We start from the raw sequence: 63,740 nt of genomic DNA, 5'->3' as shown, positions 1-63,740 counted from the left end.
TCATCTCCCCAGGTACTTAAAAAAAAATTAATTTACGTGCTGCACTCTCAGGTGTGTATACATCTTCATACGTGTGTGGTCCAAAAGTGTGCATGAGTGTGAAAGCCAGAGAAAAATATCAGATTTTATTCTTAAGAATGCCATATGCCTACTTTGAGACAGGGCCTCTCACTAGTCTGGAGCTCACCAACTAGGCTAGAACATTTGCCCGTGAACCGCAGGACCCTTCTGCCTCTGCTTTCCCATCTCTGAGGTAATAGGCACATGCCACTATCACTGGCATTTTATGTGGGCACTGGGGATAGAACTCAGGTCCCCGTTTTTCAAGGTAAGCATTTTACCAACTGAGCCATCTCCCCAGCCACACAAGTATTTATAATACCTAAGTTTTGTCCATATTAATAGCTCTCAAGCTATAGTCCTCCCACAGGAGTATAATCTGGACCTTTGTTATAAATACAAATCCTCAGACCCTTTCCCAGACTAAGTCGGAGACTGGGAATGGAGCCCCAAATTCTATATCTTAATAACACCTCCTAGTGATTCTGAAATTTTGAGAACCACTAATCTAAATGAATAGAGGTTTGAATCCAGTCCTCCCCCTCCACACACATGCACACACACACACCCACAGTACCCCCGCTGCTTACCTGAGCATTATCAAACGTCTTGGGGGTCCTCACCAGCAGGTAGCGACAGGTCTTGCACCCAGGATCTCCCTTCATGTGGACTGTGTCCTCTTCCCTGGGACATTCCAAGTCCTTGTCTACAGCAGCTGGGTCCGACTCCACGACCTCATTCTCAAAGGCATCCCAACAGCCAGAAGACTCGGGTTCCTCTCCCTCTGTGCGCATCACTTGGGTCAACTGTCCCTGTTCTCCTGCACCGTCTACAACCTGCCCCAGGTCTGGCTGTCTTTTTGGACTGTCCAGATGGGGGTCGTTGCTCTCTAGGAAGGAGAGATAACCTGCCATCACATTAGGTGCTCCCTTCTTTCAAAACCATGGACAGCTCCGACCTTACCCACTCAAGCCTTCCTGGGGATGCCATCTGGAGCCAGACACGACAGCGTTAGGCAAAAAAAAAAAATGTCTTGTGCCAGGCTCCCACACGGATGAGAACCTGACCTCAGGCAGACACCACCAGAGTGTATGGGGGAAGGGAGGTAGCACATGTGGCAAGCCCGGAACAGGCCTTCCATCTTAATGTGCAGTGTTTTTTTGTTTGTTTGTTTTGTTTTTCCTTTTGAAGGAGCTCTGACTGAAAATTCAGAACACAACTCAGAGTTCCAGGAGAAATCTAACTGGAAATGGGGTAGGTCACATGGAAAGGACACATTGTGGCCCTGGCCCAGAGAGCAGGAGAAAGGTGAATAAGAAGGGAAGGTGAAGAGAGGGTGGGGAACTTACCCAGATGAAAAGCAGAAACTGTCCCCAACAGAAGAGACAGGAGCAGGAGACGTTTCATAGCTATTCAGTTCTACCGTAGGAGACAACTCCACCTTCCTCCGTGGGTCTGCCCTTGTGTATCTAGCACAGCTCCTGGAATGCAATGACATATTTAACTACTTGAGTAAAGGGCAGGCAGGAGAGCTTCCTGCCTCTCCAATGGTCAGACCTTGAGCTGGAAAGCCTGACACAGGTGTGGGGGAAGGACAACTCTGCTACTAAAGACCTCCTCATCTGAGATCTTGCCCTCAGGACATACTCTACACACAGTGAAGACCCGCAGGCACAGGTCAGCCTCGGGTCAGAGCTCTTTTCACTCATGCTGGGGTAGGAGAAGATGGAGGGAAATGACCATCATGCTCCAAAGGACAGGCCTCCCAAGTGTCTGTCTCCTAGAGTGCCGCTTCCTCCCAAGCCCAGAAGCCAGGGCAGCACTTACCTCTTGCAAGACGGAAGCTCCCACTGTAGTGGCTGCTGCCTCTGAGAGCGGCCCTTATACTGGATTTTTGGGGAAGTGGGGAGAAGCCAGAGTGATTTCCCCAGGATACAGTTGGGGTAGTGGAACTGATAAAAATTATGCTCAGTTGTCTCACTCCAGACCCTGCTCTCTGCTGGGGACACAGGGCCCTGCCCCCTCCATCCTGCTGTCTTAAATGAAGCTTGTGCATGCTGGCTTGAGAGGCTTATGCAACATCATGGCTGAAGTCCAGGAGTAATTGTTGTTGGTGATGCTCAGCCTGAATGGAACTCCTAACCCAGAGGCAGCCTCCAGTGCCCATTATTCCAGGGTGACGTGAAGATCCCAGGGATCTGGGAGACCATGAAGGGAAGCAGAGGGAGAGAAGGGGAGCCTCAGCACCCCTAAACATTTATCTTTATTACATGCTTCATACAAAATTCACCTCTGATCCCCACTAGGACTGTGTGAACATCCTAATTCACACATGGGAACAATGAGATTTCCACAAGGAAAATGACTTCCCAAGTTCATGAGGGTAGGCAGGGAGCCCAAGTCTTTAGAGCTCCAAAGCTGACTCCCCCCCCCCTCCCTTCTCCCCTCCCATCTCCTCTGTCTTCCTCGTCTTTCATATGTGTGTTATTTCTTCTGTGCTGTGGCTCAATACAAAGTTTTATCAACCATTGCACTATTAATATTTAAGACAAAATACTAGTTGTGATGGCTGTCCTACGTATTATGGAAAGTTTAGTGGCACCACAAATCTCTACTCTCTTGATGTCAGTTGAGCCCCCAGCATGTTAGGACCATCACAAACATCTCCACACATGTCCTCTGGAGCATTTGGTGATCACTAATCCAGAATACAACATCTTACCCAACCTCAAGACACATCTGCAGGGCTGGCAAAGAAGCAGCAACTGGAGTGAAAAGGCTTGAACAGAATCTACTAGTAAGTTTATCTGCCTACCCCACCCTTGCCTCCTGCCTCCCATCAGCCCTCTGCCACCACCAGGGCTGGGACTAAGATCAAGTAATGAGGTCCTCGCCTCAGAGGCTATATTTAAAGTGACACTAAAAGCAATTAAATTTTCAACATAAATATGTAATGCAATCTTTTAAAAATCAAAATGAATGCCAACTGTCCATGATGAACAAAACGTCAAAGGTTTGAACAGCCAGGATGCAGCTCAATTCACTGCTGCTGTCCAAAGAGAAGCCAGCAAGTGCAGAGCCTTGACTGTGCCAGACCACTCTCCTAAGAGCTCACGGGCTTTGGGGAGTGAGAGGGACACACATAAGTACACACATAAGTAAACTTTCCCCAAATTTTAGCCCAACCATCCAAGGCAGCAAAGACTGGTAGCATGGTAAGCAAGCTAGTATGGATCCCTTCCCCTCGTCTGCTCAACTAAGGGAACTACAAATGGAGAAATAACTGAGAAGCCACATCTGGGCCTAACTGCAGAGCAATGGCCTTGGTTGTTATCTCCCTTAACCACCCAGCTGCTTATCTGCCCAATTGTGGGAGGGTTGGTCAACTGTAAGACACAAAAACTTGACCGTTGGGTTTTAAGATCGAGATCTCTCCAGTGAAGAAGTGGAGAATAGACATCCTTCCTTATTATTTTCCTCATCCTGGGACCCAGGCCAGGGTGGACATTTTACCAGAGAGTTGGGATGCACACCAAGGTTGGTGACTCACACGAGCCAGCACCACCACAATCACCACATGTCTGGTTTCGTTTTACAGATAAGGAAATTGATCTCCAGGTGGCTTTTTGGTTAGTTTCTGCACATGTATTTATGTGTCTGTGGTGTGTGTATGTGCATGTTTGTATTCAATTTGGTGCAAGTGTGTGCACAGATACACATAAACATGTATACACATGCACCTAGAGGCCAGAAGTCAACATTGGGAGTCTTCATCTACTGCTGTCCACCTTATTTTGAGACAGGGTCTCTCACTGACCCCGAAGCTCACCAGTTCAGCTAGGCTCATCCTGGGGATGCATCATCTCCACTTTCATACTGCTGGGGCTCCAGGCATACATCACCATGCCCTGCATTTTTGCATGGTTGCTGGGGATCCTAACTCAGGTCCTCATGCTTTTGTGACAAACACTTTACCCTTTGAGCTATTTCCCCAGCAACATCTCCCACTATTTAAGCTAGTTTTCCAAATCATTCAGCAAGTCAAAGACAAACCTAAACCCAGGTGTTCTGGCTCTTTTTCTACCCTGTAGCTGACTTCTTCTCTTGGACAACGCTCCTCTCACAGTCCATTTCCTCACATTGATCTTATTTCCTCACACACAAACCCTGATAAAAGGCATTCTGATAACTTCTATGACATTATCAATGATCACAATGATGTCTGCCTGATTTAAAGCCAGAAATAATTTCTTTATTTATATTTGCAAGCAGACAGAGATAGAATGGGTGTGATAGGGCCTCTAGCCACTGCAAAGGAACTTCAGATGCGCACATCACTCTGTGCATCTACCTTTACATGTGAACTGGGGAATCAAATTCAGGTCATTAGGCTTTGCAAGAAAGCACCTCAACCACTGAGACATTTCTCCAGCCCAGAAGTCATGTTTTGAAGGGTCACCCCAGACCAGATGCTAGGCTTCATTAAGGCCTTTATAACCATGACTTCCATATATAATCCTTACAAAGCATCCTACACATTGGATTTTGCCACCTCTACTCCACATATTTGTGACCAAAGCACAGAAAGGCTAAGTGACTTACTCAAGTTCTCACAGCTAGTAAGAAGTAGTACACAGGGCTCTAGCCTGTCTGGCGCCTGATACATTCAAATGTGTCACCCTCAGTTAAATGAGCCAGTGGTGTTGTTTCTAAGTCTCTGGCTCCCTGTTGGCTTTTATGCTCATATGGGTTTTAAACTCTGCCTGTCATCTCAGTCCATCCCAAAAGATGGGTCTCACCGCAATGAGGAGGCAAGTGTATGTGTATAATGAAATCACAAGGTGCAGAGTCAGCACTCTGTGTCTTATAAACCAAGGACAATGTCAGGACCTTCCTCTAAAGAGAGCAGGTGGAGTAAAGTTCCAGTGCAGTACCTGGCCTGTGGCACTGGGGTGGTCCTCTGAGTCATCTTGTGAGGCGAGGCTCTCCAGCAGTGGCCCCTGCCACTGAATAAGCACTGAGTGTGACGGGTTGGACTCCTACTCTGCCTTTGCACAGGATTGCAACTCCAGGTATTCCAGGTGTGGCCATACTTTCATGGAGCTCACTTAGTACCTTGCCAGACAGGAGGAATGCACACACAAACCCACCTCTTGGGATGTCAGACCAGTCTCCTTATTTTGTAAAATTTACTTTTAAAAACCTTTGTATGGGGGCTGGAGAAATGGCTTAGCAGTTAAGGTATCTACCTGCAAAGCCTAAGGACTTTGGCTCAATTCCCCATGACCCATATAAGCCAGATGCACAAGGGGACACATGAGTCTGGAGTTCATTTGCAGTGGCTAGAGGACCTGGTGTGCCCATTCTCTTGTTCTATCTGCCTCTTTCTCTCTCTCTCTCTCTCTCTGTCTAATAAATAAATAAAAATATTTTAAAAAACCTTTATATGGACAATAACATCCATTCTTTCAAATGTACTTGAAAGTGAACCGTGTGGGCAAACTACAATGGCTACACCTGTGCACCCACACCCAGAGCGATATACAGAACACAGCCAGCCATGCTGGAGCCTCCTCCTTGACATTATCCCCCAAAGAGGCCTCCATAGACTGAGCATCTCCACCCCACCCTACTGAGGAATTTCTAAGGAACAAGATGAAATCCACTTAATAATACAGAACCTAGAATGAGATGTTTGTTTCACTCATTTATTTATGGAGTTTCTTATTCATTTATTTATTGCATTCTGGGATTGAACCCTGATAACCATCTACTCTACCACTGAATTATATCCTCATTCTCTACTGGTCTTTATTATTAATATTTGAATAAGGAAATGTGATGCTGTCCCATATCAGAAAAGAAAGCCCATGAGAGACAGGGGCAGCAATTGTGTCTGAGCTACATCCTTATAGTACACACCTCAGAGCTGAGCCCATAGTGTTTCAGAAGGGCGTCATCTATAAAATCAACAAACTGACATAGAGCAAAGGTTCTGTCTCTGCCACTACTGAGTAACCTTGAACAAATAGCTTCCCCTCTCTGAGCCACTCAAAAGTTTTTACAGATCTTGTTTTGTCTCTCTAGGAACCTGGCCCCCATAGGAAGTTCCCTACATGTGAGGAGTCCTAGAGGAAAAGGGCTCAGAGCATGGACCCCTTGCCTCCTGTTTTACTCCCTGCTGGAGAAAGTGCATGTGGTCTCTTTCTACCTCACCCCTGCTGGGGCTTCCTCACCCATATCTGGGTTGAGTCTTAAGGCCCAAGATGAGCCCAGAAGAGAGGGAGAGAGCCATGGAAGTACAATGAGTAAAGGGAGAATCCTAGTGTCAGAGACATCCAGAAGCTCAGCCTTGGGCAAGTCTTTTATCAGGAGATGACCTTTCTGAGCATCATTCTAAAAGGTAGGAATGATAATAATTGTTCACAATAGGGCAGCCTACACAAGGTGCTAACACAACAAGACTACTTTGTGGGTACTTAATGAGAGATAACAACTAGTGCATGTCACTGTGCTTATATGCAAATATGTTCTTGACTGACAAAAAAAAAATTGTATTCTGGAGCCCAGGCCTTATTTAGAGTGTGACATAGCAAATGGTCTTATATTGGGTTTTTATAAAGGCAAAGCCTGTCTGAGACAGGATGTGAGTGCAGATTCTTTTTTTAAAAAATGTGTTTTTATTTATTTGAAAGAGCAAGAGAGGTAGAGAGAGACTTAATGGGTGCACCAGGGCCTCTAGCCACTGCTGATGAACTCTAGATGTATGTGCCACCTTGTGTATCCAGCTTTATATGGGTACTGGGGAATCAAACCTGGGTCCTTTGGCTCTGCCAGCAAGTGCATTAACTATTAAGCTATCTCTCCAGTCCAGTGAGCACAAATTCCATAGTTAATTGAGGAAGTGCAGAGACACTAATAAGGGAGCAGAAAATTCATTTGGGGAGCAACAAGCAGTCCATATAGTAGACCAGCCACCTAAATGTACCTCTGAGAAGCAGTGCCTGGCACATGCTAAGGGCTGTTCCACTTGATTAACAAAAGATAGGTCCTTACACACCTACTCTTGAAAGTTTGGGGTTGCTTACAGGGCATGTTAATTTCCTCATACTTCAAGTACAGTTCTGGGGGAGTGAATGGCATGAAGATGTCAGTATAGGTCACTGAGGGTCTGCTCAAAATCTTAAAAGGTCTGGCAGCTGTGGGTAGGGGCTGGCATCACCTGTTACAGAGGTGCCCAGCAATTGGATCTTTTATGGGTGTTTTGGAGCCACTTGAGACCATTTCTTTGTCACCAAAAGACTCTACAAAACTTTTTGCACCCTCCACCCTTTTTTTTTTCAAGGTAGGGTCTCACTCTAACCCAGGCTGACCTGGAATTTACTATGTAGTCTCAGGCTGGCTTCAAACTCATGGTGATCCTCTTACTTCTGCCTCCCAAGTGCTGAGACTAAAAGTGTGCATCATCATGCCTGGTGTTTTTTGTTTGGTTTGGTTTGGTTGGGAGAAAGTCCAAAGTTACTTTTTTTTTTTTCAAGGTAGGATCTTGCTGTAGTCCAGGCTGACCTGGAATTCACTATGTAGTCTCAGGCTGACCTCGAACTCATGGAGGTCCTCCTACCTCTGCCTCCCAAGTGCTGGGATTAAAGGCGTGTGCCACCACACCTGATGCACCCTTTATTCTTGAAGAATGGTAGCTTGTGACTCCGTGTATGAAAGGTATGGAATGGGGAAAGATGATAAAGTAGAAAGGTCAACGTGAGAATAAGCATATGGGTCAACAATCACAGCAGAAATCTGTCTCAGTAAAGCAAATTTTATTTCAAGGAGGCGGATGAGGCTGTTGGCAGGAAAGAAGAGGCAGCTGCCCAAGAGAGGGAATTTGAACTCTTGGCTGGGACCAGCTCAGTAGGAACAGATGAAAGGGAGTCTCCGGGTACATTTAGATTTTCTCCACTGGGCTCCTGTGGAGGCAGAATAAGAAGAATCATCAGCCCGTTGCCCACTCTCACAAAGCCTGCAGGCAGGTTTCTGTACCTCTAATAGCTCCACACCTCACCAAGGAGACCTCTCCCTGGGTAACCAGGCTCTGTGCCTATCCCTCCTCCTTGGACCTCCCAGGCCTTCCTTTCATTCAACCCAGCCCACCTCACCTCGGGTACACATGGACACACATCGGCCACCACAGGCCTGGGGCTGGCCAGCAGCCCAGTATGCAAAATTCCAAGAGCTTCCATCAACCCAGTGAAAGCGTGCACAGTGACCCTAGGAAAGGTAGGAAGGAAAAAAAGCACTGGTATAGGTAGGAGGAGGGCACTGTGGAAGGTAGGAGGAGGAGGAGGGCACTGGGGAAGGTAGGAGGAGGAGGAGGGCACTGTGGAAGGTAGGGGGAGGAGGAGGGCACTGGGGAAGGTAGGGGGAGGAGGGCACAGGGGAATGTAGGAGAAGGAGGAAGGCACTGGGAGAGGTAGGAGGAGTAGAAGGGGACAGAGGAAGTTAGGAGGACACTGAGGTGGCAAAAGATGCAGAGGTGGCACTGTCTGTGCCAGCTCCTCCTGCTGTCCACCATTAGTCCTCGGCCACAGGACCATGAGAGGCACTGTCCTGACCACCACTACCACATTCTGTGCATCCCGGTAACACAATCATCCTTATGCCACTAGAGGTGAGAAAACAGGCCACCCAACTTGCCCAGGTCATGGGGATAGACAGGCTATGAAGAATTTGGATCCAGGCCTGATTATAAATTCTTAGCAGTACCTCAGTGCCTTGCCTGGCTGGATTTCTACTCCCAACTCTTTAGGCGCTGGTAGAGGAAAAGCACGGCAACAAGGTGGGCATGGGCTGGGATCTGGAGGAGCTTCCCATCTACAGCTGGCGCCCACTTACCACGCCCACGATCTTGCCTCCAATCCAGACTTGACCCTGGTTAAGTGCCCTGATGGAACACTGGATTTGGAAGTTAAATTTGAAGCTGTGGATGGAAACCAGATTGCCCCGGTAGCATCGCTGGCAAACAGACTGTAAGACAGGACAAGAGAGGAAGGAGGGGTCACTGCCTCCCTTCTGCAGGGAATCACATGGCCATAGTCTTGGACCTCTGTGTCCCCAAAACTCATGCTCCCCCTTCCTTCCTCCATTCTTCCCTATCTCCCTCCATTCCTCACTAGCCGAACCATTCTAAGACTAGGGATCAGAGCGCAATATATTCCAATGTCCCTCCCCCTCACCCAGCACCTCTAGAACCTTCCCTCTGTGATACCTTCCAGAGCCCACAAAAGGGCAAAGCATCAAGAGACACAACACCTGCCTGACCACCCTGGCGCCGCAGTCCCAGTCATAGGCCACTCACCTGAGCTTGGTTAAAATTCCGGGCCTTCCTCACCACGAGGTAGCGGCAGGTCTTGCAGCCAGGGCTGCCCTCCAGCTTCACTGTGTCCTCTTCCTTGGGACACTGAAGGTCTCTGTCCAGCACATCCAGGGCTGAGTCTGATTCAACAGCCTCTTTGTCCTCAGGAGTACCCTCACCTCCAGAGCCCCCCTCTTCCTCTTCCTCTGGCAGCGTCAGCTCCACGGGAGACTCTTTGACTTCCTGTCTGAATATCTCCCCTTCCTGAGGCAAGGTCTCATCACACTTGAAGCTCTCAAAGTTGGAGGTTTCAGATCCTTTCAGAGAGAAAGACCAAGTGTCTTTTCTGCATATAGTTCCCTGTTCTCCCAGAACCATGGACAGCTCCTGCCTCATCCTGGGCCTCACTGTTCTACCATTCCTAGGCAGAGAGGAACTTGCAACTAAGTCTCCATGAAGAGACACCCCTCCATCCCACTTCCTGCCAACTTCTTCCATGAGGTCTGTGAGGTTAAGATAAAGGGCTTAAAGTCAAGTTTTTGTGGGTTTGGGTCTTGGCTCTAACAGCTACCAGCTTTAACTCCTGGGAAGCTCTGGAAATTGAAAAGGATCAGATATATAAAAAGCTCAGAAGGGCTGGGGAGGTAGCTCAGTTTGTACAGTGTTTGCCTAGTGTGTACAATTCAAGCCCAGCACCTCACAAACTGGACATAGTGGCACATGCCAATAATCTATGCACTCAATAGGTAGAGGCAAGAGTATCAGTTACCCTCACAGCTAAATATTGAGTTCAAGGCCAACATGGGCTACATGAGAACTTGTCTCAAAAACAAGGTAGGCAAAGCTGGGCATAATTCCAGCACTTGGAGGCTAAGGCAGGAGGATTGCCAGGAGTTTGAGGCCAGCCTGGGCTACAGAGTGAGTTCCAGGTTAGCCAGGGCTAGAGTGAGACTCTGCCTCAAAAAAAAAAAAATAAAGAAGGAAGAAAAATAGAAAGAGCTCATAGTCAAAGGAAGCTACTATTATTGTGAATATCATTAGCACTATGTACACAGGACAGAACTGGGAATGTCACAGTAAATCCAATGTCATAACTATAACAGATGTTCTCAGGAGTCATTTCAACCCCTGGCTATGAAGTATCTGCTCCCCTAGGGAGTGAGCAGAGAAGGGAAGGGGAAAGGGGCAGGTGATCCAGGACCCATCTACTGCAGGCAGGACCAGACTGAAGGGAGGCCTAGAAGACTTACTCAGATGATGAGCAGAAACTCCCCCAATGAGAAGAGCCAGAATAGCCAGAGGAAATTTCATCGCAGCTGCCCTGCAATGGAGAACAGACTTTGTCTCTCACACACTGACACACAGACACTACTCTGGAACCTTGGAAGGGAGAAGGAAAAGAAGGCAAGAAGTCAGGATGGTCCAGAAGAGCTAGTGATGAGCCCATCGCCTGCTGCTGCATGGACTGTTTTGTGACTAGAATGAAACAGACCACAAACAGCAGTTCAGGAAGGCTTTCCTACAGGCCCAGAAGGAAAAAGAATATGACATTTATTTACTTGTTTTGAATAAAAGAGGATGAAGAACCAATGATTATTTCCCTTCCCCAGGAACATACAGCACTAAGAAAGTGTGTTCCCTCTTCAAGGCTCAAAAGCCACATATGCCTCTCCTTTCCTTGGCCTCTGCTCCTCCCTCCCCCACACCCCCTACACACACACAGCCGAGGAAAACTTGTAGCTCAGATGCAATATTTAGGGCAGAGGGAAAGTAGTCCTCCTGTCTTACTAGCACCCATGGAATTTGAGAGCCACACACAGCTCTGCCAGGCACCTTCAGAGCCTTCAGCCAAGGCCAGGTGCACCCCAGGAGGCTGGACATGCCCAAGCCAGCTTCACTCAGCAGAGAAAACACTTACCCTTCCAGAAGGTTTCCTGGGTCTTCACAGACTTCCAAAGCTGGCTTCTATGCTTTATCTCTCAAGGCCATTTTATACAGACAATTTGGAGGAAGTCCCTCTGGGGAAAGAGGGCTTGCCTCAACCAGAGGGAAAGGAAGGGCTGATAAGAACCATTTCTTCACTTCACTGAAGAGCCCACTCCATGTCCATGGGCATCGCAGGTACCTGGAGGCCTTTGTGCTTCTGCCCTGAGCTCATAGTTTTTACCCTGTGCCACTCTTATGAATCTCCTTCGGAGAGTCCCTAAAGTTCATGGCTTTCCTACTTTACAGTGGGGGCTATGGATCGCCAAGGACAATTGGGGAACAGATATCTTTATATCTATTAAAGTTAAAAATGCACATTTGATTAGCTTCATCCTCTGTATGCTACCCGCCAATAGGACAGTGACTGAGTCTCATCTGTTCTAGAGAATGTTGTATCGATGTTAAGTGAAGAGCAAGACATAGACGAAAACATTTAGGGGTCTTGTTGCTTTGTTTGTTGTTGGTTGGTTGGTTGGTTGGTTGGTTGGTTGGAGATAAGCTCTTGCCACACAGCCCTAGCTAGCCTGGTACTTACTTTACAGCTCAGGCTAGCCCCAAATGTGTGGCAATCTGTCTCAGCCTCTCAAATACTGGCATTATAGCTACACACTACCACCATACCCAGCAAAAGAGAAACATTAACTATGAGAACAGTTCACCACACCAAAGCTTGCACAGGTCCTTCCTATAAGCCTCCTGGATGGAGCCACGGTTAGAAGGTATGAAGGCACGCACCTGCCGCAGACCTTGGGGGCTTCCAGCGGAGAAGGGAAGGGAGGATGGAGGTGGTTCTTTGCTCCCTTTTTCATTCATTTACATATGTATTTGCATTTGTGTGTGTGTGCACACACGTGCGCACGTGCATGCACACACACACATGCATGCACATGAGCACCATGATCTTTTGTCTCTGTAAAGGAATGTCCATATGGCTTTATGTGGGTGGCTGGGGAATTTTTTTATTTTCATTTTTAAGGTTGCTCAACTTTTATTACCACAATGCAGGGTCTAAATTTCATATTGTTTATTTGAGCGCGCGCGCGTGTGTGTGTGTGTGTGTGTGTGTGTGTGTGTGTGTGTACGCACGCACTCATGCACACACAACAGGACTTCTTGCCACTGCAAACCAATTCCAGATGCAGTCAATGGCTAGGGAATTTCACACCAGCCAGCAGACTTTGTAAGTGAGCACCTTTAACACTAAAGCCATCTCCTCATCTCCTTCCTCCTTTTCATAACTCTGCATTTCTCCAATCATTACGATTAATGTGTGCAAAATCTCTAATTTTGGGAGAGGCTTGTAAGCCTATACAAACTATATGCACCATTGTGGTGAAATTCAATTGGCTGGTAAGTAGGAGTCAGACATCTGCTTGTAAAGTCTTCAGGTGAACGGGGTAGAAAGATGAGTCTAAGAATCACTGTGGTTGGGGTCTCATGTACTGGAAGTATTCATGTACACCTAAACTACTCACCCTCAAAATTAGACCACTTGGCTGGCCAACTTTCATAATAATATTTACTATACGCATTTTAATACTGTTCATCATAAGTATTATCTCATTTGTCCTTTAGTCAAACAATATGTGCTGGGAGATGTCTCAGTGGATTAAGCTGCTTAAGCATGGGGTTGTGATCTCATATCCATAAAGCCTGTGTAAGAATACCAGGGAGGATGGCATGTGTCTGTAATCCCAGTGATGAGAAGGGAGGTGGAGAAGGGGAATCTCTGGGGCTCAGTGTCCAGCCAGCCTAGCAGAAACAGTGACCTTTGGGTTCAGCAAGAGAATCTGTGTCAAAGAGCAAGACAGAAGACAACTGAGGGAGACACCTGATGCCAGCTGCTGCCCTCCACATTCATGAACAAGAGTTCCCATCCACATGCAGACATGCATAGACACATGCACACAACACACGTATACACACATGCATATAGATATGTACACTGAGCTAGCTGCTGCTATCTCCACTTTTCAGATGAGGAAAAAGGGAGGCTCAGTGTGGCTCCTGAGTCAAATCCAGCCCACTGCCCATATGGGATGTGTCCTCTTGGAGCTCCATGGGCTTGTCCCTAGTACAGTTAGTCATTTTTCCCTTTCTTGTGAGATTACCTCTCTCTCCCTCATGATGACAGAGGCTATATCTTTTACTCATCATTATATCTTAGGTACAGTGCCCAGGAGACATGGGAGATTCTCAATAAATAGCTGCTGGATGAGCAGGTGTTTAAGTAGGGTTGGGACTCAAACCCAGTTCTTTTTTTACCTTACCATATGTTATTGTGTGTATTACTTCCCTATTGCTATAATAAAACAAATTTACTCGGTGGATAGAGGCACTTGCTTGCAAAGTCTGCCAGTCCAGGTTCAAGTCCTCAGTACACAAGTTTGTTTGCAATGGCAAAAGGTCCTGGTTTTCTCTCTCCATCTCTATTTCTCTCTCCTCTCTTTCTCTAAAATAAACAATGTCTTTAAAGTATAATGTATTAATTTGAGAAAGACATGGAGAGAGAGAGGGAGAGAATGGGTATGCCAGGGCCTCTTGCCACTGCAAACTCCAGTCGCATGTGACACCTTGTGCAAGTCTGGCAGCCCACCTGCCACTTCATAGCTGTGTGACCCTGTAGCAAGTTCCCCTTTTTATTTTATTTATTTAGGCATGGTTGCACTTTAGCCCAGGCTGACCTGGATCTCACTCTCGCCAGACTGGCCTCAAACTTATGGTGCTCCTCCTACCCAAGTGCTGGGACTAAAGATATGAGCTACCACAGCCCACTAAAGCTGGAGAGAGCAAAGAGGCACCACTGGGGCTCGAACGCAGGATCTCCTGTTTACTACACAGGCACTTTAACCAACTAAGCCATGGTGCCCACTTTGTGCAAAGTTCCTAGTGTCTCTATTCCATCACCATTGCTCAGAATGTGAGGGTGACTGTGGTGGTTCGAATGTATGTCCCCCACCCCACAGACTACTCAGATGCTTTATTAAAGCTTACAGCTTGGACTTCCAGCAGTATCACTGGGGGCGGATCCTGGGGTTCAAAGGTGTGTTTGTAGTCAAATCTTATTTCTAGCCTGAGGGTAGGCAGAGCAGTCTGAGTTCTGCCGAAGTCCCTGCTATTTGCTTCTGGCTGGTACTTACTTGTGGTGCTGGCTGGTGGTGGTTTCTCTCTACGTGGATCTGTGAAACCAAGAAAAGTTCCACCATTATGGAACTTCCATCCTGGATCTGTGAGCTTTGAAATAACTCCCTTCCTCCCCTAAACTGTGCCTGGTTTAAATGTTCATCCCAGCAATGTGGAGCGGACTACAGCAGTGACAACCCCTAACCTCCTGGGCTGTAAGAAGAAACACCTGTTATCATTGCATGTGTGGCAGGCATGCTGGGAGCCTCCCAGCCACCTCCCCCTTCCTGTGTCTCCTGAGCTGTTTCTTCCTGTGCATAACGGTGGGGAGCAGGCATGTCGTTACTGAACACGACAGTGCCAGATTTTTATCCTCCTCTGCAGTGAAGGCACATGACTAACCTCTACCAGAAAGAAGCACATATGCAAGACTGAATATACCAGAACTCAGTGGGGGTCAAGAAGACATCTGTTGGGCTGGAAAGATGGCTTAGCAGTTAAGCGCTTGCCTGTGAAGCCTAAGGCTCAATTCACCAGGACCCACTTTAGCCAGATGCACAAGGGGGTGCACATATCTGGAGTTTGTTTGCAGTGGCTAAAGACCCTGGCACTCCCATTCTCTCTCCTTCTCTCTCTCTCCCCCGCCTTTCTCTCTGTCACTCTCAAATAAATAAATAAAAATAAATAAATACATGTACAGTTGTTCCTTTAAAAGAAAAAAAGAAGGCATCTGTTTAGCAATGTTGATGGTAAGATCAGCATTTTGCGATTCCATGCTCGCCGTGCTAGATATTGGATCCAGGGTCCAAGTCTTGTGGCATTGTAGGTACCAGCCGCAGCGTCTGGATTTCAACAACAGCAGAGGGTGTCCTTAGACCTGTTCTACAGCCTGATTCTTCATGAACTACCCATATCCTTTCACTGAATTTGCTGTTGTGGGGCAGGGAAGTGGCTCAGTGGAAAAGCACTTGCTGCCCAAGCTGGAGTACCTGAGCTCAGGTCCCCAGAACCCACATTTAAAAAGCCAGAAGCTGCAGCAGGCTTCAGGAGTCCCAGCATACCTACCCCAAGACAGAAGCAGAGACAAGAGAATGTCCCAGAACCTTGGGGATCAGAAAGCTTGATTAAGGGGGAAGTGAACAATGAGAATCCCTGCCTCAAATGAGGTAGAAGGGGAGGACCAACACCCAAAAATTGTCTTCTGACCTTCATGTATGTGCCAGGATATGCATGCACACACATGCGTGCATACACACACACACACACACACACACACAGAGCTTTTCTACTCAGATCAGTCTAGGGCAGCTTCTATTACCTGCTGCCTTGAGCCCTGACTGGAACATGGCTGGGATGCAAAACTAACATTCAGTTGTTGCTCAATAAATGAAATCTTTTTGTTGTTGTTGTTCCTGGGGGAGGGTCTCACTCTATCCCAGACTGATCTGGAACTAGTTCTGTAGTCTCAGGCTAGCCTCAAAGTCACAATGATTCTCCTACCTCTGCCTCCAAGTGCTGGGACCAAAGGCACACTGCCACCTCTCGCGAAAGCTTCTCATATTATTCAGCCCTGAAGTGATTGGGGTCTTTAAGGCTGACTCATTTGGTCAAGCACTGGTCATGAGACCAGTGTCTACATCCGGTGTCAGTGGGATAACCTAGACTGACCTGTTTGTACACGGGCCTTACTTGTGCAGGACTTTTAACTGACACATTCTCATCTTACACCACAAGCTACAGGGGCTCAACAGACGGGGATTTTTCAAAAAGGCAAAGAGCTGGAGGGTTTGGGGTCCGGTGTCTTTGAGCAAGGGTGCCTGATGCTCACCATCTCAACTCCAATCTCAGACATACCTCCTTCCCCAACAAGTGGTAGATCAACTGTGCAGAACCCTGAGACTCAGTAGTTCCCGTTTCAGGCCTCAGAGTTACGAGAGAGCCTTGATGTTCCTAATCAGACTCAGTTCCCATCTGGATATCACCACTCCCAGGCCAGACCTGTACACATCACCTTTACATTTAATCTCCTAGGGCTGGAGAGATGGCTTAGCGGTTAAGCGCTTGCCTGTGAAGCCTAAGGACCCCGGTTCGAGGCTCGGTTCCCCAGGTCCCACGTTAGCCAGATGCACAAGGGGGCGCACGCGTCTGGAGTTCGTTTGCAGTGGCTGGAAGCCCTGGCCCGCCCATTCTCTCTCTCTCCCTCTATCTGTCTTTCTCCCTGTGTCTGTCGCTCTCAAATAAGTAAATAAAAAATGAACAAAAAATATTAACAAAACATTTAATCTCCTAACGGCCTTGGAAGCTCATTCCAGCTTCTGGGCTACAGGGAAGTGTGCTGCTGTTTTTGGCACCACCTGTCCAGGAGCAGACCTGGTACTAAGGGTTCTCCCTGCTACAACTCGGGCTGCTACCCAAAGTGTACCACATGCTTGGACCAGGCAGTAAGCAGAGGTCACCTCGGAAACAGCAGTCAACACTAAGTAACTGTGGTCTACATTGATCCTAAGTCTACATCTCAACACATAGTATCTTAAAAGTAGAAAGCTGCAGCTCAGGATAGACTTGCACTGTCCAGCCCTCAGCCCCACCAGCGTGCCTCCCTGTCTCTATAGCACCGTGGATTTGTTACTTGGAAGCTATGACCGATATCACAGGCAGTATATGGTATGATGTTCCTAAGGTGAGGGTCCAAACCACCCAATGAGATTCTTTTATTACTTCTCAATAGTATAAACAATAGCTAACTTTCTTGGGTGATTCCCCTCACCCCCAAGTACCAGGAGTGACCTCACATGATCTTGTGATAGAAGAATCCTAAAATCCTAAAATATTCTTTAAAATTCCCACCATCTCCAATTCCTAGTGTACACACAACTCACATTCTGGGTGATTATTGTAGAGTACTCAAGGGTTCTCCCTTGCCAGATGGGGAACTGAGTCCAATTAAGGACATCTAGGCTCTAAGTTTGAAGCCTGACATGGGACTACCGAAGACCCAGGATTCTGAATGGCTTATCCACCAATTAAGGGGAAAGGAGATAAGTCTGGGGTTAGAGGTGTAGTTCAGTGTAGAACACTGAAGTAGCATGCACAAGGTCCTGGGCTCCATTTCCAGAATGGAGGAAAGAGAAAGGAGGGCTGGAGAGGTGGCTCAGCATTTTAGCTATTTGCCTGCAAAGCCTAATAATCCAGGTTTGATTCCCCAATACCTATGTAAAGCCAGATGAAATTTGTGCTACGTTAAAGTGGTGCATCCATCTGGAGTTCATTTGCAGTAGCTAGAGACCTTGGTGTGTACATTCTCTCTCTCTCTTTCTCTCTGTCTGTCTCTCTTTCTGTATCTCTTTGCTTGCAAATAAATAAATAAATATTTGTTTAAAAAGAAAAGAAAGGAGAAGAGAGGAAGGAGGGAGGAAAGGAAGGAAAGAAAGAAAGAAGTGAGAGTGAGAGCAAGAGTGGGAGGAGAGAAAGAAAGAAAAAGAGGAGAGAGAGGAAAAGAAAAAAAGGACAGGACAAAAGGAGAGAAGAGAATGCAGATATCAGGGTGAGCCTGACCCAACCAAGTAAACCTTTAAAACAGACTGAGCTCTTCCTGAAGTCAAAAACCCCAAGTATGAGGGTTCAATCCAAGACAGTCTCCATCTCTAGCTTTGAGAATGAAGGAGACAGCATGGCAAGGGACCGGGGCAGCCTTGAGGGCCTATGAGAGCCTCCCGCTCCTTCTTGCAGACAGCAGGGGAACAGAGTTCAGACTCCTACAGCCCTAAGAAACAGAACTCTGCCATATGTGCTCAGAGAAGGATTCTGGGGCCTGGATGAGAACACAGTCCAGCAGTGTCTGATTTCAGCACATGAGACCCTGAACAGAAACCCAGCCCTGCCCTGCCCTGCCCTATGAACTAATCAATGAGTGTGGCTCGACACTGCTACTGTGTAGCAATATGGCTTACAGCCTAGATGACACAGCTTCAAGGCCCATCTTCTTGCCAGAAGAGGAAATTTGAAGTTGGTGCAGATGGTGGTGGGAGTGGACCAGAGACATGTCTCAAAATGGACCTGATGATATGTTAACAGAGAACTCAAGCACAGCGTGGAGGGAAAGAGAGCTTCAGTGCAGACCAGAAGTCTGCTCAGTTAAATGCCCCTGCCTCAGAGAACTGATGGACCCCAAGGCTGTTCAACCGCCTGCTGACTGGGCTTGGCCAACATCCCCATGGGGTAGATAAGACATGGTGAAAGGGCCAACATCATCATTGGGTGAGTGGCCCAGGAGATAGGGACCTGGCCGTTGCTCTGAGAAATCAGCCTTGACAACAGCTCCCCTGGCACTTCCTATTTTGGATGCAGCAGCAGGTGAGCCACAAGCTGAGGCTGGAAGGGACCTTAGCAATGATGCAGTCCAGCCTCCAAATCTCCAAAATGGAAGAGTACCCTGGTCTGGACTAAATAATCTGAGTCCCAGTTCAACATCCTTTCTATGTCCTCTCCTTCTCAGCTGCCAAATAACCCAAGCCACCATGCTAAACAACATACAAAGCCCAATGTCCCCATATTTCCCAATCAAGGTCTTGCTGCTCACTAGCAACTAACCCTAGGTCATTGTTGCAGCCTGCAAAGTTGTCCATTAACAAGATGCTGTCTAATTGCCTAGTGAGTGACGGACTCTCCTACTGTCCCAGCTCCATTGTCCAACCTCAAACCTTGGCACCAGCTCCATCTCATCTGCCAGGTCTCAGCCAAGCGCCACCTGCTCAGAGAAACCTTCTCAAAGAACTCTATCTAGAGAGTCCACCCCACCCCCATATCCAGTCATTTCATTCCATGTAATCTTGTCTATTTCTATCAGAACATTGACTAAAATTATGGCCACCTTGCTTACTTATTGGTCACTTAATTGAACTCCCAGCAGAAGATAAATTTCATGACAACAGAGACTTTGTCTGTCATATTCATTACCTACAACTCTGCCCAGATCCTAGAAGTTTTTCAATTATACATTGTACTAATCAATAAATTGATTAGTTGACCTGAACTTAACACTGTGGAGAAAATTCAGCCAAGTTAGATCAAGGTATAAAGCCTAAGTATTTTCTTTATTCTTATTTTTTTGTGCCACGTGTAAGTTTGTGTGCACGTATGCACACACACACACACACGCACTCTTGTGCACACACACCAGGGTCTCTTACCACTGTAAATCATCATCTATCTAGCTTGACATGGGTGACTAGGGAATTGAAGCCAGACTGGCAAGTTTTACAAGCAAGCAGGTGTGTCTTTCACTGCCATCTCCCTGGCTCCCTACAAGCATTTTTAAATGTGTGTGTGCATATGTGTGGGGGGACGGCAGTGAGTGCAGGGAGGCATTTTACTTGTTATAGTTGTGTTACAGCTGATGGGAGGAAAAGGTTCACTTTGGTCTGTAGTCTAGAGGGGGAGCTTCGTGACGGCAGGGAAAGATGGTAGAACAGAGACTGAATGTCACTCCTTACACAGAAGGTGGAGGAAAGCTGCAAGAGAGTGAGCAGAGCTTTGGTAAGGAGGAGCTGGTTATAACATCCTTAAGCTCATCTCCAGAAGCCTCCACCTCCTGACTTGCCACCTGCTGGGAACCAAGCATTGACAGCATGTGAGTTTATGGGGCATATGTGATTCAAACTCCCAGAGAGCCCAAAGGACAACCTTAGCTGCCATCCTCGGGGACATCACCAACACGTTTTGAGACAGAGCCTAGAGCTCACCAGTTGGGCTAAGGCTTACTAGCCTAGGGATACACCTACCTCTGCTTCCCTGGCACTGGGATTGCAAGTATGTATCGTCACACCCAGCACTTAAAAAAATATTTTAAGTTTTCATTTGCAAGGAGAGAGAGACTGGGTACACCAGGGCCTCTGGGCACTGCAAATGGACTCCAGACGCATGTGCTACTTTGTGCATCTGGCTTTATGTGGGTACTGGGGAATCAAACCAGGGTCATTAGGCAAGCAGGCAAGGGTCTTAACCACTGAACCATCTCTCCAGCCCAAGCCCAGCATTTTTACAAGGGTTCTTCAATTGAACTCAGGTCCTGTTGCAAGGCAAATGCTTTACCAGCTGGGCTATCTCTTTAGCCCTTTGAGTCTACAAGTATTTGCTGAGCCTAACCAACCATGGACACAATCCTAGGCCAGACTCCTCACTCTAGGTCATTCATTCATTCATTTATCAACTATCCAGAGGTGATCTCTGCTGTCAGAGAAGTTGGGTGTGGTAAATAAAGTAAGCAGGGCGAACCTATTAGTGAGTAAGGCATTTCAGTGACAGGCACTTAGAAGTATAGAACATACATGTGCTGATGACGCAAATTTCCAGTGCTATCAAAGCCACATAGAAGGCAAGGGTGGCAGAAAGAGCTTACTTGAGGAACTGGTAATTAGCCTGGCCTCAGAAGGACTGACAGAAGTGTAAGACAGGCACAGAAGTGAGAAACCCTTCTAGAGGCCTAATACTACCAGAATTAGAGCCAGGGTGTAGATGGTGTGACATTTTCTGGAAGTTAAAAGAGGTGGTTTCTCTGCTTTGCACCCAAGCTTGGTACCTGAAGCAAGTGGTGCAGGCCTGCCCCTCGTGCCCCTGACTCTCTACATGATAAGGTTTCTGTCTCCTCAATTGCTCCACCCAAGCTCCCCTCCTCCTGTCATGGCCCTGCTGACCACCAGTTGCCAAACCCACTTGACCATCTTCAGTTCCCATCCTATTTGATCTCTGCAGTGTATATCCCAACTGCCTCTTCCTTTTCTTTTTAAAAATATTATTGCTGGGCATGGAGGCACATGCCTTTAATCCCAGCATTCAGGAGGCAGAGGTAGGAGGATCGCTGTGAGTTCGAGGCCACCCTAAGACTACATAGTGAATTCCAGGTCAGCCTGGGCCACAGTGAGACCCTACCTCTAAAAAACAAAACAAAATTATTTATTTATTTATGTGCAAGCAGAGTTAGATGGAGAGGAGACAGAGAGAGAATTGATGGCCTCCAGTCCCTGTAAAAGCACTCCAGATGCATGTGCCACTGTGCATCTGGCTTTACGTGAGTACTGGAGAATCAAATCCGGGTCGTTAGGTTTTGCAAGCAAGTGCCTTAATTGCTGAGCCATCTTGCCAGCCCCTCACTTCCTCTTCCTCAAAAACTGTCATCTGTCATAATCTTTGTAGTCATTTCCTTCCAGTTTCCACTGTAAGCTTCCCTTCTTCTGAGAGGACTCGGTAAGTAGCTCCTGGGTGTCCTCCTTTCCTAATGCCATGCCGTCTATGGGCTATCTCATCTACTGCCATGGCACAGGCTGCCAAATATACAGTGACCCTTCCACATGTTCATCTCCAGGCCCACACCTGCTCCTGAGTTCCCCTCATATAGAGGACCACCCACTGAGCTCTTCCCCCTGGGTTTTAATTGTAGTTCAACACATCTCAGAGTGAAGTACACACACACCACTCACATGCACACCAACATGTCCCTCTTCTATGAAAGTTCTAAAACCCAGAGGTAATCACAATGCTTTTTGATTGCTCATCTTTGCTCTTAAACAGTCTCTTTACATTCTGGCCCTTACTTATGCCAGCCTTCATACATTTTTGATTAGGTATTTCTTTTATTTCCTTTTCTTCTTTTCCTTCTTTCTTTTTTGTTGTGATTTTCAAGGTAGGGTTTCATTCTAGTCCAGGAATTCACTATGTAGTGTCAGAGTGGTCTCGAACTCATGGTGATTCTCCTACCTCTGCCTCCCAAGTGCTGAGATTAAAGGCATGCACCACCACACCAGCCTTAGGTATTTCTTTGTTCTAGGAAGCTGTTCTGTGCATGGTTGGATGTTCCCTGCCCTCTATCCCCCCCCCCACCACCCCCAAAATAAACTGCTACCTGCCTTCTTCCTCCCAGGTTAAGGCTGTCAAAAAATGTCTCCAGATATTGCCACACCTGGGTGCGAGCTACTGCTTTTAAATCTTGCACGCACATGTGGAGAGAGAGGGGAGGGAGAGAGAGCTGCAATCATACCAAACACCCTGCTCCTTCCCTGTATGTCACAATCTCATCATACCTTTGCACCAAAATGCCCTTTTCTGTCTAACCACATTGTTTTCCCTGCTCTTCATCTAAGGCTCATCCAGAAATCTCCTTTCCTATGAAGCTTACTTTGACTCTCCCAGAGGAGAAACCAAGGCTTGTCTCTTCCCCAGCCCCTGTCAAGCCTCCATACAGCTGATTTCCTGCCGTTTGTGTGGCTTTGGTGCCAGCATAGTTCTAGAAACACAATGGGGTCTTCATTCATTCTTGCTGAATGTTACTTTTCTTGTTGATGTGACTGAATACCTGACAAGAAGAAGCTTAAGGAAGTAAGAGCTTATTTGGGGTTATGGTGTGAAGAGTTACAGTCTGTCCTGGCAAATGGTGGCAGGAGTTTGTGAAGCAGCTAGCCACATTACTTCACAGCCAAGAAACAGCGAGATAGCTGAGCATAATGATGCATGCCTTTAACCTCAGCACTCAGGAGGCTGAGGTCTGAGGAACACTGTGAGCTCAAGGCCAGCCTGGGCCACAGAGAAAGTTCCAGGTCATCTTAGCATCCTGCCACACAAAGAAGAAGGAGAAAGAGAAGGAGGAGGAGATAGGAAAAAGGAGGAGAAAGGAGACAACTGCTGAGGTTCAACTTGCTTCCTCCTTTCTATTCAGCCCATGACCCCAGCCATGGGATGCACTGCCCATATTCAGTGTGGGATTTCCTCCTCTGCTAAACTGTGGAAACATCCTCACAGGCATGCACAGAGGAGTGTTCCCATGGTGAATCTCAATCCAGTCAAGTTGACAATGAGGATTAGCCAGCACAGTTAGAAAACGAATGCTGAGAAGCACTTCTTGTTCAAGTTTGACAGATTGAGCTCTAGATGCTCTAGAGACCTCAGGCAAGAATTTTAATGATGGGCTGGAGGGATGGCTCAGTGGTTAAAGGCACTTGCTTGCAAAGTCTGATGGCTTGGGTTCAATTCCCCAGTTCCCATGTAAAGCCAGATGCACAAAGTGACATATGTGTCTAGGGTTTGTTTCCACCCATATTCTCTCTCTCATAATTAAATAAATATTTGAAAAATAATTTTAATGATAACAATGGCTACTGTTTAGGAAGTACTTTCTATGTGCTATTTTACCTTATAGTTTAAGCTTCTAAAAGCTCTAGGGGCAAGTAACATTGTTATCCCTAAATTCCAGCTGAGAAGAAGGCTCGGAACAGTTATTACTTGCAAGTAAGTGCATCCTCCCAAGGTGGTGAACAGCAGTAAGCACTCAGGTCAATTCTCTGACGTGACGGTACTCACAGCAGGCTCATAAGCTTCCGGGGCAGCTGGTACGAGGAACGCCAATGCCATGGTCTTTGGATTCCTAGCTCTGCCCCTGGGCAGAGCCACCTCAGCAGTCTCCTCACCTTCCAGCTATCTTTGGCCTATCTCTGAGTTAAGGATGGCAACCTCCTGGGACTAGGTGAGTGTGACTGAACCTCCATTTCAGGACTACAGAATGTGAATCCGGGAAAGATGAAGTGGTGGTCCTGTTTTCACATGATTTGTGCTGGGATTACAGGTATGCACCACCACGACTGGTCTAAGCAACTTCTACATATATGCCATCACCATGTGAAACAAGTCATGTCACAGTCCCTACTGCCAAGGACCTAAGTCTAAGCACCTGGAATCGCAACTCTGCTTTTGGCTGCAAGCTCAGTGCTCATAGCTATGATTGGAATGTATCTACCTCTGTGAATTCCCTCCTTCTCTCTTTCTCCCTCTGTCTCTCTCTCTCTCTCTCTCTTTTTCTATCTCTGTCTTGAGGATGTAGTAGGCAAAAAAATAAAAATAAAAATAAAGAAAAACATGCAGTAACTCCCTGCAGGAGTTCTCAACCCAAGAGAGGACACATGGTTACAAATGAAACCACAACAGTAACAAGCTCTATGTGGACAGGTACCTGGTGCTAAGAAAACCTGTACCAGGTAACAGGCCAGAAAGGAAAGATGCTCTCAGTGCCAGAGCTGAGGAAAATGGAAAACATAGTTATGGGCTGGGTCCCCATTGTAAGCAAGGGAAATAAAACCATGTCACTTTTAAAACATTGTGCTTGACCAGTAATGATTTTGTACCATTTCATAAGGATTGATAGATACCATTAATTATGGTCCTACTGTGAGCCAAGGCCAAGCATTTTCATGGAAAACTCTGATCCCTCACTACTTTCTGAGTAGGTATAGTACCCTCTAGTTTTAAATAAGGAAACAGACACATGGAAATGCTTCCTCCAAGGACACTTGGCATGAGAACGTGGGAATGAGACCTAGCTTGCTCTCTCTCTCTCTCATCACCCCCTCCTGGGCTCCAGAAGGAATAGACAGCCCTGCCCCTGGTCATTGACATCTCTGAATGCTTGGATTTCCTGCATTGACTGCTGAAGAAGCAAACAGCACACACAAAAAAATGGAATATGAAGATTGATATTTTTCATTGACTTTGGCTTAAGATTTTGTATAATGAGGAAGTCTTTTGTTTTATTTTGCTTTCGAAGTTTTCCCATTGTAGGCAATAAGGAAGAAAACACATACGCGCTCGCGCGCGCGCGCGCACACACACACACACACACACACACACACGTTGCTTTGTTAAGCAGGAACAAGCTTAGGCAAATGCTTGTGGTGTGGCTTTCTTCCCCAAACTAAAGCAGTGGCATTCCAGATGCCACTAAGAGTGAAATGTGGACACACCTTCCTCTGTACTTCCTCCCAGGGCCCCACACATATCACAATGTCTGCAGCCACATTGGCAACATCTGCAGCCAGCCAGGTGGTTTGCACATAACAGATTATGTGCTGCTTTATGTTTGAATTGCTTAATGTTCCTTAACTCACCTCATTCTCACAGCTTCATAACATATTCCTATTGTTACTCCATTCTACATAGGAGAAAATGGAGGGGCCATGCCTTTCAGTCTGAGATCATGTGCAGAAAATAACTGAAAAATGACCTTGAGTTCAACCCAGAGCCCAATCTGTTCTACTTTTTATTTCCCAAGTTTGGGGTGGAGAGATAGCTTTGTGGTTAAGGCGCTTGCCTGTGAAGCCTAAGGACCTAGGTTCAACTCTCCAGATCCCAGGTAAGCCAGACTCACAAAGGTAAAGCAAGCACAAGGTCTCATATGCCCACTAGGTGGCCAGGCATCTGGAGTTTGATTGCAGTGGCTGAGGCCTTGGCATGCCAACCTTTTCTCTCTCTCTAACTCTCAAAAAGAAAAATAGTTAAAGATCCTTATTCCCCAATTTCTTTCCAGTCACTGCAGCAAAATCCAGTGGTTTCATTATCTCTACTATAGCTGGGAAACTGAGGTTTGCTGTGGTCTTCAAGGCTATATGGCTGTTCCGAGCCTAAAACACCCAGGCATTTCTCATGCACATTGAACAGAAGGCAAAATGGGCAGAAGAGGTTAGAAAACAAAAATTTAGAACTTTTTAAGAAGTACTAAGCCATAGTCCTGGTTTACTTGCCACATGTATAAGTCATCTCCATGATGGCCAGTAACACAGGCTGCTGTATGCCAAGGAGTAGTGAGACATGTCCCCTCTGTGAACTCCTTAGTATCCAACACATAACAGGATCCCATGCTTTGAAGGAGTAAAAAATATCCTACACAAAGAATGTTAAATGAAGGACCCACTACTGTACCCCTTAAGCGGCTGACAGGCAAAGGAGGCCCTTAAGGCATAACCATGGAGTCCTTGCTCCAAGCACTGAACCTGGGGAGGGCTGTGGTGGCGTTGGGACATTGGCAGCCAGCACCTTCAGCTGAACAAGTTAGCATCAGATGATAGACCATGATTAATGGTGTATGTCAATCTCTGGATACTTCCAAGACATTTTTGCAAGACATTTTGCAATATCATGTGACATCATACCCTTCATCCTTGAGTTCTGTTATTACTTACACTCTCCTCTGCACAATTAGCCTGCTCTCTGGTTCACTGTGGTCTGGGACTCCTGAACCAGAGCAGAAAGACAGAAGGAGCTAAGAAGAGCACATTCCTAGATAGGGCACAGCCACCCAATGTGGCTGTAAGCAGCTACTTAAAAGCCTATGTTTTGGGAAACTCAGAAGATGACTCAGAGGTTAGCAGCACTTGTCTCATAATCAAGGGACTGAGGCCATTTGAGTTTGATTTCCTAGCATCTACTGAAACAGCTGGGCATGGCCACATAGGCCTCTGACCTCATCCTGTGCAGAACAGAGACCTGAGGCTAACTGGAGTTCACAAACACTACAGCTCTAGTTTTAGAAAAAGACTCTGTGTCAAGAATATATGGATGAAGGGATGGAGGGATGGCTTAGCAGTTCAGGCACTTACCTGCAAAGTCAAAGGACCCAGGTTTGATTATCCAGGACCCACGTAAGTCAGATGCACATGGTGGCACATGCTTCTGGAGTTCATTTGCAGTGGCGGAAGGCCCTGGAGTGCCCATTCTCACTCTCTCTCTGCCTCTTTCTCTCATAAATAAAATAAACAAATAAAAGGTTATTTTTTAAAAAATACATGGATGAAGAGTTGCGCCATAGAGGAGGATGCCTGACAGTCTCCTCTGGCCTCCAGAGACACAAGCATTGGGCACTTGCATCAGTACACACACACACCACATGCAAGTGGGAAAAAAATGGTTTTGGTGACTTGTATTAGCTATTTTTCTTGTTTTCATGACCAAATACATGTCAAAAAGCAGCTTAAGGCATAAAAAGTTTATTTCGAGTCACAGCTTGAGGTGACCATCCATCATATCAGGGCAGGCATGGCAACAGGAGCTGGAAGCAGAACGGGTCCCACTGTACCCGGTCAGGAAGAAGAGATGAGTGTGAATGCTGGCGCTCAGGGCCCGGTCCCATGGGACGGTGCTGCCCGTTAACTTAATGTGGAATCTCCTGCACACACACCCAGGGATTCGTCTGGCAGGTAACTCCAGATCCAATCAAGTTGACAAGAGTAACCATCACAAGCCCCTGACAACATGACACTCAACTATACCGTTCTTAGACCGTAGCCTTCTGCCCCTGATCCCCATAGGCTCATGGCTACCTTGTGATGCAAAATGTATTCACTCCAACTTCAAAAGGAGTCCCTATACTGTTCAAAAGTCCAAAGTCTCTTCCGAGACTCAAAGAATTTGCTTAATTGTGAATCCCTGTGACATCAAAAGCACAAGTTACATATTGCAAACATACAATGGCAGAGTAAAAATTCTCATTCCAAAAGGAAATGAGGGAATGGTAGCAAAAGATTGAAGCAAGGCAAGTCCTAGAACCATCAGAGCAAACACTGAATCCTGCAATTCTATGTCTGGTGCCTGGGGCTGGAGGGAATCAGTTACAGGGCTTGGGTGCCCCCACCCCTCCAGCTCTCTGCCTGCAGCACAGTCAGACCTGGCTTAAGTACAACTTCCATGAAGCATTAATGAGCCTAACTCTCATTTGCTAAACAGGGCTGATCATGGGCACTTCCCTGGGCAAAACAGTTTGAAAGGAGAAGGTCACCCAAGTTCCTGTGTCACACTGCTGACCACGTTTTTACTTGGCAGGTGCTGTCCCCTAGTGGAGACCCAGTGTGGCATTGTGGAGAAGCCAGACATCTGTGGACCCTCTGCTGATGCTGGAAGCTGAGTCCAGGGTCGTACTGTAAGTCTGTTGCTAAGTCAAACCCAAACTTGTGAAAGCCCTGTGTTGCTTGCTTCCTCTTATGAAAAAGCCGTTGGTCCTGCTGGGGGAAGAGGTTGCAGAAGGACGAGCTCTTCATGCAAAAATACAGCGGCTGTGTACATGGGTTGCCTCTTGCTTCCTCTCTTCTTGCTAACACTTAGCCACTTAAGCTGTGCTGGCTTCACCAGACATTGGAGAATCTGGGTTTTTTTTCAGGCAGGAGCAAGACCTGAGGAGCTAAACTACCTGCCACACCTCACCCAAGCCCCAGCTGAAACCACATAGGAACTGGGGGAGGAGCAAGAATGCTGCTTTGCCCAACAATCAGTGCCAGGGTGAAGGAGACAGACACTGAGGACACTCAACACCCACCAAAACAGAGATCCAGAGGCTCCTAAGAGCCCATCACTGAAGTATATTTGAAACATACCCAACATGGCTCAGGGAATTTTGCAGAAGAGGGGGCGGAAAGATTGTTAGAGCCTCAAGTTGGGACATCACGCCTCCCCCAGTCACCAACTGCTGCTCCCACAACACATAACCCACAACCCCATGGGGAAAACCTATGACCCCAATAAGGAGGGCCCCCTTCAGAAAGGGGACAGGAATGAGGGAAAGGATGGTACCAACATGTGATAGATCCATACTAAGTATGTCCATAATTAATAAAAAAAAATAAATATCCCCATAGCCTCATGGATTTGTGATTTAGCCTCATATTTAATCTCCAGCTGGTGAAGCCTCTGGGAGGTGAAGCCTTGCTAGAAAAGGTATATGACTGGGCCTGGGGACTTCAGAGTCCAGCTCCCCTTCCCAGCACTGTCCGGCTCATTCTCTCCTTCCTCCCTGCCGCGGTGGAGCTATCACACCCAGCTGTCTGCTCTTTTTAGGCTTTCTTTGCCGTGGTGGAAGTCCCTCTCAAAATCGTAAGCCAGAAATAAACCTTTTCCTTCCATGAGCTGCTTCTGGTCCAGCGTTTTGTCCTAGAAATGAGAAGGTAACTGTGTGGTAGAAGTTTAACAAAGAAACCAGGCCCAGGTGATACTCTAAAACAGTTTCTGTTGTGCAAGCTTTACCAGGGAGACAGCATGACCCTGAGTCTCCTCCCTATCTCTGCAGCTGCACCCTGCTTGTGTGTTTTCTGGCTAGTGCAGCCATAGACACTAACACCCATGAATGAACAGCTTTCTAGTCTATATTTGTACTTTCTTATCACTGACTATTGCTAAAGGGTTATCTGTTTGTGCTCCAAACTCTTGTAACCTTGGAAACTTGTAACCCACCAGTAGTGTAAAGAATTCAAGGTGGTCGGGCGTAGTGGCGCATGCCTTTAATCCCAGCACTCAGGAGGCAGAGGTAGGAAGATCACCGTGAGTTCGAGGCCACCCTGGGACTACAGAGTGAATTCCAGGTCAGTCTGGGCTACAGTGAGACCCTACCTCGAAAAAAAAAAAGAATTCAAGGTGATGTCAGACTGCCTGCCACAATATCTGTAAAACCTCTTACCTATCAGAGCTCAGGACTGGGGCTTTGGAAGTCATTCCTCTGAGTTCATATCAGCATGAATAACTTTTTTGATTCTCCACTCTGGTGCTATCTCTGTGATTCAGTTTCCCACAACAACTGCAACACCCACCTTCCCAGAAGTCATTGCTGTCAGGATACAAGTGTTCTCTGCATTCCCCCAAGACATCCAGGAATTAAAAAGAAATAAATAGGGGCTAGAGAGATGGCTTAGTGGTTAAGCACTTGCCTGGAAAGCCTAAGGACCCCAGTTCACGGCTCGATTCCCCAGGACCCACGTTAGCCAAATGCACAAGGGAGCGCGTGAGTCTGGAGTTCGTTTGCAGTGCCTGGAGGCCCTGGCGCACCGATTTCTCCCTCTTCCTCTCTCTATCTGCCTGTTTCTTTCTGTGTCTGTTGCTCTCAAATAAATGAAGAGAGAGAGAGAGAGAGAGAGAGAGAGAGAGAGAGGGAAAACATTGCTTTCTTTAAAAAAAAGAAAAGAAAAAGAAAGAAATAGGGCTGGAGGAATGGCTTAGCAGTCAACGCATTTGCCTGTAAAACTAAAGGACAAGGTTCAATTCCCCAGAACCCACGTTAGCCAGATACACAAGGGGTCGCATGCATCTGGTGTTCGTTTGCAGTGGCTGAAGGCCCTGGCATACCCATTCTCTCTCTCTCTCTTTCCCTCCCTCCCTCTCTCTCTCCCTCTTTCTCCAATGAATAAATATTTTTAAAAGAAATAAGTAAAAGTTTTGAGATATAATTCACATGCAAATCTTTGAAGTATAAAATTCAGTGGCTTTCATATACATCAACAAGGAGGGGCCATTGGGGAGGGGGTAGGTCATGGATGAGCCTAATAATGGTACCAAACTGCCTGTATTTGCTGAATAGAAAACTAATTTTAAAAAAATTTTTTAAAAATTCAGTGGCTTTTGGTATATTGCAGTCATTGTCACTTTCAATTAAAAAAATATATCACCCCCAAAATAAACCCATCACCCATTTGCAGTCACTACCCATGTCCTGCTCACCCAACCTAAGCTATTGCTAGTTGCTGCCTCCATGGATTTATCTATTCTGGGCATTCATATGTAAGTATGTATTTCCTTATACTATATGTGCTCTCTTGTAGTTGGTTCTCTCAGCATAACGTTTTCAAATTTCTCAATATTTTGACAAGTTAGTACTTTCTCTCATCTTACCAAGTGATAGCCCATGGGTATATTTTATTTGTCCACTCCCTGTTGATCATTTGAGGTGTAACATGTTATCTGCAATGCTAGTTAGGATCTTCTCAGTCCCTACCATGGGCCAGGCACGTGACCTTATTTCAAATCCTAGCAAAGGCCCAGGAAGTCCAGTCACTCTCCCTTGTCATGATGATAAAGGAACTGAGAAGTATAGGTGTGTGGGCCAATGCGAGGCCACACCCGTAAGTGGCAGAGCTGGGACTCCGTGTGCACACCATCTCACCCAGCCCCTTGCCCCTGGTGCTCTTACCTCCTTCTAATTGGCAAGAACAGGGAAGCATTATTCAGTCCACAAGTCTTAACTTGCAGAGAGGACCAAGATGCTGCCCTACAGTTTGCTGCCCAAGTAAGTAGGCTGATATCAATTGCCAGAACAGCGTGACCAAGAGCTAGAGTACCTGAGATTGCATTTTGAGCAGGACTCTGCAGGTCAGGTGGGTTCCTAAGCCAAGACAGAGTGAACCACCCATACAGGAGAACTGGGTGCATACAAACCTGGACACCAGGAAGTGTGGTCCATGGGATGGATTCTGTCCTCCTAGAGGTGGGAGGTACGAGGTCAGGATCATGCTTTGGAGAGCCTTATATACCAGAGAGTGAGTTTGTCCTGTGGACCTTTGGATATTTCTGAGAACCAAGGTCAAAGCAATGCTTTAGAGCCCTGGTGTCCATCTTCATGACAAGAATTAGCAGTAAGTTAGTCCCCATTTTGTACTTAGGGTTATAGGCCCAAATTACCAATCACTAATTATAAGTCCAGAGAACGGTCAAGAGGCTGAATTCCAAAAAGCCCTGACTCACCAAGGTGTTGGCCGACCAGCCCTTGTGCTTTTGTTGTTTTTTCACCAAAAGCTCCCAAATATTCAAAATAGCCAATCCAGTCCATCCTGACTTGATGCCTAGTCTCCTTCCTCCAGGGTGGACCCGATACACACTCAAAGTAATCGATCCAATCCACTCTGACCTGGTGCATAATCTTCACCCCTGAGGGTATAAGAATCCCTGATCTCAGTCACCAAATGGGTTACTTATTTGGGGCCCCTTCCAGCTTGGGGGTTCTCTGTTCACTTTCTAAGATAAAGTTTTGCTTAACTTGCCCTTCTGCGTTGTCTGTACCTGTCAATTCTTTGTGGGTTGTAAGGCAAAAGACTCAAGAGAGCACTGGCTTGGGGAGCTCTAGTTCTAGTGACTTTGAGTGTCCAGCACTCTTAACACCTAAGCTACACCCAACCAAAGCTGAGAAAGGCTCTGTTGCTCTCGAAACCTGCAACATTAAGACACAGATTCCAAAAATAAAAATTAAAAAGACCTAGATTCTGAAAATCATGAATATTACCTGTTAGCAGCCCAAAGGAAGAAAGAAAAGCTAATCTTCAATCCCCACATCCCCAGCACCCGGAAGTGTCTGATGCACATATGCTCCCTGAATGTTAAATGATTGCACATATGAATGAATGAACGAACTAGTTAATGAGTGCTAGCTGGGTCTCTCCCTCCCTTCCCAGTCTCCACACTGGTCAGGTAGAATCAAGCAACTGATGTGTCCTACCATCTTGCCTGCCTCCCACCTCTCTCTGCCCTCCCCTCCCCTTCTCCTTCTCACCTTTCTCCACACAGATCGTGAGTAAATAAGGAAGCAACTATTCATGTGCTCCCACCACGTGCTAGGTGGCAGTTCACTTTATAGTCCTGCAGTCGCCCTCGGGGATATAAATGATTAACTGCACTTTGCAGGTGAGGAAATTGTGAGTCAGGGGTTACAAGGCTGCTGGGGGCAGAACTGAGACACAATCTTGGACCATCTGATTCCAACTAGTGCTTCGAGCTGGGTGTGGAGCAGGAAGACTGATTGACACTGAACGGTAGGGAAAGGGAGGGACTCAGGAAGCTCACGCCCAGGTCGCAGCAGGATCTACTCTACCCGTGTCCCACCTCAGCCAAGCTAGCATGCGCAACCAGACACCCTCCCCTCTCCCCTGTACCCACTCCCAAGGGCAGCACCACCTCAGGAGCCCACACACGTACACACACACACACACACACACACACACACACCACATACACGCGCACACGCACACACACACGCACGCATGCACGCACGCACGCACTTCAAACCCAGAAGTAGAAACAGTAGTTGCTGTATACAGCCTTATTTTTACACAAAATTACTTCTTAGAATTTATTTATGAAAATGCCAAAAGTAAATAAATATCTTCCTTCCTAAAGAGGAAATGTCCCCAAGAGGGTTCATCAGAAATCCTTCTGGCCAGCTGGTTCTGTGACATTATTCCTAAAGCCTTCCAGGGTGTTAGCTCTAAAACCAACCTTTGACTCCATGCTTGCTCATCTTACACAAGGAAAAAGTGATGCTCGAACCCAAGAGAGGTTCCCCAAGGTCCTCCAAGATCAGTGAGAGAGGAATTAGGACCCAGAGACCTATGAAGGCATGCCCATCCACTTTCGAGGAGAGTTCTCTAACCAAGGATGTTGCCTCTGGGGAAACTGTCTGGGACCTTCTCTAAATGCCAGGTGGGCACCTGGGCCACTTGATCTAGAAATTCACCTGGGGGAAGAGGTTCAAGCACACATATACTTCAGAGCCCAAGCAGGCCTAAGGAGAGGTGATGCGCCTCTCCTCCATGTCACCTCTTGTGGTGGTTTAAATGCAAAAGCGCCCCCCACACACACCATAGGCTCACGTGCTTGAATACTTGATCTCAGCTGATGTAAGGAAGGTGGAGCCCTTCTGGAAGAAGTATGCCACTGAGGACAGGCCTTGCACTGTTACAGCTGGCTCCACACCCTGTTCTCTCTATCTGCGTCGGGACTCTGGTGAGAAGTGACACGGGCTTCCCTATGTGTCATAACATGTCTTCCCCATCACGATGAAACTTACCCTCAAAACCACAAGCTGAATTAAATCCTTTTCCTCCCCTAAACTGCTTCTGGTCAGGTATTTCATCCCCAAAACAAGAAAGTAACTGACACACCCCCCTGCCTGCTGAAGCCCTGTGTACCTCCCGCCCAGCAAGTAAGACTCTCATCTTGCTCATGAAGTCTTGGATAGCAGTTAAGAAAAGAGTAATGGATATTTAATACAAGTAGCCTGGGCAGGCAAAGTCTTGGTGGACACAACGAGCTCACAAGGGTGGACAGTTTAGGAGACGCATCTGCAGGGCTGTAGAGTGAAGGCCGCGGAACTAGCTGCTTGCGGAGGGGCTTGCTTTCTGAGCACGGCACTCACGGTACACCAGGAAGGGATGGACGAACGTCAGGAGGCTGGCCAACAGTAGCCCCACACTCACCTGTGGAGACAAGAGGGAGGGGCTGGTCCAGCAACCCTGAGGAGCACCCAGGGACCAGAATCCTACATGCTACTTTCCTCCCAGACACCGTGGTCACCTGAAGGAAGGACTTTGAGTTATTTTCATTCTGCATTCTACAGGTCTCTCTTGTTTGTCATGGAGAAGACCATGCCTAGCCTCTGAGCTTCAGAATTCTCCCGACTCCACTTGAAACTGCCTTGGTTGTATTGGGATTATACACACATGCACCACTTTGCATCTGGCTTTATTGTGTGCTGCGGATCTGAACTCTGGTCAGCAGGCATGCAGAGCTAGCACCTTTAACCACTGAGCCATCTCCCCAGCCCCTCTTCTCTTCCTTGTTCTTTCTTCCTCCCTTTCCTTCCTTTCTTCTTTCTTTGTATATGTGTGGCTTACATGGGTATATGCATGTTCTTGTGTGTTTTCCTGTGGGTGTGCAGGTACACATGCATATGGAAGTCAGAGGTCAATATCAGGTGTCATCCTCAGTCACTCTCCATCTTATTTATTGGGACAGGATCTCTCACTGAACTGGAGCTAACAATCTGGCTAGTCTAACTAACCAGCTTACCCTGGAGATCTGCCTATCTCAATCTCGCAACTGCCAGGATAAATCTACCACACCCAACACGTGTGTGGGGAGCTGAACTCTGCCTGTCACTTGTGAAGCCACAGCTTTACCAACTGAGCCATCACCTCAGCCTCTCCTTCCTTTTTCTTTCCTTCATTTTTGAGTCAGGGTCTCATGTAACCCATGCTACATTGTCAAGGATGACCCTGAACGTCCTGTCCTCCTGACTCTACCTCCCAAGTGCTGAGATAGCAGGTTGTGGTGGTCTGATTCAGGTGTCCCCCATAAACTTAGGTGTTGTGAATGCTAGCTCCCCAGCTGATGGATATTTGGGAATTAATGCCTCCTGGAGGGAGTGTATTGTTGGGGGTGGGTTTATAGGCTTTATAGCCAGTTTCTCCATGCCAGTGTTTGGCACACCCTCCTGTTGCTGTGGTCCACCTTATGTTGGCCAGGGGGTGATGTCCACCTTCTACTCATGCCATCGTTTTCCCCTGCCATCGTGGAGCTTCCCCTCGAGCGTGTAAGCCAAAATAAACCTCTTTTTCCCAGAAGCTGCTCTTGGTTGGGTGATTTCTACCAGCAATGCGAACTGGACTGCAACAGAGGTGTTTTCCACTGCACACGGTTTATGCCACACTGGGGCTGAACGAGTGGCTTAGTGTGTGCTAGGCGCTCTATCAACTGAGCAACATACCCGGCTCCTCGTATACTCACGGCACCAGGGAGGAGGGAGAGGGCAGGAGATCACTTGGAGACTCCAGGTCACAGGGGAAGCTAGGGAGGCAACTTTCAGGCTACATAGCTGCCTGTTAGGTCAGGTTGCCCAATTTCACAATCAAGGAACTTCCTTCACTTTGAAGTGTAGTGCCTTATTTTTCTCCTCATAACAAATTTAAATCCAGTTTGACATTTCGTTATCTTTTCCAAAAAAAAAGGTATGCAGTGGTCAAAACACTGGATTCCTGACCCTGAGTATATAAGTCATGTAAACTCCTTGAACCTCAGTTTCTCCAAAAGGCAAGAGAGTCCTACCCATCTCCTGGGGCTGGACAGAAATCCTCACTTGGGCCCCCACCCATAGTGAAGTTGTAACTTGTAGGGAAAAGACGCGATTGACCTGCACCCACTAAAGCAGGAAGTATCCTGTTTTCTTAAAATTTTGTGAAGAGTTTTCATTCTGCTCCAGAATTCTACCGTAAATCTCCCAAAATAATCTTCCCCCAAATCTCTCTGGGAAGCTGTGCCACCTAAACCCTACAGCTTTAGAAAACTTCAGATCAAGCCAGACTTCTTCCTTTGACCTGAGTTTAAGAAGCAAAGCCCAGGATGTTCCTGTGTACAGAACTCTTGGGACAACAATCACATCGAGGCCTCCAGAGCCAGGGTGGGGCATGCCCTGCTGGAGCCCTGTGGTGTCCTCCAGCTCTGGTACTGTGTAGGTTGTACCAAGAACAGGACCTCCTCCAGTACTCACATATAGAGGGTCACTCTGGCTGCGTGTGGCGATGGGGAACTGGATCAGAGACACAATGGCCGACAAGGCCATCACCAGCCCAAAGAGCTTTCCAAAGTGTTCAGCAGGAAAGCTAAGGAGAAAGAACAACACAGGCTCCTGTGAGCTCCGCACACCTTCTTTGCAAGCAGGAGCCTGGCCACAATAGAATTTCGTCAGCCATCTGCCCCCAAGCCCCTGTCTAGGCTTACCCCTCACCTACCCAACACAGCCACACAGCCCTTCCCTCCTCCTCTTTGCTCAAACCTTCAAACCACAGGACACAGAAAGGCACTGTGTTGGGCTCTGGGAAAACAGCACGTACCCAGACACAGGCTATGCTTGGAAAAGATGTGTGCACTATCAAAAGACAAAAGAATGCAGCACTAAGATCACAAGGAAGGGAAAACACTTTCCCAGCTCTTCCCTGGAAGAGTTGAAACAGAAGTGGGCAGTGGGAGGGGGGTGACAAATAGGAGCTCAGCAGGTTGGTAGACAGGCAGAAAGGATGCAAAAGTTCTAGTGTTCAAGCACTCCATCAATCCCACTAGCCTCCACTTCCAGGTGTCAGCCCTCCCGGCCTCGTCTTACCATCCCCAGACCCAGTTTCGTCACTCCCAATTTCTTTACCTCCAGCCTGCTTCCCTTTGCCACTTACGCCTGCGTGAGGAAGGCAGCATTGCCCCCATAGAGGAAGGAGCGGCTGAGCACTTGCAGGATAAAGGTGGCATACTGCAGTTGGAGGACAGGGATGGAGGCACACAGAGCAAATCCCAGGCATAGCAGCGATGTCAGGGCCAGTGAGGGCACTGTTGAGCAGAGGGTTGCAGCTGAGGAGGAGGAACCTGGTCCAGAAGGGAAGAGCAGAAGTTGCCTGGAGTCAAGCCCAACAGAGGGCAGGGGAACCAGGGAACATCAGAACTGTCCCACAGAATTGTGCAAGCAGGTCATCCTTCCCTCCCATACACCCTCATGTTGGTCATTCAAATGTGTCCATTCTCCCTGTCCCTGTGCCCCCCCCCCACTCTTACACCTCCACTAGCTCACTCACAGAATACTGCAAGGCCTGAACAGGCTCCACACTCTGCTCTTGCCCCAGCATCCCCAAGATTTTATTTGTTTTGAGTGTGTATATGTGTGTAGTGAGCATGTGTGTGCCATCTGTATGTCAGTGCACATGTGCAGATAGAGGTCAGAGGTTGATGCCAACTGTCTTCCTTGATTGTTCTCCATTCTATTTTCTGAGGACAAGCCTCTTACTTGAACACAGAGCTCACAGATCCAACTGATCCATCTATCCAGCTTGTCCCAGGGATCCACCTCTGACTCCCAAGCTCTGGGATTTCAGGTGGCTGCCATGCCATCCTGGCTTAGGAACTCAGGTCTTTACAGTTCACAGCCAGCATTTGACCCAGTAAGCTGTTTCCCCAGACCTAGAGATTTTTCTTTTATAACATAACTGATAATAGCAAAAGAGTAGTTTAACTAAGCAGCCACCAGCAGGGGAACACAGCATCAAGTCCACCCTAACTGCATTAGGGAGATCTGGGCAGCAATTACAAGTGGTGTGGAAAGTCCCTGCTAGGAAGCAAGTTCAGGATGGAGCTATGCAGAAAGACAGACACGTGGGTGTGTACAATAATCCTCCTTGTATCTAAGACAGAGATGGGACTGGAGAAATTGCCTAGTGGTTAAGGTGCTTGCCTGACCCATGTTTGACTCTCCAGATCCCACATAAGCCAGATGCATAAAGGTGAGGCAAGTGCAAAGTCACACATGCCCACTAGGCAGTGCAAGCATCTAGAGTTCAATTACAGTGGCTGAGGCCCAGCCATGGTGTATCTCTCTCTCTCCCTCTCTCTCTCTCTCTCTCTCTCTCTCTCTCTCTCTCTCTCTGTCAAATAAAAAATAAAAAAGAGACATGTATAAATATATCATATGTAATTGTTGTATTAAAAATATAAGGGTTGCAGAGAGAAGGAAGGAAAGAAAGGGGAGCAAGTGGCAGAGAAGGAAGTAAACTTCTATGTATGTGTCTTGTTTCACTGTTCTTGCATTCAGGAAATATAATTGCTTAACATGTAAATTTTTCCATGTGTATGTGGTGTGTGCATGTACTTATGGGTGATCATAGATATAGGGAGGCATATATGTGTACATGTACAAGTAGAGGCCAAGGTCTACTTCAGGTGTTTTCTATTGCTTTCTGTCTATTTATTGAAATACGGTCTCTCTCTGAACCTGGAGCTCACTGATTCACTAGACAAGCTGGTCAGACAGTCCTGAAGATCCTCCTGTCTCTGCCACCCCAGCACTGGGATTACAGGTACATGCCAGTGCGCGCACATGGCATGAGTGCTGGGGACCCACACTCAGGTCCTTATGCTTCCTCAGCAAGCATTTTACCAAATGATCCATCTCCACAGACCCCTAACACGAATTTGATCATTAAAACTAAATTAAGAAGGAAACAAGCAAAGACATCCCAAAAATTGAGACACAAAATAAAATAAGGCCAATGAACATCACTCTGTCAAGCTGGACTTTTACAATGCAGCAATTCCACTACATCTCTAATAAGATCTACACTGAGGATGAGGAGAGGGGAAGGAAGCCAAGAGCGAGGGAGGGAGGGAGGGAGGTACCAAGGGAGGAAGAGAGGGAGGGAGGGAGGGGAGAGCAACAGCAGCCAGAAATTCTTTTGATAATAATATTAATATTGTTAAAACCAGTGACTAGATTTAAAATGCCATATATATAAATGCATATACATGTGCATATCCATATGTTTATAGTATTGTTAGGAACCAAAATTTTCTGAGGAAGAGACACAATGTACAATCAAATTAGTAGCAGGTATGGAGCTAAATAGAGCATTCTCAAAGGAAGAAATATGAATGGCATATAAGCATCTAAAAAAATGTTCTACGTCACTAGTCATCAGGGAAATGCAGATTAAAACTACATTGAGATTCCATCTCCTGTCAGATTGGCTACCATCATGAAAACAAATGATCATAAATGTTGGTGGGGATGTGGAAAAAGAGGAACCCTTCTGCACTGCTGGTGGGAATGCAATCTGGTCCAGCCATTGTGGAAATCAGTGTGGAGGTTCCTAAAACAGCTAAAGATTGATCTACCATATGACCCAGCTATAGCACTCCTAGGCATATATGCGAAGGACTCATTTCATTTCCTTAGAAGTACGTGCTCAACCACGTTTATTGCTGATCAATTTATAATAGCTGGGAAATGGAACCAGCCTAGATGTCCCTCAACTGATAAGTGGATAATGAAGATGTGGCACATTTATACAATGGAGTTCTACTCAGCGGTAAAGAAAAATGAAGTTATGAAATTTGCAGAAAAATGGATGGACCTGGAAAGGATTATACTAAGTGAGGTAACCCAGGCCCAGAAAGCCAAGCGCCACATGTTCTCCCTCATATGTGGATACTAGCTACAGATGATTGGGCTTCTGTGTGAGAAGGAAAATACTTAGTAGCAGAGGCCAGTAAGTTAAAAAGGAGACATACAGGGAAGAGAAAGGAAGGGAGGAGGGTACTTAATAGGTTGGTATTATATATATGTAAGTACAATGATTGTGATGGGGAGGTAATATGATAAAGAATGGAATTTCAAAGGGGAAAGTACAGGGGGGGGGAGGTATTACCATGGGATATTTTTTATAATTATGGGAAATGTTAATAAAAATTGTGAAAGTAAAAAATATAAAAATAAAAATTGTGAAAAAAATTAGTACCCAGACCTCACTGAGAAGGGTCCCCAGCAGAATGGGGACAGAGATGAGGGAAATGTACCCATACAAAATATGTTGTTAATAATAATAAATAAAAAATAAATAAATTAGCCAGGCATGGTGGCACATGCCTTTAATCCCAGTACTTGGGGGGCAGAGGTAGGAGGATCACCATGAATTTGAGGCCACCCTGAGACTACACAGTGAATTCCAGGTCAGCCTGAGCTAGAGTGAGACCCTACCTTGAAAAACCAAAATAAACAAATAAATGAAAAAGGGTCAGCACTAGCTGCCACTGGAGGCCAACCCCGAGGCCACCAGCCAGTTTCTCAAACAATTAGGCCTGCACCCTAACTGTTGATGTATATGGGATGGATCCTGAACGTCTTAGCATGGTACCCAGACCAGTGTGTGCACTGTTACTTCTCTTCCCTATTCCAGAAAAGTAGGAAGTCTTCAGAACAGAACAGGAAGGAAAAATAAAATCTCAGGGCCAAGATGTTACATCATCAGTGCATTTCATGAAGCAAACAATCAGCAACGCCTGCAGGACGACTGGCCTGACCCGCAGCGTTGCCAATAACCGAGACAGGACGCTCTTTGAATCGGATCCACCTTGGAAAAGTTCCTGGAGGAGTCTGTGTCAATGAGCCCTGAAGAGCGAGCCAGATACCTGGAGAACTATGACACGATTCCAGTTGCTCATGAGACCAGTGCCCATGAAGATCAGACTGAGGCACCAAGTATAGATGAAAACGTAGACCTTCATTTTCTTACATTAGTTCATGTCTATGGGCATCTCTATGAATTAGATGGACAGAAACCATTTCCAATTAACCATGGGAAAACTAGTGATGAAACTTTATTGGAGGATGCCATAGAAATTTGCAAGAACTTTATTAATGTGACCCTGACACATTAAGATTCAATGCACTGCGCTTTCTACAGCATAGCTTGTCAATATTGAAAGACCAAATACTGTATTATTTCAACAAAAGTTAAATTTCTGATGCCATGCACTAACTCAAAATTTTTGATATTTTCATTAACTTGACTGATTAAATTTTATGTGACTTTAAAAAACAAAAAGGAATATTGGGGGCTGGCCCAGCATGTATGAGGCCCTGAGTTTCATCTCCAACACTGAGCACAAGAAGGAAGGGTTGAAACACATTAAATCCACTTTGAGATTTACAAAAAGAAACAAGCAAAGCAACTCCCCCCCACACACACAAAAAAAATCAGAAATAATGTAAGACCAATAACTTTGTATCAAACTGGAGTCTTAAGATACAGTAATTCCACTATCTCCCTCCTGGCATGTAGACGTCAAACTAGTTAAGTAGACAAAAATAAAGTGTTTACCTAAAGAAACAACAATGCAAACCTTCTTTCTAGAGGAAGTACAGCTGCTAAAAGCAGAAGGAAAGACGGGAATAGAAAATTACCCTTTCACAACCCTAATCAAATGATGAGTCTCACACTGATCATCAAAGCTAAAATCATTAGGTTGACAGGTTTATGGGAAACTTGGTAACGGACAGATCAAACTGACAAGGTCTGAAGCAGTTGATCAATCTTAACGTCATAACAGCAGGGAAAACCGATACCAGAAGCCCGCGGCTCGGAGACAACAGAAGGCGACAACGCTACCTCTGAGGTATTCTTGCCCCTGAAACATTAAACCAAGCTTCCCCAAGCTTTGAATCTTGCTGTTTGCAGGAAACACCCAAAGGAACACTTTCAAATGACACAAAGGATGCTAAGTCCAAAATGTGGGGAACTTGGCAGGACAGACATTCTTCAACAAATAAACAAGAGATGGGCACTGTCATGAATTTACAAAGAGGGCTAGGGATGTAGCTCAGTGGTAGAGTACTTGCCTAACATGAATAAGGTCCTGAATTCAATCCCAGTACCATAAGAAAAGAGTATAGGCACGATGTTGCACGCTGTGATCCCAGCACTTGGGACGTAGAGGCAAGAAGATCAGAAGTACAAGGTCATAGCTACATAATGAGCTTGAGGCTAGCCTAGACTACATGAGACCTTATCTGAAAATAAATGAATATGAATGAGTAAGTAAGTAAGCAAGTGAATAACCAAATTAAAAATAGGAGAATATGAAAAGAATATTGAAGCTGGGTATGGTGGCACACACCCTTAGCTCCAGCACTAGGGAGGCAGAGGTAGGCGGATCGCCATGAGTTTGAGGCCACCCAGACAGTAGTGAATTCCAAGTCAGTGGGGACTAGAATGAGATCCTACTTCAAGAAGAAAAAAAAAAAAAAAACATATTGACTGCACCATGTGGTCTTTGTGTGGACAAGCTGAGTAATCCAAATGTGGGATGATGCACTGGAGACAATTAGGGAAATTGTAATGACTGTGTGTTAGACAATATTGAGAAATGACTGGTGTTTCATAGTGATGCTTATGTAAGGGGCTGTATTTGTTAGAGATCCCTTCTGACATACTTGCAGGTGACACTGACTCACTGAGGATGGCTCTGGGACGATTCAGTGGGGAAAGGGCAGAGCCAAGCAAATAGGAAATGTTTCTGATGGCTTTTATCCTTTCCACCCTCAGCCTCTATTGGATAAAATATCTCAGCATGCCTCTGCCCTCCCAATTACACCCAAGAATCCCATCCAAACTCTGGGGCATGGTGAACAGCCTGGACCCTTCACACCTCTCTCTCCAAACTCTTCCTACAACCCCACCGCAAACTCTGTCCTCCGGTCAGCTTGAATCACTTTGGGCACTCCTTGGTGTCCCACCCTCTCCCACCACTGACACTCCACTCGGCTCCTGGTCAGCTTCCCAGGCCCCTCTCCCTCGTCTCCTCCCAGGGCCTTGGCTTAGATGCTAGTTCTCCCAGGGTGCCTTCCCTGACAGCAACTTTGTTCTCACTCAGAGCAGATGGTGTGCCCTTCTTTCAGCCCCATAGCTCTCTGTGTGTTTACAGATGCTCCCTGACTTACAGTGGGGTTATCCCCTGAAAACCCCATCAGAAGTTCAAAATGCCATCAGGTTGAAAATGCACTACTTGTGTGTGTGTGCACATGTATACACCAGCACACAGAGGCCAAAGAATAACTTCAGGTGTCATTCATCAGATGCAAGCCACCTTTTTAAACACAGGGTCTCCCACGAGCCATGAACTTACCAACTAGACTCAAATGGCTGGCCAACCAATCCCAGGGATCCTCCTGTCTCCACCTCCCCAGCCTTGGGATTACAGCCATGCACCTTCATGCCCAGCTTCTTTACATGGGCATTGGAGATGGAACTCAAGTCCTCATGCTTTCAAGGCAAGCACCTTACCAATGGGTTGCCCCCTTACCTGAAAATGCACGTAACACACCTAACCTAGTGAACGTCTCACTCTGCATAACCTAGCCTAAACATGCTCAAAACACATTAGCCAACATAACACAAAGCCTATATATAATAAAATGCTATCTCACATGTGCTATGGAATGCTACACTGGACCTGGGAAAACAGGATGGCTGCATGGGAATGCTTCATCCAATCATAAAGAAACAAACACATCAGTTAGGGACCCTCTGTGAATGGAGTATGATCACTGACTGCCCTTCTCTGCCTTCTTGATTAGGAACAGAAGGAAAAGAAAGAGCTACCATCTCATAGGCTGTGTCTGGTACTATGGCTGGCAGGTAGTGTAGTGGTTGGATGGATGCTTAAGTGAGTGCAGAAGAAAGGTTAACTGTGAAGCCACAATGGGCATCGCTCCTCCTGGCCCCCTAGCCCGTGTCTCACCTGTCTGTTTTGCTTCCTTCTGGTACTTCTGCTTGAGGTGATCCATGAGCATGCCATTCCAGGGGGCACACAACACCCCAAAGAACTGGGTGATGGCAAAGGCATTGGTGTAGGGGCTGACTGCAGAGAACAGAGAGGGGTTGGGTGATAAAAAGTTTTCAGCTCTGCCTTATAGGACACTCCCACCTTGCCCTTAACCTCCCATCCCCCAGACCCTCAGATTCTCCACTGGAGCACATAGCATGCTGACACTGAACCCATTTTCAGGCCCCTCAAGACCAAAGTCTCCGAGTGTGACATGCCAATAGGCTGCCTCCAGAGCACCACACACCTTGCTCCCTGTCATCACCAGCCAGTTTGGTTAGTAGGGAGTTGAGGGTACCAATGAAGAAGTAATGCCACAACTGTACCACAGACAGCCACACCAGGTGCCAGGCAAAGCGCCGAGAGAGCACACAGCTCCGGAAAGAGCGCAGCTCCTGCTGCTGCCCTGGTCCTGGGTTCTCTGACAGAGAAAAGAGAAACTGGACATGAATCATAAAGGAAGTGAAGGGGCAGGATGGGCCACCGTGATGACCCTTAACACCAGCCTCAGCTCCAAGCTTACCTTCTCAAGGAGGAGCTCTGTGAGCTACCTACAGCTTCCCTGGCCACCATGCTGAGTCACTCTAGCCCTTCCGCCTTGAATGACTCTCCAGCTCTGTGTACTGAAATCCGATCTATCCCTCACACCCTGCTCAATGACTTCTAGCAATCCTACCTTCCAGATCTTTCTCAGCCACAATGGTGAAAAGAAAGACAAAGAGGTCTTTAGAGAGGAAACAAGGATTAGAGATGGACAGCTACTGTTCATGCCTACTCTGCATCCCAGCCTTGTTTTTGGTCCTAGCATCTTGCATTTTCTTAGGAATATTCCCTTGCCCTACTCGCCCATGGCCAGATGGGACTATAAATTCAATGTTTGGCTCCTCACCCAAGCGACTGGTATGCTCATGCTCCCTAAGTAGACAAGCTATGACTTTAGTAGACTTGATGCCCAGAGGCAGCCTGGTTCCACATCTCCATGGCCTGCCAAGCTATTCCCTGTGGTGATGAGCTTTCCAGTCTTACCACCTTCCTTCCTTCCCTTTTTTCTAGTATTTTATTATTATTTATTTGTATTATTATTATTAGATATGGACATATTTAGAATGTAAACATCACATGTTGGTACCATCCTTTCCCACTTCCTGGTCCCTTTTCTGAAGAGGCCTTCCTCACTGGGGATGCAGGTCAACCCCATGGGGATTGTGGGTCATGCATTGTTGGGGGAGGAAGAGGCTTCTTTTATCTATTTTTCTTTTTCTTCCTTCCTTTCTGTTTTCTTCTCCTCCCTCTCCTCCTTCTTTCTTTCCTTCTTTTATTTCTGATAGGGTCTCATGTAGCCCAAGCTGGCCTCAACCTGCTATATAGCTGAGGAAGGTATTGAATTCCTGATCCTCCTGCCTCCACCTTGAGTGCTGGGATTACAGGTGTGCACCACCACACCCATTTTACGAGCTGCTGGGGGCTAAACGTATGGCCTCATGTATGCTAGGCAAGAATTCTTCCAATTGAGCTACACCCTCAGCCCCTATTAGTTTCTTCTTTAATTTTTTTTATGAGAGAGAATTGGCATGCCAGGGCATTAACCACTACAAATGAACTCCAGACACGTGTACCACCTTGTGCATATGGGGCACCTGTATGCATGTGTCACCTTATGCATCCAGCTTACATGGGTTCTGGGGAGTCAAAGCCAGGTCTTTAGGCTTTACAGGCAAGTGCCTTAACTGCTAAGCCATCTCTCCAGGCCGTCAGCCCCTATTCTTTAAAAAACAATTGTGTTGTTCATATTTAAGATATACAACATAAAATCATTGGATACTTATAGATAGTAAAATGGTTACTATAGTAAAGCAAATTAACATATCCATCATCTCACATGGTTACCCCCTTTTGGCAAAAACAGCTAAAATCTGCTCATGTAGCAAAAAAAAAAAATCTCAAATACAATATAATTTTATTAATTCTGGTCCTCAAGTTGTGCATAAGACCTCCATACTGGTTCCTTCTACACAGCTGCTGTGTTGAACCCTCTGACCTACATCTCCCCACTTCCTCTCTCTACCTCCTATTTTTATTTCTACTGTAGCGAGTAATGGTTGCGATATTTGTAATCAAACACCCAGAACACATAGAGGAGGGGTAGGAGGAGGCAGCGATGGCAGTGGAACTAAAAAGGGCAGATCCAGATGACCTGCAGAAATTGGGACACATGAGCCAGCCTTGATGCCATGGAATCCCAGGAGAGGGCAAGACTGGGGATGCGGAGGAAGGATATAGAAGATGAAGAGGAAGAAGAATAGGGAATAAGATGAGAAAGGGAAAAGAGAAACCAAAATGACAGCAGGTCCTACCCTATCTGGACCCTCTGCCCAGTGAGGGGGCCAGGAAGGCCCATCAGGTTCTCTCTCTGCCTGGCTCAAGGGGGCTTCCCAGAGAGAAGAGCAGGTGAGAAGCCAGCTGAGATGCAAGACAGGCCAGGATCTCCAGGTCACCCCACAGGGCTCACCTTCCTGCGATGGAAGGAACTCCTTTGACTGAAGCTCCCTGACTTCATGCTCAGCTGTCCTCTTTTCCTTTCTGGTGCCAAATCTCAAACACAAGCTGAAGAAACAGAAGCCAGGACAAGGACTGTGAACTGAACCATTTCAAACCAGAGGTGACAGGGTTGTGTATTCTGATTTCACTCCATATGAAATCACCTTTAACATCTGATGGCCAGATGGTACACTGGGCCACTTAGGTCAAAATGTCTAGTGGATGGCAGATGGGCCTCCATTTTTTAAATTTTACTATCATTATTTGTATATGTATGTGTGTGAGTGCATGTGGAGGCCAGAAGTCAATGTTGAGTGACTTCCTCAGTTACTCTTACTTTTTCAGAGTGTCTCACTGAACCTGGAGCTCATCCACTAGGCTAGCCAGCAAGCCACAGGGATTATCCACCTAACTCCGCCACCCTCTTCCCCAGCACTGTGATTACAAACATACACCACCATGCTCAGCTTTTATGTGCATTCTGAGGCTCCTAACTCAGGTCCTCATGCTTACACAGCAAATACTTTACCCACTGAGCATTTCTCTAGCATCCTCACCCAACTTTTTTAGAGACTGGGTCTCACTTTGTAGCTCTGACTGGCAATTCTCCTGTCTCAATCTCCCAAGTTCTTGGATGGTAGGTGTGTGCCACCAACCTGCCTGCCTTTTTTATTTAATTTTATTATTTTAGTCTCATGACCTCAGGGTAATTGGTAGGCAGACAAGTTTGAGGTGCAGTGACAGGAGGAGCAGGTCTGGCCTCAGTGTGAGCCCCAGCCCTGCCTCTTCCTGGTGTAGAAATGTGGCTCCAGTTCACCCTGCTGAGCCTCATTTTCAAAGTTGGAAAATGAAGGCAACAGTAATAAACTGAGAGGGTTATTGTGAGAGTGAAATCAAGAGCATTAAAGGGTCTGAAAAACAGTAAACAAGCGGTAAAGGAGTGTCAATCCTCCACTTCTTGTACAGGACTGCAGAAATGAATACTGACCCGCTCTGTCCTTCACAACAGGACTTTGCAGATTTAATGATCTCTCATCACTGGCTCTGGGTAGATGTGTTAATTACCCAGCCAAAAGAATGAAGCAACATTGACAGACTAGTTTCAAGTCTAAACCTCAAGGAGGGCTGGAGAGATGACTTAGCAGTTAAGATGCTTGCCAGGAAAGCCAAAGGACCCAGGTTCAATTCCCCAGGACCCATGTAAGCCAGATGTGCAAGGTGGCATGCACATGGGGAGTTCATTTGCAGTAGCTGGAGGCCCTGGCATGCCCATTCTCTCCCTCCCTCACTCCCACCCCCCTTTCTCCCTCTGTCTCATGCACTTCTGCAGGCTCTTGGAACCCTGGAAGCACTATGTGAGCAAGCCCAAGCCAGCTTGCTGGAGGATGAGCCATTTGATTCAGACATGCCTACCTCTACCACATAAGTAAGGCCACCCCACCAGCTAACTACCACCCACCAGATGATCAGAAGTATAAATGACCCTGAAAGACCATCCAGACCTGGAAATGGTAATAAAACCAGCCAACTATTCACAGATTGTGAGAAATGAACTCTTGGTGTCTTAAGCATTGCAACACAAAGTACCATTGCATTTTGGGCTTGCTTGTCACACAGGAATACCTAGCTGATACAATCTTCTGAGAATCTTCTCCTATGAAAGGTTTGCTATTCCCTGCCTCCTACCTTAGGTCAGATGGGGCTTTAGCCAACAGTCCTTACCCATAGCTGTAGTCAGGAGGCACTGGGTAGGGGATGTGCCCCCGGGGCATCAGGAGAAACGTACGCCCAACATGCCAGACACTGCAGACAGACAGGAAAAGGAAGGAGGTCCTGAGTTTGATGTCCCGTTCATAGAGAAGCTGTAGAAAAGGGAGAGAGACATCAATGAAGCACCATGCTCACAGCAGCATCACTGACAACCACCTAAGGAGGGAAGTAACTGAAGTGCCCATCAACAGATGAATGGGTAAACAAAATGTACCATATCCATGTGATGACATGTTATTCAGTCTTTGGAGAGGGATATATGCTATAATACAGATCAACCTTGAGCATATGGCAAAAGTGAATGAAATCAGTCAGTCACAAAATTCTGGATCATTCTATTCACATGAGGTTCTAAGGACAGCCAAATTCACTTGTCCAGAAGTCCAGAGATACAGCTCCCACACATCTTCACCTATGTTGGGGTGGCTTTTCAGTGATGCAGCAACTGTTAAGTCACCTCACTCCAAAAGTAACCCCCAGTAAACTCATTGGTTCACCACATTAAACTTTGGTGTTATCAAGCTTTGGTCTGTCATCTGAGCCCTATCTGGGGTGATAGACACATGTTTGCATTTCCTCATAAAATATTTTCATCCAATAGGGGTCTTTATGCTCCTAATGATGTAAATTAGGCATTAAGTCAGGGTGCATTAGATTGGTTACTGTAAACGTACATGGGAATTCCACCCCTGGGGATTACAAATTAGGTATTAGATCAAGGTGGACTGGATTGCTTACTTTGAGTTTACATGGAGGCTCTTGATTAGAAACAAAAAAGGAACAAGGTCACAAGGGCTGGTAGTCAGCCAACATCTTTGTGAGTCAGGGCCTTTTGGAATTCATTCACATACTCTGCTTACTCTACTTGTCATTAGTGATATTCTTTTGGGACCTGTAACCCTGACTAGCTACCTACAAAATGGGGCTATTTTGCTCCTAATTCTTATCAGTAGCTGTCACTTTGTGCTACGTTACTAACACAAAGCCCAGAGAGAAGACCCAGGTGGGGCAGCTTAGAACCCACCATCTTTCATTCAGCCATTTTGTCCTTCAGCTGGCCGCCATGTAATCAAAGCATGGTTGCTACAACTCCAGCTATCACTCCTCATGCCCTCCCACTACACAGAGGGACAAGGAAGCCTCTTTTGTTTGTTTTTTTATATTTTTATTTTTATTTGTTTATTTGCAATCAGAGAGGTACAGGGAGAGAGAGAATTGGTCCACCAGGTCCTCTAGCCACTGGAAGTAAACTCCAGACACATGTGCCACTTTATGCATTTGGCTTTACATGGGAACTAGGACTTGAACCCAGGTTGTTAGGCTTTTCAGGCAAGTGTTAACCACTGAGCAATCTCTCCAACCAGTCTGTTTGTTTTTTGAGCCAGAGTTTATAACCCAGGATGACCTGGAACTCTATGTAGCCAACGATAACTTTGAACTCCTGATCCTCTTGCTTCCTTCTCCCAAGTCACCCATGCCTGGGATTACAGGCATGCATTGCTATGTCTAGTTTAATGCAGTGCTGAGAATTGACCCAAGGCTCTATGCACGCTGGGCAAGCACTATATCAACGGAGTATATCCTCAGCCACAAAGCTTTCTTTCTACCACTCTATTCTCACCTTTTTGTGGGGCGGGGGAGATGTCGTCTGAAGTTCTACACTGTATATACCTCTTTTATCACTAACAAAGTCTTGATTATATGCCCACTTCTATCTTTCACTAGTAGTAGAGACAGAATTTTTCATGGTTGGCTTAGCCCAATCAGGATTCATCTCCTGGGCTGGGCAGGTCACTGACCAGATAAATTAGTTAGCATGACATAAACAACTAAATCCACCAGCAAGGCCAGGCACAGTGATGTGCACCTGTATCTCAGTATTTGGGAAGCTGAAGTAGTTTTGTCCCCCAGATCCCACGTGAAAAGCTGGAAGCCATGGCAGGCTTCTGCAATCAAAGCTGAGAGGAGAGCCAGAAGCAGAATTCCCCAGAAGGCAGCCGAAAGGCAGCAGCTGATAAGAACAGCGCGAGCCAGAGAGGTAAAGCCCTCTTCCAGGCCCACCTGGAAGTTGTTCTCTGACCCTCACACACATGCCTGCCAAACAAATGCCCACACTCACACACAAACACAAGCACACAAAATTTTAAGTATTAAAAAGAAGAAGAAGAAGAGGAGGAGGAGGAGGAGGAGGAGGAGGAGGAAGAAGAAGAAGAAGAAGAAAGGAGAAGGAGGAAGAGAAGAAAAGGCTGGAGATGGCTCAGTGATTAAAAGCACTTGCTTGCAAGCCTGCCCACCCAAGTTCAATTGCACAGCACCCACATTAAAGCTGGATGCAGAGTGGTGCCTGAGGCTGTAATCCCAATCTCCAGCAATGGGAGGCAGAGCCAGGAAGCTGGGCCAGCTAGGCTGGCATTTGTTTGCAATGGCAAGAGACCCTGTCTCAAAGAAGGTGGAGTGGAAGAAAAACAGACATCTCAAGGTTGCCTGCTGACCTCCACACATAGCCCATGGCATGCACACACCTGCTCACAGACAAATAAATTAATAGTTAATTAACTAAGAATAAATATTAAGTTTTTCGATAAGATAAGGACTCAAGTGCTCAAATTTAATGTTGGATATAGGTATTTTTACCTTAACAATAAGAAAGACGGCTGAGGAAGAGTCAAATGCCCCATTGTAGAGGGTGATGATGGTTGAACAGTGTTTGCCAAATAGGTTCCCAACCTGGAGAAGACATGATCAGCCCAGATCACTAACTTATCCATGAACCAAAGACCTCTTCAGCTTTCAGCATGTACCGGGCATTTATAACACCCAACACTCACCCTGTACCCCAAGAGCTCCCACCCTGTCTCAGAGGTCAGCAACTGTAGGAAAGTGCCTTTCCATCCCTCCATGGTCCTCCCCTCTGCAAGCACCTAGAACCGAGGCGGGCTCGTACCTGGAGGTTCGTGATGAGAAACAGAATCCCCCCAACCGTGAGCATGGGCATGGCCAGGAAGAGCAGCTGGGCCAAATCTGTAGCCATCAAAAGCACAGGAGGGATGGCGTCATCACAACTCACACACGTGGAGCCCCGCATGTCAGCACATCCTCCCTCTCCTCAAAAAATCCCAGCTCCCACATGCTAACTTCCCAAGGGTACCACAATCCGAACCCTAACTGCAACCAGCCTATTAGCATCACTCCACGGCCTTAGGGAACTGACCAAGATGCTCCAAATGTACCTGCAGAAGTCCTGAGCCACACTCCTTCCCCTCCCCCCAAAGATGGTGGGCATGTGAGGTGAGGGTGTGTGCCAAACCACAAACATGCCCTCTGACATTCTGGGACAGGGGATCCTGGACTCAGCCCCTAAGCTCACACTTCAGTCGTGAGCTGGTGTGTGAATCTGTGTCACCTCACCTGCTTGCTACATGGAAACAATTGCCTCAACTTTCCCTGCCTAATCAGGTTACTGTGAGAACTGAGAGTTAGGAAACAGCTGAGTACTTCCATGGTTCCTGGCATGGTACTTGGCATCAAAAATGCAGAATAAGTAGACATGCTACCCTCTTGGAAAAAAAAAAAGAAAAGAAAAGACACTGACTAGCAAATTGTTGCGGCAGCCCCGCTAAGTGATAGATAAGGATAGTCACGGAACAACTCAAGGACCAAGGAGAGAGGAGCCCTTCATTAATTAATTTTTGCCAAACCACAGACCTCTGCCCCCTTTCATGATTCTGTCCACAATCCTACCTGTTATGTTATTTGTTAAAATGTTTTTATTTAGAGGAAGATAGAAATGTGGCTCAGGGGCAGAGTGCCAGCTTAGGATATGTGATACCCTGGGTTTGATCCTCAGCAACCCCCATAAAAAATTAATTTGACTCATGTTTATTCAAAAGAAACCTGTTTCTAAAAGATATTTTCTATCCCCCTACTATAAACAGAGACATAATACTTATCAAGAATAGAAAGTAAATGCAAATATAAATACAAAGTAAGAAATACAGTGTTAGTCAATTGTAGCAGAGGCATGGGCCCCAGCATGTTCAAAGCCTGAGACATGCCTAGTGTGGGGGTCAGAGCGTCTCCACATCCAGGGTGACTTTCATGGTATTAAGACCAAAAGGACAAATAGAGGGAATTATTTTTCCCCAGGTGATCCAGTGCTTTTTAGTACAGCATGCCTGTGGCTTCTAACATCCTCTTAAGCAACTACTGTTCTGTAATCTGAGGCGCCTTAAAAGAGCTGATTTAGAGGAATCAGTATTTGCCATTCACTCTCTGTCCTTTCCAAATATACATCTCGCCTGATGAGACCACCAACCTAACGGCTGCTGGAGATCAATTTCATAACCGAGTCCTTGCAGCCTCAGTGTCATTTCTAGAACAAAAAAGCCCTATCTTTGTAGAGGAAGACAGGGATTATTGCCCAAAATTCACACAAGTGAATCTCATGAGTTCTGTTTGGACCAAAACACAGCCTGAGGGTGTGGCGATACCTCGCGTCATCATCTGGCTTCAGCACAGCCATTACATACGCCATAGTTATGCGCTGAGATTTTGCCTCCCAAGCCAAACAGTGAGCTACATGATCTGACAGGGTCATGATCCAGGGAGAGGAATGTAGGAAGCATCTCTTGGCCAGCATAACCAAACTACTTTCTCTGTGGCCTCAGGCAAGCACACGACCATTTCTTTACAAAAAGTGAGAGAGCAGACTTCCGGGGAAGATGGCGGTTTAGGAGCCACACCAAACCAGCCTAGGGAGGGATTTAAACAAAACTCCAGCAAAATACACTCTTCTTCTAAAAAGTGAAGTATAGGTTATTCTTAGACACAGCGGAGAAGCCAGAGACACCAAGACCCACCAGAAAGGAGGAAAACGGCCAGAGTCCCACTGAGGCACTGGCGGCCCATGACCTGCGTGCCCGCCCAGCGCAGCCCCGCCAGCTGCACCCGGTGGCGGCGGCGGCAGAGAACAAGCAACAGATGGTTCAACTCCATCAGCCTCTTGCAAAGTTAAGAAATCTGAAGGGAAGACAGCCGAGATCAACTAAAGAGCTACTGAAAGCGCGAGCAACTCCAGAAGTCTGAACTCTCCCATCCGCCATCGTAAGAACCGCGAACCTCCAGCCAGCATGCAGCCCCCAGTGGCAGCGCAGGCAGCAGAGGGGATCAGAGGTACAGCTGCACAGCACGACATGGAGGGACCGAGGCGGGCTCTCAGCATTGGTGAGATTGGAAGCCACCCCAAAAGGTAACGAGGCTGATTGACAAAAGAAAGAAAGAAAGAGAGAGAGAGAGAGAGAGAGAGAAAGAAAGAGAGAGAGAGAGAGAGAAAGAAAGAGAGAGAGAGAGAAAGAAAGAGAGAAAGAAAGAAAGAAAGAAAGAAAGGAAGGAAGGAAGGAAGGAAGGAAGGAAGGAAGAAAGAAAGAAAGAAAGAAAGAAAGAAAGAAAGAAAGAAAGAAAGAAAGAAAGAAAGAAAGAAAGACACACAAGTACACAGTCCTGCAAGAGCTAATCTGTCTTTCCTTGTCAGGGCAGGTTATGGGGTATATATTCTTGGTTGGCTTTACCATTTTCAAATAACCTATATTTGGGGGTTGAATTTTGTTGCCTTTGGTGCTTTCATATATATAAGGCCTTTGTTTTTTGCTTCTATCATTATTGGGGACAGGGTCTGACCAAGATCCAGGTTGACCTGGAACCCAATTCAGAACAGAAATCTCTACCTCCCAGCTAACAAGATTCAGGGTGTAGAACAACACACACCCTTAGGGATTTGGGCTTTATATGACTATCTGTTTTAATCCCCACAATTGCATACTTTGTGCTCAGTTTTACTGATTGTGTATGTTACTCAGTTGAAGTTTAGAATATGCCAGTAAATTATTCCACCCAGTCCACTAGAATGCTTTCTTAGCAAGCAAACTCAATACCTAGGATTACTTCTGCGGCTTAATTGGGGGACAAGAGCTACACCTGGCACCTTGAACTCATATTCTGAGGATATATAGAGTTGAACTGCCATGTCTGGGAACACTGTAGATAAGTAGAAAACCCAAGAATCAAGTCAATTCAGGATGCGACAGTTGCTATGATATAATACAAGAAACTCAAAGAATCAAGACAGTCCCACAAAAAAAAAAAAAATCATCAGAAATGATAATCAATGATTCTGTATTAGACGAAATGCCTGATAAAGACTTAAAGAAAATGATGGTATCGATGCTCAAAGAAATCAGAGAAGAAATGAAGGGAATCAAAGAAGAAAACAAAGGAATTAAAGAAGAAAATAAAATTCTGAAAGAGAACACAAGAAACCAGCTTAATGAAATAAAGAGGTCATTACAAGACATGAGTAAAAAAATAGACATACTGAAGAAAAACCAGGCTGAGATCCAGGTTCTGAAGAATACATCCAAATTAAAAAAAACTCTGTGGAACATTCTCTAAAATAGACCATATATTAAGACACAAAGCAAATCTCCACAAATACAGGAAAATTGAAATAATCCCTTGTACTCTATCTGACCACAATGAGATTAAACTGCCAATCAGCAACAAGAAAAGCTGCAAAGCATACAGAAATTCACGGAGACTAAACAGTACACTATTGAATGATCAATGGTCATTGAAGAAATCAAAAAGGAAATCAATAAATTCATAGAATCAAATGATGATGATAATACAACATGCCAAACTTTGGGACACAATGAAGGCAGTCCTAAGTAGGAAATTTAGAGCTCTAAGTGCCTATATTGAGAAATTAGACAGTTCACAAATAAACAATTTAATGTTCCACCTTAAGGTCTTGGAAAAAGAAGAACAAGACAAAGCAGAAATCAGTAGATGGGAAGAAATAATAAAGATTAGGCAGAAACTAATAAAATAGAAACCAAATAACAATCCAAAGAATCAACAAAACAAAGACTTTGTTCTTTGAAAGGATAAATAAGATTGATAAACCCTTAGCAAATTTGACCAGAAGAAAGACAGAAGAGACAAAAATTAATAAAATTAGAGATGAAAAAGGCACATTACAACAGATACCAAAGAAATTCAGAAAATCATAAGTCCATACTTTAAGAATATATATGCCTCTAATTTGAAAATCTGAAAGAAATGGATGATTTCTTTGATTAATAGGACCTAACAAAATTAAATAAAGATGAGATAAACTATTTAAATAGACCTACAACAAGTACAGAGATCCAAGCAGTTATAAAAAAATCCCCTAACTAAAAAAAACAAAAACCCAGGCCCAGATGGATTCACTGGCAAATTTTACCAGACCTTCATGAAAGAACTAACACCAATGCTTCTTAAACTTTTCCATAAAATAGAAAAGGGAGGAATTGTACCAAACGCCTTCTATGAAGCCAGCATCACCCTCATAACAAAACCAGGCAAAGACAGAACAAAAAAAAAAAAGAAAAGAAAATTACACACCTATCATCCTCATAAACATAGATGCAAAAATTCTGAACACAATATTGGCAAACAGAATACATGAATATATCAAAAAGATCATTCACCTGACCAAGTTGGCTTTATCCCAGGGATGCAGGGATGGTTCAACATATACAAATCAATAAATGTAATACATCATATAAATGGACTGAAGGACAAAAAATCACATGCTCATCTCAATAGCTGCAGAAAAGGCATTCGACAAAATCCTCTCATGGTAGCAGCATTGTAGAGATTGGGACTAGGAGGAACACATCTCAGCATAATAAAGCTACTTATGACAAGCCTACAGCCAACACAATACTAAATGGGGAAAAAGTCGAAGCTTTTCCACTAAATTCAGGAACAAACCAAGTGTGTCCACTGTCTCCACTTTTATTTAATATAGTACTGGACTTCTTAGCTATAGCAATAAGGCAAGAGACACTCATAAAAGGGATACAAATTAGAAAGGAAGAGATCAAATTATCACTATTTGCAGATGATATGATTCTATACATAAAGACTCTAAAAACTGTACCAGCAAACTGTTAGAGCTGATAAGCACTTTTAGCAACGTAGCAGGATACAAAATAAATACATAGAAATCAGTCGCTTTCCTATATACTAAAAACAATGTCCAGAGAATGTCTCCCATTCACAATTGCCTCAAAAAAAAAAAAAAAAAAAAAGTACCTTGGAATAAACTTAAGGAAGTGAAGGTCTCTACAGTGAGAACTTTAAAACACTCAAGTGAGAAATTGCAGAAGACACGAAGAAATGGAAAGGCATCCCTTGTTCTTGGATTGGAAGAATCAATATTGTGAAAGTGTCAATCTTACCAAAAGCAATCTACACATTTAATGCAATCCCCATCAAAATTCCAATGGCATTCTTCACAGAAATAGAAAAAATTTGCTAAATTTCATTTGGAAGCACAAAAAAAAAAAACAACAACCTCGAATAGCCAAAGTGATTTTAAGCAACAAAAATAAGGCTGGTGGTATCACTATACCCAATTTTAAGCTATATGACAAAGCCATAGTAACAAAAATAGCATGGTATTGGCACAAAGACAGACATGTAGATCAATGGAACAGAGGACCCAGATGTCAATCCAGGCAGCTACAGCCATGTGATATTTGACAAAAATGCCAAAAATATTCATTGGAGAAAAGACAGCCTCTTCAACAAGTGCTGTTATATGTGGATATTTATATGTAGAAAGATGAAAATAGATCCTTATCATTTCTCCATCAAATCCAAGTAGATCAGGGACCTTAATATCAGACCTGAAACTGTGAAATTGCTACAAGAAAAGGTAGGGGAAACCCTTCAACATATTGACATAGGTAATGACTTTCTGAACATAACCCCAATTATACAGAAAATAAAACCACTAATCAACCACTGGGATCTCATAAAATTACAAAGCTTTTGTACAGCAAAGGACACTGTGAATACAGCAAAGAGACAACCTACAAAATGGGAGAAAATCTTTGCCAGCTATACATCTGGCAGAAGATTAATATCCAGAATATACAAAGAACTCAAAAAACAGAACAATAAGAAATCAAACAACCCAATCAAAAAAATTGGCTATGGAACTAAATAGAGAGTTTTCACCAGAAGAAATACACATGGCATATAAACATCTAAAAAAGTGTTCTACATCCTTAGCCATCAGGGAAATGCAAATTAAAACTACCTTTTACTATCTTTTCCCCCATCAGAATGGCTACCATCAAGAAAACAAATGACAATAAATGTTGGTGAGGATACAGTAAAAGGGGAACCCTTCTACACTGTTACTGGGAATGTAATCTGGTACAGCCATTGTGAAAATCCGTGCAAAGGTTCTTGAGACACCTAAAAATAGATTTGACATATGATCCAGCTATAGCACTCCTAGGCATATGTCCTAATGACTCTTTTCACTGCCTTAGAGATACTTGCACAACCATGTTTATTGCTGCTCTATTCACATTAGCTAGGAAATGGAACCAACCTAGATGTCCATCCACAGATGAATGGATAATAAAGATGTGGTTTATCTACACAATGGAGTTCTATTCAGCAGTAAAGAAAAATGAAATTATAAAATTTATAGGAAAATGGATGGATCTGGAAAGGATTATACTGAGGTAACCCAGGCCCAGAAAGCCAAACGTCACATATTCTCTCTTATATGTGGGTCCTAGCTACAAATGTATAGACTTGTGTGTGATCTGGAACCAAAAATCAGTAGCAGAGGCCCATACGCTAGAGAAAAGCTATAAGGGAGGGAGGAGAGGGAAGGACTTAAGGGGATGGTATTGTATATATGTAAGTAGAAAGACAGATTACAGGGAGAGGAAAGGCCTAAGCGAGGTCAGGGGAAGAGATTGTATATAAAAGAAGGGCAGGGGGAGGTTCAATCAAAATTCAAGATATTCTGAATAAGACATATGAAAATCTAGTTTCTTAAACAATAGCACATCCAGAAGCCTTAGATTGTTACTAGAAAATTTTCAGTGCCTGGTATGTGATACCTTCCAGTGAGTTGTTGGCCAGGGAGGCCCCTGTTACCTCCAAAACATTACAGGCTATTGCCAAGGCCCTTGGTTCCCCATGAGAAAGAGATTGAAAGACCCTACTGATGAAGACTTCACATGCCTGAGAGGCAAAGTCCCTGAGAAATCAAGTTGGTGCTGAGCAGAAAGCCTTCTCGCTATAGTCCAGCCAACTGAAAGCTGAAAAACGCTGAACTGTATGCAGTTATGGGAGACAGAAGTCATCAGTGGTGAAAACAGTGGACACTGGAAACCTCAAGTTTGGCCAGACAGGCCAAATGACTGAACGAGTGCAATAGTGGCATGTCTGCTTGGAGGAATCCAACTGCTCTCTAATTGGACTTAAGGCCCATTCTATGGGAGGAAATACATGCCTGGTAGTGAAAACCTAATCCAAAGCCTATGGCAGGGGAGGTCATAAGCCTTAGGAGTATAAGGCCTCTTCTTGTCTGGATAAATGCATATATCATTCTCACCAAATTGCCCTGAAAGCACTACACTTTAATGTTCATACCATACATTAATGCTTCTCTCACTTCTGGTTAGAGAAGCTTCCTTTTCAGATGGCAATGACCACTGGGATGACCCAAAAGGCAACACAGTGCTAAGAAGAAGGGACGGTGGAGTGACCAGCACTGAAACATCTCACACCCTCCAAGGCTCAGGGTCCACTGCAGAAGAGGTAGGGGAAAGAATGTAAGAGCCAAGGAAGGGTACCACTCCTTACATACAACTGTCTGGATAGAATTTGGCCTCAATATCCAAGACCTCACAGTGCCTAGTAATACCCACACAAGACCCTCATAAGATGATGACATTAAATTAAAAGAGAATAATGCAGAGAGGGAGAGAATATGACAGAGATCAGAGTTATGAAGGAGAAAGTGGGGGAGGTGAGGGGAGGAGAGGGAAATACCATGGTTTGTTGTCTGTAAGTATAGAAGTTGTCAATAAAAAATATATTTTCAAAGTGAGATAGCATTTTAATACTGTGAAGATATAATCTCTTGAGGGCTGGAGAGATTGCTTAGTAATTAAGGCACTTGCCTGCAAAGTCTAACGATTGGATTCAATTCCCCAGTACCCACATAAAGCCAGATGCACAAAGTGGTGCATGCATCTGGAGTCCATTTGCAGCAGCTGGAGGCTGTCCATTCTCTGTCTTTCTCTCTCTCTCTCTCTCTCTCTCTCTCTCTCTCTCACTCTTTCTTTGCTTGGAAATAAATAAAAATATTAAAGAATAAACGTATAATCTCTTGACTAAATTCTCTGATGCAATCCATCTCCATGTCTGCTCTCTTCATTTTCTCAGTAGAATAAACTTTTCATAGACCAGTCACAATTCAGTCTCTATCAAGTCCTTTTTAAACTGAAAAATCATTAGCCCTGAGGCATCTGCACCTGCCCTACCTAGCCACTCCCCGAGCTAGGATACCACCCACCGTCAGCACTCACCTGCAGAGGTGAAGGCAATGGTTAGTGTGGCACTGGTGTATAAAAATCTGAAATATAGAACAAGAGGATCCTGTTAACAGAGACATCTGGGAAACCAAGCATCTTGTTTCCCCTAAATTCCAAATTAGGACTTGATTATCAGCCTGGAAACCCAAAGAGCAAGAATACCTCTGAGAGGCTGAGCAGCCCTGAGCAGACCTGCTGAGACTGACTTGGTCCAGAGAGACCCCACAGACAGTGTGCCATCCCAAGGTCAAAGGCAAGTCTGGACAGTCTTACAACAAAGTAACAAGCTCAGATAAGGACATGTATTGGGAGAGGGGTGATCCCGGAGTAGAGTGGGCCACACCCAAGCCCTCTTGCCTGAAAGACCTAAGAAGTCAGCCCACTGGAAGAAAAGTTTGGTTCCCAGTCTGCAAGTCAAAACTTTGGGTCCTAATTCCTCCTCACTGTGTGCCACACTTCTCTGGGCCTCAACAGCCTTTTCTGGAAAGAGTAAGGATTAAACTAAACTAGACCTCAGTATAGGGCTTGGGGATGTGGCTCAGCGGTAGAAAGCTATCCACGGGACCATTAAAAACAAGTAAACAGGACTGGAAAGATGACTTAGCGATTAAGGCGTTTGCCTACAAAGCCAAAGGACCCCAGTTAGATTCTCCAGGACCCACGTAAGCCAGATGCACAGGAGGCGCATACATCTGGAGTTCGCTTGCAGTGGCTAGAGGTCCTAGTGTGTACATTCTCTCTCTCCCTCTCTCTCTCTCTCTCCCTTGCTCTCTCCCTCTCTCTCTCCCTCCCTGTTTCTCTCTCTCAAATAAATAAATAAAATGTATTTAAAAAAAAAAGTAAACAAACAGGACGTGGTGGCGCACGCCTTTAATCCCAGCACTTGGTAGGCAAAGGTAGGAGGATTGCGGTGAATTCGAGGTCAGCCTGAGCTAGAGTGAGACCCTACCTCAAAAAAAAAAAAAAAAACAGTAAACAAACAAACAAAAAGGTTCTAAAGATTGCAGGATGATGACCCCAAGGTTACAGTTATCCTTCAGCAGTAGACATGGTGCCCTAAAGCTGAAGAGGGAAAGGTCAAGGGGAATACAGGGGGGAAGAAGAGCCTTCAGACAGCTAAAACACAGAGGTCTGACATACAGTCACTATTGGCCCAAAGGCTTAAAGTGCATGGCACTTGCCTTACTCAGTGTACTCCCTGGCTCTGGTCCACATAGGCCTCTTATCCTCTGACAGCTAAACACACACCTGACTTTGCTGGGTTGTATCAGTCCCCAGCAGGCCGCTGCTTATCACAGAATTTGGCCACTAGCTCAGAGACCAGGACAAAGCAGCACATCAGGTAACCAAGATGGAAAGCCTGCGGATCTCTGAATCAAGTGCAAGGAAAACCCCTACTGAGGGGAAACATGGGCCCACCCTGTTCCTTCCAGTCCAAGGGGAACTGGAGACACCCAGCAAATGATGGGGTGGAAGTGGGGAGGGTGAAGACTCTTGGATGGGAGGCCCACCCTAAGGGAGAGGAGAGTGAGGGCTCCCCAGGGACAAGGAAAGCAGACAGCATCAGTAGTAGGTTTTGCTAATTTGGTAACTTTGGCCTCAGGCCAGTGCTCTGAGAAAATCGGCCTGAGTTCCTGTTCCTGATGTCACATGGCTGCCAAGCAAGGGAAGGACATGAGGAAAGGGGAAGGGGGGAGGGCGGGCTGGCCCTAGGGGCAGGAACAGAGTCCACATCCTGTTGGCCAGCTGCTGGGGCTGGGTTTCCCTCCAAGCGTGTGGCCACAGTCTGAACTCTCTCTCCCTCACTGCTGCCCAGACTAGGCCTCCACACTTACATGGCTATGAGGCGGGCCACGGTGGTCTTGAACCGGTCAAAGATGTAGCCAGCCGGGAAGGCCATGAAGTTGTTCATGAAGGACGCCACAGTGAAGATGAGCAAGAACATGTCAGATTGTGCTTTGCAATCTGGGACAGAAAAGCTCTTAGGAGTGTAGGATACATGAGCCAAAGTCTGATTACCCCGGGTCATGTTGTTAGGCAAGCACCCAACTTGACCTCCCCCTCCATCTTACACAGCTTGCCAGGGGGAAAGCTGATCATTGGGCTGCCTTGAAATGTGAATGCCCCTAATGACTGTTCCTCCCCATTGCCTCGACCCCCCCCCAGGGAGGGGCACGTTGAAGCACCTTTCTAACCCATAGAAAGACTGGTGGCTAGGTGACAGAGTCCTCTCTCCTCCCCCTCCCCCAGGAGCGGGGACAGGGGGAGAAAAGCCATCACTGCCCTTACCAGCCTGCCTGGTGGCATTGCTCAGGGGTTCATAGTTGCAAAGATCCTTAAAGTAATACTCTGCTTTGAAGACGTATACCAGAGACGTCCAGCCAAAAAGGACCCCCGCAAAGCAAAGGCATTCCAGCAGTCCAGTCAGAAGGGTGGCCACTCGAAGGGGCAGGCCTGCCATGGCAAGAGCTGAAGTTGATCTTCAAATCCCACCCTGTCCTGCTGGACTGATCACAGGTCCTGGCATGTGCCGCACTTGGAAAATTCCTTGGGCAAGGCCTTGACTTCAAGGAGCTCTCTGGTTCCAACTCTACCTGGGCTGGGAAAGAAACAGCAGTGGGTGAGTCTCTGGATCCTGTAAAATAACCCAGAGGCAGCCTGAAACAGGAGGCTTAGTGGGAAAGGGAGTAGGAGAGAAAGGATCTTTTGGGGAGAAGCCAGGATGCTGGAGGCCATGGTCAGTAAATTTAGGGAGTAAAAACTTTTTGTGCATCAGCTGGTGATGTGGCTCTGTGTTACAGTACTTGCCTAACACGAGCAGTTCAGGTCTCAGCATGGGGGGAGGGGTACCTTTCCCGCCTCTTCTCATTTGTGACATCTGACTAACCACGTGGGTAGCAAACCGGGCATCAGAAATCAACAGCAACCTCAAATCATAGATAAGACCAATGCGTTATCCAAACCGTGGGACAGTCTGAACGCACTCACCGAAGCACGCGCAGGGGCTGCGGGACTTGCAAGTGCTCGCGGTTCCCGGCCACTGGAGGTCTTCAGTGCACGACAAAAAAACAGAAACTTGAAAGTGATTGGCGAACTTCCCCAAGGTCACGTGGCCGGTAAGTCACAACGCTGACCACTCGGACGCCAAAAGTAGCCCGATTGCCAGCACCACCGCGGTCAGGCCACAGCGCGCGCCCCAGACATCCTCCGACCTCGCCGGGGCCCCGCCCTGCGCGGACCCCGCGGCCCGCCCCGCCCCCAGCAGGCCCAGCATCCTACCGCGCCCTCCTCCTGATGCCCGTCACTTCCTTCTCTCTTCACCACTCGGTGAAGTCCTTTTTCACCTACAACCTGGTGTCAGCCTGGCAGGAACTCGGTCCCTCTCTATTGGACTAGCTTTCAGCCTCCCTCCTGCTCCCCTGCCTCTCCCTCTCCTAACCGAGAGAGTTTGAACACCGTTCCAGGCACTGGTCCACCCACGAAGATCAGTCTCACTGCCCAGGGGAGATTCATCTGCAGGCAAGCACGTGGACGCACGCATCTTGTTCCCTGGGCCTGGCCTGATTCACTTGGGTGGGCGCAAAACAAGCTGTTTCCCATTGGCCCATCAACTCAACCCTGCCCCCGGGGCCCATGCGCCCAGAGCTACCAGGCAACTCCCAGAACAGAAGCCAGGACTAGGGGGTTTTGCAGACACTAACCCTCGGGGTGGGGGAGGCTGCCTTTTCACCAACAAGGGCCCCTTTCATTACAGAGAGAAAGAGAGAGGAGGGGGGAGGCTCAGGTTCTCAGAAAGCCTTTCCACTAGACTGCATTGATTAACTATTCATTCATTGCCCCATTTTTTATTAATCAAAGACATACATAATTGCCCACCGCAGCTTGTGATCAGCATGAGATAGCCGGCCTAACCAGCTGTGTTGCTACAG

At 46.1% G+C, this 63,740-nt stretch overlaps 3 protein-coding genes, 1 non-coding gene and 1 pseudogene across 6 annotated transcripts in view; 1 reads left to right on the top strand and 4 right to left on the bottom strand.

The window, feature by feature from the left end:
• The window catches only part of Prg3 (proteoglycan 3, pro eosinophil major basic protein 2), a 6,006-nt gene extending 4,102 nt beyond the window's left edge, over positions 1 to 1,904 (bottom strand). Inside the window, exons 1-3 of the mRNA XM_004667732.2 lie at positions 1,888 to 1,904; positions 1,410 to 1,541; positions 651 to 949 (exon numbers count right to left, since the gene is read on the bottom strand). Of these exons, the coding sequence (XP_004667789.2) occupies positions 651 to 949; positions 1,410 to 1,467 (357 nt within the window). The 5' untranslated portion in view covers positions 1,468 to 1,541; positions 1,888 to 1,904. The remainder of the gene's footprint in view (positions 1 to 650; positions 950 to 1,409; positions 1,542 to 1,887) is intronic.
• A 5,965-nt stretch (positions 1,905 to 7,869) lies between these two features.
• Prg2 (proteoglycan 2, pro eosinophil major basic protein) lies at positions 7,870 to 11,357 on the bottom strand. Its single transcript, XM_004667730.2, has 6 exons — positions 11,328 to 11,357; positions 10,660 to 10,730; positions 9,413 to 9,726; positions 8,950 to 9,081; positions 8,214 to 8,325; positions 7,870 to 8,024 (listed from the first exon to the last, which is right to left on the bottom strand). The coding sequence occupies exons 2-6, from the start codon at positions 10,718 to 10,720 to the stop codon at positions 7,966 to 7,968; spliced, it is 678 nt and encodes a 225-aa protein (XP_004667787.2). The 5' UTR covers positions 10,721 to 10,730; positions 11,328 to 11,357; the 3' UTR covers positions 7,870 to 7,965.
• Positions 11,358 to 14,190: 2,833 nt separating this feature from the next.
• On the bottom strand, positions 14,191 to 14,264 carry Trnat-agu. Its single transcript has one exon. It is a non-coding gene; the product is annotated as a tRNA-Thr (tRNA).
• A 19,822-nt stretch (positions 14,265 to 34,086) lies between these two features.
• Slc43a3 (solute carrier family 43 member 3) lies at positions 34,087 to 63,334 on the bottom strand. 3 transcript variants are annotated; one of them, XM_045142084.1, is made up of 14 exons: positions 63,251 to 63,334; positions 62,800 to 62,859; positions 62,101 to 62,410; positions 61,647 to 61,776; positions 59,806 to 59,852; positions 51,300 to 51,376; positions 50,990 to 51,082; positions 48,308 to 48,447; positions 46,557 to 46,651; positions 44,295 to 44,468; positions 43,964 to 44,083; positions 37,078 to 37,264; positions 36,402 to 36,513; positions 34,087 to 34,332 (listed from the first exon to the last, which is right to left on the bottom strand). In XM_045142084.1, the coding sequence occupies exons 3-14, from the start codon at positions 62,270 to 62,272 to the stop codon at positions 34,228 to 34,230; spliced, it is 1,452 nt and encodes a 483-aa protein (XP_044998019.1). In that variant the 5' UTR covers positions 62,273 to 62,410; positions 62,800 to 62,859; positions 63,251 to 63,334; the 3' UTR covers positions 34,087 to 34,227. The 3 variants fall into 3 exon arrangements, with proteins under 3 accessions (XP_044998019.1, XP_044998020.1, XP_044998021.1); XM_045142085.1 differs by lacking the exon at positions 63,251 to 63,334 and having other exon boundaries at positions 37,078 to 37,228; positions 62,800 to 62,982; XM_045142086.1 differs by lacking the exons at positions 59,806 to 59,852; positions 61,647 to 61,776; positions 63,251 to 63,334 and having other exon boundaries at positions 62,800 to 62,982.
• Positions 40,536 to 41,181, top strand: LOC105944705 (annotated as a pseudogene).
• Positions 63,335 to 63,740: the final 406 nt, after the last annotated feature.

Source organism: Jaculus jaculus, chromosome 1 (assembly GCF_020740685.1).
Source record: "Jaculus jaculus isolate mJacJac1 chromosome 1, mJacJac1.mat.Y.cur, whole genome shotgun sequence".
In the NCBI taxonomy this organism is placed as follows: Eukaryota; Metazoa; Chordata; class Mammalia; order Rodentia; family Dipodidae; genus Jaculus; species Jaculus jaculus.
Note: the sequence above shows the minus strand (reverse complement) of the source record. Positions and strands in the feature narration are given on the sequence as shown.

Bases quoted from the DNA above. Each gene is read 5' to 3' on its own strand.
- Prg2 (XM_004667730.2), bottom strand. From the start codon at position 10,720: ATGAAATTTCCTCTGGCTATTCTGGCTCTTCTCATTGGGGGAGTTTCT. The intron at 9,727-10,659 runs GTAAGTCTTCTA...TCTCTCTGAAAG, and splicing joins AGTTTCTGCTCATCATCTGA to GATCTGAAACCTCCAACTTT. The intron at 8,025-8,213 runs GTGAGGTGGGCT...CTGCCTCCACAG, and splicing joins TGTGTCCATGTGTACCCGAG to GAGCCCAGTGGAGAAAATCT.
- Slc43a3 (XM_045142084.1), bottom strand. From the start codon at position 62,272: ATGGCAGGCCTGCCCCTTCGAGTGGCCACCCTTCTGACTGGACTGCTG. The intron at 61,777-62,100 runs GTAAGGGCAGTG...TTTCTGTCCCAG, and splicing joins CAATGCCACCAGGCAGGCTG to ATTGCAAAGCACAATCTGAC. The intron at 44,084-44,294 runs GTGTGTGGTGCT...TGTTCTCTGCAG, and splicing joins TGGTGATGACAGGGAGCAAG to TCAGCCCCTACACCAATGCC.